We start from the raw sequence: 72,089 nt of genomic DNA, 5'->3' as shown, positions 1-72,089 counted from the left end.
TACAAAAATTAATCCAACTTGTAAGAATTCCTAAAAGAGAACGGACAACTATACCTCACTGGCCTCGATCCCGGCTAGCAATGTGTGCTCAAATTATATACCAACTTAGATGTTTTCTATCCTCTAAAATGCAGCAATTAGAATTTCCACAAAAAGCTTAAAAACATATTCTAAACAAGAAACATAACAAACATAAATTGATGAATGGAGAAACAACACTGAAATAACCAAATAACTATAATTTATGTTTATATGTTTTTTTTATCTTATCAATTATTAAGCCGTTATGGATATACACAATGGACATACCTGAAACAACAACACTGAATCCATCAATTTTTGCAATAATCTCACTCCATGAAATTTCCTCTTTTCCTACAAATCAGTTGAAGTTATAAATACGTTTCATAGGATACTTTTGGTTTCATCTTATACAGAGACAAAACTTAAAAATTTGACACAGTTCCTTCAAAATAAGATATGAGTCCCCAGTATAAAATTTGACATACGAAGACTGTAGAAAAAAATGCGGAATGTCTAAGATAACCAAAAAATCAGAATGAAGAAGAATAAACTCACATAATTAATACACACAGTTGATTTGGATTTCCGCACAAAGGCATCTTCATCTTCAATGCTCCAAATAACCATCGATAACACCCTTAGCTGGAGACTTAGAAGTTGGAATCGTCGGATAGTCGCTCCGGTAATCCTTTTTCAAGTTTGCAAACGCCTAAAAGGAGGCTCCATATAGCAGTCGTTATAAGCTATCACAAGATTCCAGTTGCGATCTAGGGTTTTGAAAGTCGATTGTCATTGAAATCGGTCAGAGGCGATGGATTCGGGGGCGATTGGAGCTTGTCCGTCGACGATGATGATGATATTTGAAGATGATGATGATGAAGTATTTAAAGAAGTGTGGATATAGGCTGCATTTCTCCCTACAGCGTTTGGATCTCCAAAGAAGGAGCGTGCAAAAAGAACCAGGGTTTACTTGGGGAAGAAGTTTGGCCCAATGAAAAAGTTTCAGGGATGTTAATTACTCTCGGTTCTAGTATTAAAGCAGAAATTATTTTTTATTTTATTTTTCATTTATTTATTGTTTAAAAATTTGAAAAGGTATGACATTATGGATTTTAAAATTGACATCATCATTTATAAATTCTTGTCTTAGATTGGGTGAATTTGGCCATATGACATCAGCCTTAATCCCCATTTATTAGATAAAAAGATTAGGTGTGTTAAGACTTTTATTCCATAAAACAATGTATACTTAAGTCCTTATTTGTACTTTATGTATAATAAAACAATAGGTTAGGTATCCGTTTAATACATTGAACAATTTAAAATATATAACTAAAAACTCTATAAATAAACTAATGATAAATGAAAGGGAAATTTGATTTCATTAATCCCGTATTTTGGTTGTTAGCCAATAATAATCTCACCTGAGAATATCCACGTTGGCAATCTCACCTTTTAAACTATTTTTTCCTCACTAATATCCGTTAAAAAACATACCATAGTTAGTTTTTTAATGACGTGGATGTTGACAGGGTTATGACATGGCGCATTTTATAACCCTTTTAAACCTATTTTGAACACAAACCACCCAAAACCATCAACGGTCACACGCCACCGTGAACCACCACCCTTTCACCTTTGAATTATCTGGGAACCATCGCCTTTAGCCACCCTACTCCACCACATTTCATCACCGCCCCTTTCACCTTTGAACCACCACCCTCTCCTATCACCTCCTTCCACTGCCACCATCTCAACCCCTTTCACATTTCACCACCGCTACCCCTTTCACCTTCCGAACCACCACCCCTTTTTGCAAGTATTCAATGAATTAGTGTCACTAATTATCGAATACATAAATGACATATTCCATAAAACATGAGATTGTAATAGCCATAAATAATATTCCTAATTAATTTAACTTTTGGAAAATGTTCAGTGAATTGGGGTTACTAATTGTTGAATGCATAAATAACATATAACAATGATAAGATGCTATATAACATATATATTTTTTTACCGTTATCAACTATGTAGCCATCCCTAGTTAAATGCCTAATCATGTCTCGAAAATACATAACATAATTTCTTTAAGCAAATTTGACCGGGAAACATAGATTTATTTTGTCTAAGGCTTATGGGTATGGTGACGGAGATGAAGCCGGCGACGGGATGAAGACGGAGGGGGCGGCACGGTGTTCAAACCGGCGACGGAGGGGGGACCCATTGTTTTGCTCCGTCCTGGACGTCGGAATACCGACGGAGAGGACGATGACTGGACGGCGACGGGGGTGGCGGCACGGTGTTTGGCCCAGCACCGGTCCAAGACGGTGGAGGCCGTCCCTCCATACCGTGTAGCCTAAGCAAATGGCGGTTCGGTGTTTGTGGTTTTCTATACAACTTTCGAGTTTTACGAAAAGAGAAAACAGAAAAGGGAATTACAACACAATCATGACTCGAATGGCATGACAACGCAATAAGGTTACGTTTTCTTTAGTCTCAAGTGTCTCAACAATCAACATGCTCATGGTGTGATATTATATGTGTTTTGGTTGAACCATTTTGCACGGATAATAAGGCCTAAGTTAATTTTTCAAGGCCCATGGACCATTCTATCGGCTTTATACTTTGACGTGTGTATGTAATTATGTTATGTGTGTCCATTAAGGCCCAAGACAAAGATTGATATTTATGTAGCGTTCATTTCACGGAATGAAATGGAATCTTGATGGAATTAGAATGTTGATTTCATTTCTTATTTTGTTGGTTTCGACAAAAAAATGAATTGGATTGAACAAAAACATAAGGAAGAGAATCTACATTGCAATTCCATCCGGATTCCATTTTATTATGTGAAACAAACACACCTAAATTCCAAAACAAATTCCAATTCCCGCGCAAATTCCAATTACAAATCCATTACAATCCATAAAACAAACACTTTTTAAAACTTTTTTTCAACTTCAACTGTTTTTATAAAATTTGGTTGCGTGAAATAGAAAAAAAAATGGTTACCCAAAGCTTACTAAACCGTAGTTTATCAGTTCGATTCAACTCGAATGATTGCATGATGCCACGATGGTTTGATTTGGATAATCTATAAGTAACCAAAAACAATTTGGATTATGTTTTCAACTAGAGTTATGCGCCGTCCGCGTTGCGGGGCGCGGCACATTTATTTGGGTTAGTTATACATACTACTTATAACACGATATAAAAAAAGATGCATCGAGTTAACCAAATAAAGAAAAACACTATCATAGTTATGACACAAAAATAACTAAAACGATGGCAAGCGGGTAATTTAAAGTTGGGGGCAAAACAATAATTTGTCAGGACCAATTAGCGAGTGTTAGGCAACTATTTGACACGAATAAAAACTAAATTGAGTAAACAAAGTAAAATAAAACACTACTATAGTTTTGCCCAAAAAACTATGGCAACATCGCAATTTCTAACGTGGATAAAATCGTAATTTTAAAATGGAGGTAAAATAATATTTTGAACTGAGGGCAAAAACATTTTTTTTTATTTTGAATTGGGGCAAAATCGTCATATTTTTACTGAGGGCAAAATCGTAATTTTTAACTGGGGGCAAAACGAAAATTTTATTTTGAACTGGTGGCGAAATGTAATTTTAAACTGGGAGCCAAATTGTAATTTGGCAGGATTCTAGCGGTGGGTAAAAGTATAATTTTTTTAACCAAGGAAAAATCGTAAATTTAAGCTGGGGGGTAAAGCCTAAATTTAATTCTAACTGGGGGCAATATCGTAATTTTAAACAGGGGATAAAATCATAATTTGGCAGGGGGCAAGATCGTTATTTTAAACAGGGGATAAAATCGTTATTTGGCCGGACCTATAAAAAACTATTTTATGCCGAAAAAAAAAGGAGGAAACTTGGCCGCCACTTTTGGCCAACCAATGAAGACAACTATTGCCGCCGACAAAACAAACTTATGTTTGTATGTATTGAAAATGAGAGGGAATAATAATAGTAAATAGGAAAATTCCACCGTACGTTGCGGCAGGGATTTAGTCGGTAAAAGCAAACTCAAAAATAAAGTCGTGATATGTCCAAAAAGATGATCATACGTGTTTTACATCGATCGAATCGATTCAATTCAACGGAAAAAGAAAACTCAAAAATAAAGTCGTGATATTCCCAAACATAATTTATACAAATAAAAATTTGACTAAAGAAAAAAAAAACACTTAAACATCAATTATTTATAAACTATACTAAAACAAACTAAAGAATAAAATTAGTTAAATTATTAAGTTTTGGATTGGTAAAACTATATAGTTAAGTAATAAAAGAATTATTAGTTAGAAAAAAAATTAAGAATTGAAAGGAAGAAAAAGGGAACAAATAAGAAAAATTAAAAACAAACTTGGTGTTATGAATTATTGTATGTTTATTGTGTGACTATTCACTTGTGTTATGACTCTCCATATACTTAACTCCCATATTGTAAGCCTATAAATAGAGGCATATGTAATCCCTTTTAGATATCAATAAGATATCCATTTTCCCCAATCTCTATTTCTTATCTCTATAATGTTAATAGGCTAGTTGTTACACAACACGTTATCAGCACGACGCAACGTGTCCTCTATGGCGTTGTAGCCCTTGGTTTCACCTTCGTTCGACAGCCTCCATATAAAACGTCATCGTTAATGAACCACTGATGGTGAGGGCCTCACAAGAAGTTATGGGTCTCTTTACCAAACCAGGTAAATAAACTATTCTTATAAACCTTTATGAATCATATGTTACTATTTCCAATATATTCGACTTTGTCTCTTTTTTATTCCTGTCGAATTCATTTTGAGCATCTGGGATGGTTTACGACAAAGTTAAAAAAAAAATCCTAACTTTCGGAAGATGACTTTGGTGGGTTATGACGATTCATTCATGTATTCCCCATCAATGTATTTTATTAAGTTACTTATTATGAATTTAATTCATTTAAAATGCCATTTAATATTAATTGAACTTAAAGAAATAAACCATTTTCCTTTAACATTTTAAGTTATATATTAATAAAACTGAAAGTTGCATATAAATTCATGAGTTTTAGGATAAGTAATTGAAATGGTTAGTTTGAATATTTTTTTCATAAACCTCTCAGTTGGTACACCATTGGTTGATATAGGATTATAATTATTGTTTTATTATTTTTAAATTAAATAAGAAAATTTTATTTAGTGCACTAATATTATATTTGTTGAAATAAATATATAAATAGAGGTATATAAATTTTGAAATATCTAGAGATATTATGAAATTAACCTTGATTATTGACAATTTGATATTAAGGCGTTAATTACCACATATCGAGCTTTTCTGTATGTTTGAAATTATTGTTGTAGTGGTTAAAGCATAAAAGTGTGATATAGTATTAGAAACAATATAAAATTAGTGATTTATTACACTTAAATCATAAAAAGTATGTGAAATAAATTTATATGTTATATTGCTATGCAGTGAAAAGACTAAAAGTGATGCAGCAAAACATTTTTATTATGTTGATAATAGCGTAATGTAAGTTTGAGAAAAATTATATATAATAGATTATATATGTACGAGTGTATTATAAATAGTATTATGTGAATTAAAATTAATGTTTATTTGAGTAAATCTAACTGTGTAGACTATTTGTGAAATTATCAATAAAATAGTACGTGGTGAGCATTATTATTGAATAATATTTTGTCATTTCTGTGTTTATTGTAAAAGCTTAGGTTGTTAAATTTTCATTATGAAGTTAATAATAAATATAATCTGAAGCAAGTGAAATGCGTATTCTTGAAGAAAGTGAAATGTCATCTAGCATACATAATATTATAGTTATGAGTTTCAAAAAGACATTACAAATTCTAAATCATTATGTGCCTTTATTATTATAGTTATGAGTTTTGATATCATTATGTGCTTTTATTATTATGGTTATGAGTTTTCATTGGTCCATTAATTAATTTTTATTAATAGTATTTATACAATTTATGATGACTACCAAAATACAATTTGTATTAAAAGGTGATGCCTAATAGTTCTATTTGAAGATAATCATTAGTGCAATTCTCTTAATTAATTTACAATAATACACATGTTTATAGGATAATATGTTATAGGGGAAGGTTCATTTGAGAAAAAAATTTAATTGAGAAGAAAAAGAACAAAGGGTATAATTGTAAAACATTAAATAGTTTTTCATTTATTTCATTTATTATCATCTTTGACTAATTAATTAGTCATAAAAACTATCATCCTTCACACTAATGTTTTTTTCACTACACACATCAAAAGTTACCCTACACATTTCGAAATTTACCCTACACATGTTGAAATTTATCCTACACAACCCGTAATTTATCATATTACACATTGTAATTTATCCTACACTTTAAATTATTTTATTTTATTTTTTTGAAAAAAAAATATATATTTTGAAGATAAGTTACAACTTTTAATGTAGTTAGCTATTAAAGAGAAATACTACTAATTAATGATCTTTGTAGGTTTACCATATTACCCTTAAAGTAACATTAAATACTTATATTAAATGAAGTAAAATGAAGCATTTTTATTGGTTGAAATTTCTTCTTTTTTCTTCTTACATAAAGTTTCTCCTCATTTGAACTCTCCACATATGTTATAATAGAATCAAATCACATATTTAAATATCAAATAGCAACTAAAAGGCTTATACAATTGCAATAACAATGATATACAACAAAGTTAACTAGAGATTATAGAGATTCATATGTTATTATATGATCGAGAAAGTTGATAGTGACATTTGTTTATGTTTTAAACTATAGTGACAAATATATGTATATATGATATACTTGTGATTGGTTATATCATGTTACATTTATGGATAACTTACATACATTTTCTTGCAAGTGATGAAAAAATCTTATTTCATAAGGTTGTATGATAACCTATTTATTTGGTGACATGTTATATAGTCATACATTGTATAATCTAATGTATATATTATGTTCCATATGTTATAAATTTGGAAGAGGACATCAAAGTGACCAGGGTTGTGGTATATGATCACAAGCTATAGAAACGAATGAATTGTGGTCACGGTTTATATAAAAAGACACATGGAGTATCTAACTTCTTAAAGCTTATTATGAGTTTATCGAAGCTTGTAAGATTTTAAACCGATAAGTATGAATGTCTCGGTTATATAACTACATCTCTATTTATATCATGTGATGAGAAAAATATATATCATAATCCATTGAGTAAAACAAGTTCCATTGTCAAACCTCAAATATGCTCTTGAAGAAACAAGATTGTTAAAGAATATGTAAGGTTTGAAACGACCACCATGAAAGTTGCGTGATTCTAATCCGTTCATGAAGTGAATGTGATGATATAATGACTAATGTAAAGGTCGTGATCATGTATATAATAACTAAGAAAATTGTAATGATGTCACCATGATAGTTGTTTGGTTATAATCCATTCCTTGAACTGAATGTGATGATATAATAATTGGTGTAAAGTTCGTAATCATGGTAATTGAGAAAATTGTTATGATGCTCATGTAATGAGATCAACCATGTTAATAATGAGATGATTATACAATGATCGTTATAAAGGTCGTAAGATATAAGATTGATAAATCTTATACGACTCAACTACTTCTCAATTGTTGGTAAGCAAATAGAACATTATTTACAATGAAAAATCGATTAAGTTCTTTTCATTTGTCACACTTGAGAGAAAAAATGAAATGATTTTATTATACTCATGTGACCGAGTAAATAGTGAAAAGCTATGAAGCTTGTTTTGGTTCTACTCCATTCCCCAAAGTGAATGTGATTATATATTAATCATTGTAAATGTAATGATGGACCTAATTGAGTCATTTGTAATGATGAGATTGACTATAAGAATTGTAATGATGGCCATTTTAATAATGAGATGGACCACCAAAAATGGCAAACTAAGGAGTGATTGCATAGCATGATGGTTTTAACTTTGAAGTTATAATATATTCTCTTGTATCATACGTTTTGTATTACATACGAGCAAGTAATACACATACGATCATAAACCAGAAGTTTATAGATCATAATTATTTAATTAGTTGGCATGACCGGCTAGACCACACCGAGTCAATGATGATGTGAAACATAATGAAGAACTAGAAGATTCTTCAAGATAATAATTAGCATGTAATGTTTGCTCTCAAGTGAAGTTATATATTTACAAAATAAACGAGGGTGTGTATACCTAAATACTCTGGAAGCGATTAAAGGATATGCATATCCCAACATGATACCATTTAGTATTTTAAATCGATGCATCGTCTAAATGGTTATCAAATCCACAACCTGTAGATTGTGTGATTGTTGCTTAGCTAATGTGATAGCAAGCATATTAATCCAGATTAATATATTTATTTGATAATAGTGAATTTTATTCCCAAGTTATTAACAATCATTAGAATAAGTGTTATTGTTGAGATGATCACTAAATGTATACTATTGGTTACAAATCCAATGATCATGAGAGGAGCAAAAGTTCATTTAGGTACATGTAATTTTATATATCGTACTATCAATTCACATCAAGCCAATAAGTTATAGTTCTCCCCATACAGTTGGTTTTTGATCAGGAACCAAATATGTCTCATCAACAATTTTGGTTGTGCGACATATATTGAAACTCAACCACTACACCGCACAAAGATGGGACTTCTAAAAAAAATTGAGAATATGTTGGGTATAAATAATCGTCTATGATTAAATACTTAAAGCCATTAGTGAGAAATTCGTTTATGGCTCATTGGTTTTCATTTAGTGAATGAATGTTCCCAACATGAGGGGGGGATAACAAGCAGTTGGAAAGTGAAAAGTAAAATGAATTATCATGTCATCTTGATCCTCAGACTATAAACTATGAACTAGAATTTTAAAATATAATTCATTTACCAATATTAAAGAACAAATTACCAGACAAGTTCACTGACCTAAATAGAGTGACTAAGTAAGTCACATAATCAACTGCTTATGCTCCAGTTATCTTTGTGTCACAAGAGGACAACCACATATTTTTGTAATAAGTCTATTGCACGCCTACAGTGTGGTAGACTAGTTGATTCCAACAATAAAATTCCTCGAAAATTGGAGCAAATAATTAAGATGGTCAAGTCGAGATTATAGTAATAAGATCCCCTGAAGGGACAATAGACATGATGGTTCAAGAAGAACCTCAGGTACCTGAAAATAAAGAGATCTCGCCAAGTTGTATCATGTCTAAGATATGTATGGAATCGAAATAAAAATCGACGTCGTTATACTTTTGTATATATTGGAGCGCTTAAAATGATTAAATGATGAGGATCAAGATTTAAGATCTGCCTATGAATGAATATTAAGAAATGATTGGCCAAAATAGAAAGACGCAAATAAGGCAGAGTTTAGTTCTCTAATGAAATGGAAAGTTTCTGGACCAACAGTCCATACAACTGAAGTTGTAAAATATGTTGGATACAAAAGTGTCTTTTACGCGAATCATGTGAAAATCAAATTAAGTGATATAAGTCAAAATTGGTGGCACAAGAATTTTCACAAATACTTATGACTGATTATGAGAAGACGTATTCTTGAGTGGTTGATGCATTGACTTTCCAATATCTTATTAGTCTGGTAATATATAAAAGAGAATTGACATGCGTCTTATGAATGTTATGTATCACTTGATACTAAGTCATATAAAATAAGTTCTTGAGAATATTATGATTATTTTATAAATTCAGATCTGAATACATATACATGTTGTATATGTTATTGAATTGAATATAATCGGAACTCCCCATGAGTATCCTAAAGCATTTGAGTGCTTAAGAGGTTAATTGAAACACCTTATAGATGTAATTATAGTGCACAAATACTCCAATAAACATACGTAGAAAATGTGTACCTAGTTATTATGGCATCTCAATGTACATTGTGTACAAACATGGTATAATATGAATTTTGGAGATAAAAGCAAGTGTTCTTGATATTTTTGCATATGATATAGATATCTATGTGTTAAAAGGGCAAGTTTATATAGCAAAACTTCTAAGAGTGAAAGCACATGCATATTTGGATAAGATGGAAAGAATTCCCTCATGGATTGATAATGCTAGAAGTATTAATGATGTCAAAACCTCAAGAACGTACTATATCAAGTTCATAGAATATGTATGGACTAAAATAGTTAGATCGAGTGTTATACAACTCGAGATATTTGCATAAAAAGGGATATAAGTTTGATTAAATTCGCCATATTTTATCGACGTTCTACTTTTAAAAGTTCACTATAATCGCAGTTTACAGTGATGATGTTTAGGCATCATCGAGAGAAATTGTCGAGCTTTTAGAGGGAGAATTTTTGAATGACCTTGGCACGGTCTAATTATTTTTGAACTGTAGTTCGCATATATATGTAATTATATTTTACCAATCCCCCAAGTACATCTAGAAGATGATGTTTGGATATTTTAGTATGGACATAGTTGAACCTTAAAGCATATTAAAGGTTGTTAAGTTATTTGTTATAAGAAATGCCTATCATCATCTCCTACCAAAGTTGAGATTCTCATTATAGAAGTACCATCGTTAAATGCATAAGTGCATTAATATGTTTTGCTAGCTATGTATGGTTATAATATCTTTCACTTGACCATATTGTCATGATATAACCTTTGTCAAGCGAAGAGACATTGAAATGAGTTTAAAGAAATATTTTAGGTATAAACAATATTTGATTACATTTTACTGACCCATCAAAACAAGTTTGGTTAGTCTTGTAGTTGCAGGAATGTAACAAAACACAGTCGTGGACATATGATATTTTTTGGAAGGAGGCACCTAAAGTATCGTTTGAAGATTATACAACATTGCTCAACATAAAAGGATTGCACATTAAGGGGTCAAGCGACAAATCATTCGCTACAAAAGCTTTATTCGACTTTCAAGGAAGATTGACACACATCACTTAAAGGATACATGTTAAAATGAGGGGGAGACTTACTCAAGTTGCACTCTTTTTCCCTTGACTAAGTTTTGTCCCATTGGGTTTTCTTAGTAAGGTTTTTAATGAGGCAACACACCTGATCCAAAAGTATCAGGGGGAGAAAATATGCGTTGCACTCTTTTTTCCTTAGCTATGGTTTTATCCCACTGGGTTTTCCTAGCGAGGTTTTTAACGAGGCAGTATCACCAAGCGTATTATAAGAATAATATATTATTTTGTCACGTGGATAGTCAAGGGGGAGTGTTATGAATTATTGTATATTTATTGTGTGACTATCCACTTGTGTTATGACTCTCCATATACTTAACTCCCATCTCTCCATATACTTAACTCCGATATTGTAAGCCTATAAATAGAGGCATATGTAATCCCTTTTAGATATCAATAAGATATCCATTTTTCCCAATCTCTATTTCTTATCTCTATAATGTTAATACGCTAGTTGTTACACAACACTTGGAGAATAAACATTAAAAAAATGATGTGAGAAGGTGCCGAACTTTTAAAGGTTCGGTTGGAAGAAATTTGGAAAAAAATACAAACACCAGTGGACAAATCTTTAATTTTGTAAATGTAAACAGTTTTATAAGGCTAAACGGGGCATATGCGGGGAGTGAGTTTACCTAAGGGGAATACCGCCGCCACCAATTTTAGGGTGGACGGTATGGTTGGGGTGAGTTTGGGTGTTTGAGTTTTCTCTACCCAATAATATAAAGTCATGTCAACTCCCCCCTTCACTCCCCATTTTCTACTCAAACACTAGGTATGGTTCAAACACCCACTCAATTAAAAAATAAAAATTTTTGATTGATTCTTCTCTCCTCTCTCCTCTCTCTCTCTCTCCTCTCTCTCTCCTCCCTTTGTTCTTCTTCACCTTCGGTGAGTATACACCGAAAAAACATTCTCTCTCCTACTCCCCACTCCCCATTCAAACACTAGGGGTGGTTCACCGATCGGTGAAACCATTCCCCGAGCTCGGTCCCCGCAACCATACCGACTCCCCTTAGATGAGTGTTTGATTGGAATTTCGGTGAGTAATCACCGATGAAGAATGAGGAGAGAGGGGGAGTTTGCATGTGGAGGCCCATTCATTCTCACCAAGCACGTATTTCTTTCTTTTTTAAGAAAAAAATTATTTACCACTCACCTAGATGGGAGCACCCCTTGTGATTAAGTGTTTGAGGAGAATTTAAGAGGGGAGTTGACATTGAGGAATTTGATTGGCTCCGATGAGAGTCTATCACTCACCCAGAGGGGAGCATCCCTCTCACCCTAAGGGTGTAAGGGGTGCTCACCTAAGAGGTGAGTCCCCTCTCTTACGCCCAACCAATCCTCGTGTGCCACGTCAACTCCCCTCTTAAACTCCCCTAACACCCTAAATTGATGGCGGCACTCCCCTCTTAGGTGACTTGGTTTTTATTAAAAAAATAAAAAAAAAAGTTTTGATTGGTCCACTCATCCTCTCTCCTCCCCCTCTCTTCGGTGAAGCCTCACCGGTTTCACTCACCTCACCGCTATGTTGGCGGTGCTTGTCCCGCTCGGCAAAAGGGGTCCCCGCTTGGTTTTCGGTGGGTACCCCGCCCACCCTAAGTATATGCCTTAAATATAAGGTAAAAAAAAGAATTTAATTGATGTCATGGGACATCCATTGATTATTGATCGACCAAAATCATCATTAATCAATGAATGCAAAATACTATTCAAGATCTTTTAGCAATTATATATTGTTAATGTTAATGTTAATGTTAATGTTAATATCAAAAGAAAAAAATAAACAAGAATTAGTAAAAACAAATGATAAATGAAAAAAAATATATAGTTTTAAAAAATAAAATATGTTAAAACTTGAAAGTGAATATACTAATAAAGTATTATACTATTAAATAATGTCGTATTGAAAAGTTATATATTATTATATAAATAAAGTTATTATTCATGATTTTTCATCAACGTACAATATATACTAGCGTATTTCCCTCGCGCTACGCGGCGGGAACTCAGTTAGTGTCGGTTTGTTATGGTTCGTTCCATATTTTACATCAATCGAAAATCATAAAAATGAATATCGGTTTCTATACTACCGATACCGGTACCAATATTGTTTAGTTAAAATTGTCATGGTACCGATATAGTGTAGATATATGTATAGTTTACTATGAAAAAGAATATGTTTTTAATACAACTCCCTTTTTTAACAAAAATATGTTTACGATACAAAACAATACGTTATTTTGAATCCAACTCCGTTTCCAACAAATTTTTTTATCAAAATGTGGAGAACAAAATTAAACACAACTACATATTCAGTTTTTTAACAACTTAATAAACGCAAGTCATTAACAAAAAATTCAAATTAAATTATAAAGCCACTAATATTAAATATAAAAAAAGAAAATCAAGGAGACACCAGCGATGGATATCGACGGATACAAACTCAGAGACGGAAATCAAGGAGACACCAGCGATGGATATCGATTCGGAACACATTACAGTTCTGGCGGTTGCAGAGGCCAACAACGAAGCAGCACAGGATGTCGATTTCCAAACAAGGAACTCAGGGCAGTTGAAGAATGGTGATGAAGACACTAGGGCTGAAACTGTTGCGACGATTGGTGTAGGAGAGAAGGTCGGGTTTCAGTTGTCGGGGTTCCGCGATCAGGTTAGTAAGATTATTATTGGAGAAGGTGGCCAAATTGTTCATCAATGAATATTATGTCCATAAACTTACGGGGGTCAGGGACCAGAGGAAAGCGGATTGGGTCAGGGGACTTAAAACTTCCCATGGAGTGCAATTTTTAGCAATACAGGAGACAAAGGTGAGGGGGATGGAAAATTTTTTGGTTAATAGATTTTGGGGTCGGTCGATTTATACTTTTGAGACAGTGGACGCGATCGGCACGTCTGGAGGTTTACTTAGCATGTGGGATCCGACGGTTTTTGAGGTAACACAGGTGGTGAAACATAACCGCTTCTTACTTACCTCAGGCACTTTGAAACACACGGAGGAATATGTGAATGTGATCAACGTTTATGCGTATAATGACCCGATTGACCGTCCGGGGTTATGGGCGGAATTGTTGGCCACGAGGAGGAGTATAGGTGGACTTTGGGTCATTGTGGGGGATTTTAACGATGTGCGAATACCTGAAGAAAGATTCAACTCGGAATTCGTGGCTTTAAATGCATTTTATTTCAACCGGTTCATACAATTGGCGGAGCTTTGTGAATACCAAATGGGAGGGCGGAAATACACTTACCACGCAGACAATGGTGTTAGTATGAGTAAGTTAGACAGGCTACTAGTTTGTCATGACTTTATGAATAAATGGCCGCAAGCTTCGCTAGTCGCCTTGTCCAATTTTGTTTCGGACCATAGCCCAATACTTTTATCGGTTAGCTCGGTAGACTTTGGTCCAATTCCATGCAGAATTTTCAACTCCTGGATGGAATTACCTAGGTTTATGGAATATGTGGAGCAGTTGTGTTTGGAATTTCGCTTCGAAGGACCGGCAGACTTGGGCTTAGCAACTAAACTAAAATGGGTTAAATATAAAATAAAGGGCTGGGTCAAGGAACTAAAGGTTGAAAAGGAGGCTGAGTACGGTGCAAAAGTCTCTCAGTTTGAAGCTTTAGAACTGTTGGCTGAAGACAGGTCCTTATCACCACAGGAGTTGGAACTAAGGGCAGATTGTAAACGATACTTAATGGACGCCGACAGGTTGAAGACCATGGATCTAAAACAGAAATCTAGGGTGAAATGGGCGGTGGATGGAGATGAAAACACGGCATATTTCCACAGGGTAGTCAACGCTAACACTAGTAACAATCGGATAAACGGGTTGATGCTTGATGGGGAATGGGTCGTAACACCAACACTTTTAAAGGATACCATATGTTCTTTTTTTGCTGAAAAGTTTTTGGAACCTTTGGACAATAGACCGAGTCTCATATGCCCGAACTTGGCTAGTGCGTCAATGCAAGAAAACGAGAGGCTAGTAGCTCCTTTCTCGGTTTCTGAAATAAAAGAGGCCGTGTGGGATTGTGGTAGCGACAAGGCGCCGGGACCGGACGGGATAAATTTTAGATTTTTAAAGAGATGTTGGGGTCTCCTTGAAAATGATTTTGTTAAGCTACTGGAAGAATTCTATAACAATGCGACAATTTCACAGGGTTGTACTTCTTCGTTTTTGGCCTTAATCCCAAAATGTGGTGACCCGGGTGGATTGAAGGATTATAGACCGATTAGTTTAGTTGGGTGCATTAGTAAGGTGATCTCCAAAGTACTTGCGAATCGACTAAAGCCGGTGATCCAAAACTTAATTGCGGAGGAACATACCGGTTTTTTGACGAATAGAAGTATTATGGACGGTCCCCTAGTGCTTAATGAGTTAATAGCATGGATGAAGAAAAATCGAAAGAGTGGGTTTATACTTAAAGTGGACATCGAGAAGGCGTATGACTCGGTAAGTTGGGCTTTTTTAGAATCAATACTTTCACAGTTGGGGTTCTCAGGGGTGTGGATAAAATGGGTTATGGCAACAGTAACATCTGCTCGTGCATCAGTATTGGTGAATGGTTCTCCTACACATGAATTCCCGTGTTTCAGAGGATTGAGGCAGGGCGACCCACTGTCTCCATTCCTCTTTTTGATTGTTATGGAGGCGTTGACTGGGGTATTAAAAAAGGCCGGAGAAATTGGGTTGTTTAACGGGCTACGATGTGGCAATAACGGCCCTACTTTATCGCATTTCTTATATGCAGATGACGCGGTCTTCGTGGGAGAATGGTGTACAGACAATGCTAGAAACCTGAACAGGATATTACGTTGTTTCTATTTAGCTTCGGGTTTACGCGTCAATGCAGCCAAGAGCAGTTTATATGGCATCGGGGTGTGTAGTGAAAATACAAGTTCCATGGCGGATGTCTTCAAGTGTAGGGTTGGGTCACTACCGTTTAAACACCTGGGGCTTCAGGTCGGGGCAAACATGAACATGGTGAAACATTGGGACCCGGTAATGGAGGTTTTTAAAAATAGGCTATCGGCATGGAAATCAAATATACTTTCGTTTGGAGGGAAGATAACATTAATAAAGTCAGTCCTTAATGCTTTGCCTACTTACTACTTCTCAATTTACAAGGCGCCGCGTCAGGTGATTAAGCAACTTGAAAGGATGAGGAGGGAATTTTTGTGGGGAATAAATTCAGACCATTCAAAGATGAGTTGGGTCGCATGGCAACACGCTATGACACCGCGAGAAAAGGGAGGGCTGGGGTTAGGTTCGTTGAGGGAGGCAAACCTAGCCATGCTAGCAAAATGGTGGTGGCGATTCAAGGTCGATACCAACGGTTTATGGAGGAAGGTTATATGGAGTATACATAATAGCTCAAGATCATGGCAGTTTATCCCAAAAAAGGTAACCATTGCGGGTTCATGGAAACAAGTGGGGAATTTGTCGCAAGACATGGGAGAATATGGGATGAATTTGGCACTATTATTCAGAGGCATTCTGGGTCAGGGGGATCAAATAACATTCTGGCAAGATAAATGGTTGTTCGAGAATCCATTGCAATACGAGTTCCCGAATTTATTCGAGTTGGAGCAGCAGAAGACAGCTAAAGTGGCAGATAGGATATTCGACTCAGGCGGTCTTTTGACAATTAGGTTCAGATGGACGCGGCCTCCAGATTCAGAAGCAGAGCTCACTCAGTTAGCGGAGCTGGAACATGCTTTGATGTCAGTTAATGTCGGGGAGGGCAAAGATAAGTGGAGCTGGGATTTAGACTCGTCCGGTAACTTTTCGGTAAGCAGTTTAAGAGTTAGATTGCAAACTGAAAGATTCCCAGATTTGAATTTGGCATTTGAATGGAATGCGTGGGTCCCAATTAAGGTTAACTTCTTTTCGTGGAGGTTAGCGCTTAACCGCGTACCGACAATGGTAGATTTGGCTAGGAGAAACGTGCATTTCGAATCTCTAACTTGCAAACTGTGTGGAGAATCAAACGAGTCGGTCGAACATTTATTTGTTGCTTGTGGTTTTGCTAAGCTTGTTTGGGACTTCATCGCCCAATGGAGTAGGTGCAATCACGTTTTTGTGTTTGGTATAAAGGACTTGTTTGAGATACATCGGCATGTGAGAGGATCCCCGAGGTGGAAGAAGATGTTGTACTCTATCATTCAAATAGCGGTATGGTGCATTTGGAGATGTAGAAACGACCGAGTCTTCAATCGAAATGTGACAACTCGAGTTTCTGACTTTCACTTTCGCATTTAATGCGCATTGACTTTGACTGTCTAGCTGTTTGAATTATGGATTTGTAATTGTACTCGTTGTGTTTTAATGAGACATATCGTCATTGTGCCTATATGTGATTACTTGCTATAATAGAAAATAATATTGGAATTATTATTAGAATTATTATTAAACACTTAGTCTAGATCGAAACATAGTTCGAAGGATTCGAAGGACTCGAAGGACCACGAAACATATCCTTCGAGCACGAAACATATCCTTCGACATCATTCGGCCCGAAGAATCACGAAACATATCCTTCGATATGTTTCGGCCCAGTCTTTCCAATGGGCTTGGCCCATTACTGTGATACGTATATATGGGAATGCATGAAATCAGTAGTGATTTTTTTCTAAAAACCCTAGAGCATCTTTACTTGTGACGGCAACCACAAACTTACGGAGACTTCTTGCTGATCAATTCCCTGTTTTCAATATCGGTTAGTGTTTAATGTATATGCTTTCATGATTTATCGATCGCCTTACAATATGTTGTTGATCGGACTTGTATGCTAATCGATTATGTATGTTAATGGGATATGAATGTTATAATTGCCTAATCGTTTTGCAATATGTGTTTTTAAGATCGGTTAGTATGGATGTTTTGAAAGATACTAGGGTTGTATGTTAATCGGTTGTGCATGATTGGTAGGATTTGGATGTTCATCGGATTTGTATGCAAATTGGATCTGTTGTGATTAGGGTTAATGATAAGGCTTGTGGATTGGTTGTGATGTATACACTACGGATTGTTATTGTTCACTGTTCTTGAAAACGGAATCGTATAGGATAAAGTGTTATGCTTGTTAATCAAATTAGGGTTCTTGAGTGAAACCTTGTGAGTTTGCTTGTTTGATCTTGTTGACAATAACTGATTAGTGAAATTGTGTTAATGGATAAAACGTAACTGCCATGACCGAAAGACATCAATGGCTCGAACCATGGTAGTTTGACCGAACCATAATCTGATCGAACCATAGTTGACCGAAGGGTACTGGTTGACCGACAGATAGTTGGACCGAAGGATAGTTTGGACCGAAAGATGTCATGGTCCGAAACATGACATTCGGTCCGAAGGATCATTGTGACACTTGTTTTCGAAAGATGATAGTATGAGTCGAAGGATACTAGGGTTTTGAATAATGTTTGAACAGTGGAACATATGTTGATTTAATTGACATGCCATGCTTAGTGATGAACGTGCAATACTACGTGCCGTGCTGATATGCAAACTGACTGCTATGTGAACAATTAATTGCATGCGTATCATTTTGAACATGAACTGATTTGTTATACGTGCATACACTAGGACGTGATTAATTACTTGTGAGTGCATAACTTAGCATACCGAGCAAACCAAGGTGAGTTCACACTCTTACCAAGGCATGGGGTTCCCGGGGTGTTGGGAATGGGATTGAAAGGTTGATTAGATACTCTATTGACACTATGACTAGACTACCACATCACTATCCTCGGTTGTGAAGGATGCCTATAGCTACGAGTAGTCTAGTGGTTAGGAAAACGTGGAACACCACCACAGGAAAACGTGGAACACCACCACAGGAAAACGTGGAACACCACCACAGGAAAACGTGGAACACCACCACAGGAAAACGTGGAACACCACCACAGGAAAACGTGGAACACCACCACAGGAAAACGTGGAACACCACCACAGTAAAATATACAAACGGCCCAGTAGAGCCACCTATTACAAATGAACTTACTATTACGCATTTCCTTTATGTGAACTCGCTCAACTAGTTTGTTGATCATTCTGTTACATGCCTTGCAGATCGCTAGGTACTTGGAGCTTGCACTGGAGAAGCGGGTCGTTGTGGACAAGGATCGTGGCTCTTCCGCTTTACTATTGTGATACTTAAAACTATTGATACTGGTTTATTACTATGCTTCCGCAACACTTTTGAAACGACTTAATGTTTGAGCACCTTTTGTATTGAATGGGTGGTTTTCATTTACTTTATTTAATATTAAATGCATGTTCAATATGATTGGTGGCTTGATCCTGGTCAGTCACGCTCCCAAGCGGTGATACTCCGCAGGTGGATTTTTGGGGGTGTGACAGATTGGTATCAGAGCCATTGGTTATAGAGAACTTGGTTTTAATAAGGGGAAAACGTTTTTATTAAAACCAGACTATAACCAGAACAGTGCTCTCAACGATCCACAACGACGCTTCGCTCCACGTGCAAGACTCAACTTCTTAGGTAATAAGGTTTATGTTTATTGCCTACATGCTAGAATTTGCTTAGAACTTTGCTCGTAGTATGCTTACATTACCTTGCTCACAACTTGTCATAGCATGAGAATACTTATGTGCTTACACTCTTCTGTCATCGCACTATTCGCGAACCTTTCTCACTTATGTTGCCTTTGATGTGAAGATCAATGGCCGCACGAATTACCATGACTCAAGCCCAGCTAGAGGCTCTCGTTGCTGCGGCAGTTGCAGCCGCCCAAGCAGGTCAACCCGCTCAGCAACAACCTGGGTGCACATTCAAGAATTTCATGGACTGTCGTCCTAGCTCGTTCAGCGGCACGGAGGGGGCAGTTGGACTCCTCCACTGGTTTGAAAAGCTCGAGTCGGTTTTTGAAATGTGTGAATGCCCTGAGGCTCGCAGGGTGAAGTTCGCCACTGGCACACTTGAAGGGATTGCGCTCACTTGGTGGAACGCACAAGTGCAGATCTTAGGGTTGGCAGCTGCTAACGCCACACCCTGGAATGAATTCAAAGAACTGATCAAGAGGGAATACTGCACTAGAGAAGACATTCACAAGTTGGAGGATGAGTTGTACAACTTGAAGATGGTGGGTTCAGAGATTGAAGCTTACACCAAGAGATCGAATGAGTTGGCTGTGTTGTGCCCAACTATGGTAGATCCTCCATACAAGCGAATTGAGTTGTATCTCAAGGGGCTCGCGTCAGAGATTCAGAGCCACGTAACGTCGGCTAACCTCAACAACATCCAAGAAATTCAGCGTCTCGCTCATCGCATCACAGATCAGGCAGTAGACCAGGGCAAACTGCCAAAGCGTATCAGTGCTACCGCTACCGCTACTGCTACTACTACACTTGCCACTCCCAGCGAAAGTAAGAGAAAATGGGAGGGGGGATTCTAGCAAGGGATCAGCATCGGTACAGTCACAGTCTCAGCAGCGAAAGACGGACAGCTACCAGAGTCCAAGTCAGCACTCCTTTAGCAGCCATAAACAAGGAGGGTATCGAGGAAACCTTCCAAAGTGTAACACCTGCAACAAACATCACAGTGGCCAGTGTAATAAGGTTCGTTGTCAAAGATGCCTCAAGATGGGTCATGAGGCCAACGACTGTAGGAGTCCACGGCCTGCAAATCAGAACCAGCAACTCCCACCGCCAGCTCCACAGAACCAGCAGCAGCAACCACAGCGTGGAAACCGGGGATGTTTCCAGTGTGGGGCAGAAGGACACTACAAACGCGATTGTCCTCAGTTGAACCAGAATCAGAACCACAACAATAACCAGGGCAACGGGAACAACGACAACAACGGGGGAAACAACAATAACAATGGCAACGAGGCAAGAGGTCGAGTTTTCATGTTAGGAGGAGGAGACGCAATGAACGCTAATTGAACTTATGACTTCTTTTTGGGTTTTTCATTATTATGTTTCCGCTATTCGAACAAAGTTTGGTTTGAACATCAAATGTTTTGGGTTTTATGAATTATTTCAACTACTATATTTTATGATTGATGTGATAAATGGTTTGATATTATTGAACACACCCGCCGTATTTATGGACATTACGAACAGAGTGTGCAAACCCTACCTAGACAAAATGTTCTTGACTCCATCAACGACATTCTGATCTACTCCAAGAGTCAGGAGGAGCACGAGCAGCATCTTCGTCTTATTTTGGAACTCCTTCGGAAGGAACAGTTGTACGCCAAGCTTTCTAAATGCGACTTCTGGCTTCGTAAAGTCCACTTCTTAGGCCACGTAGTGAACAAGGATGGGATACATGTCGATCCATCCAAGGTAGATTCGATCAGAAACTGGCCTGCACCGCGTACACCGACAGAAATACGTCAATTCTTGGGTCTGGCAGGTTACTACAGACGGTTTATTAGAGGCTTTTCAAAGATCACGCAACCACTTACGCTACTGACACAGAATGGTGTTACCTATCGCTGGGGAGAGCCCCAGGAGACTGCTTTTCAGCACCTAAAGGAATGACTTTGCAGTGCACCTATCCTCTCATTGCCAGAGGGCACAGACGACTTCGTGGTTTATTGTGATGCATCCATTCGGGGACTGGGATGTGTGTTAATGCAGCGCGACAAGGTTATCGCTTACGCCTCTCGTCAACTCAAGGTTCACGAGCGCAACTACACGACGCACGATTTAGAGCTGGGAGCTGTTGTTTTCGCGCTTAAGATATGGCGACACTACCTGTACGGTACCAGGTGCACGATTTACACCGATCACAGGAGTCTCGAGCATATCCTTAAGCAGAAGGGTCTGAATATGCGTCAACGACGATGGGTTGAGTTACTTAACGATTACGAATGCGCTATCAAGTATCATCCAGGCAAAGCCAATGTTGTGGCGGATGCCCTTAGTCGAAAGGACACTTTACCACGGCGCGTTCGAGCGCTACAGCTTACGATTCAGTCTAGCCTTCCTGCTCAGATACGAGCTGCTCAGACAGAAGCCCTGAAGCCCGAAAACGTCAAGGCTGAAGCCTTACGCGGCTCACGACAACAAATGGAACAAAAGGCGGACGGCGCCTACTATGTCACGGGCCGGATTTGGGTCCCTCTCTATGGCGGTCTACGCGAACTCGTAATGGACGAAGCACACAAGTCTCGCTACTCGGTACATCCAGGGTCGGATAAAATGTACCACGACAACAGCACTACATATTGGTGGCCTAGTATGAAGGCCCACATTGCTACGTACGTTGGAAAATGCTTGACCTGTGCGAGAGTCAAGGTCGAATATCAGAAACCAGCTGGCCTACTTCAACAGCCTATGATACCACAGTGGAAATGGGAAGAAATTTCCATGGACTTTGTTACAGGCCTACCGAGATCTCAGCGTGGGAACGACACAATATGGGTGATCGTGGATCGACTCACCAAGTCTGCACACTTCCTGGCTATTAAGGAAACGGATACGTTCTCCACTCTCGCAGATATCTACCTCAAGGAAGTTGTTTCGAGGCACGGGGTGCCCATTTCTATTATTTCGGATCGGGATGCACGATTCACGTCAGAACTACGGCATGCGATGCACAAAGCGTTTGGCTCACGTTTAGACATGAGCACAGCATATCACCCTCAGACGGATGGGCAGTCTGAGCGAACTATTCAAGACATGCTTCGAGCGTGTGTTATTGATTTCGGCAACGGCTGGGAAAAGCACCTCCCTTTAGTGGAGTTTTCGTACAATAACAGTTATCACACCAGCATTCAAACCGCTCCATTCGAGGCATTCTACGGACGTAAATGCCGGTCACCTCTCTGTTGGGCAGAGGTGGGGGATAGTCGAATTACGGGTCCAGAGATTGTAGTGGACGCTATAGAAAAGATTGCACAGATACGACAACGCATGACGGCAGCACGCGACCGTCAGAAAGCCTACGCGGGCAAGCGTAGCAAGCCTTGGAATTTCAGGTCGGGGACCGGGTTTTATTGAAAGTCTCACCCTGGAAGGGTGTGGTTCGATTTAGTAAACGAGGCAAACTCAATCCACGGTATGTTGGACCATTTGAAATCACTGAAGGAATAGGCCCAGTAGCCTACAGACTGAACCTACCAACTGAACTCGGTGCAGTTCACTATGTATTTCACGTGTCGAATCTGAAGAAGTGTCTGTCAGATAAGACCCTCATAGTTCCTTTAAGGAACTGACTATCGACGAGCGGTTGCAGTTCGTCGAGGAACCAGTTGAAATCACGGACCGGGATGCTAAGGTCCTCAAACACGAGAGAATCCCTCTTGTTCGAGTTCGTTGGAACTCCCGACGTGGCCCAGAGTACACCTGGGAACGCGAAGATCAAATGACAGAAAAGTATCCCCAGTTATTCGAAAACCATGCAACCACTACTGAGGCTGAAGCTACGACTACTGAATTTCGGGACGAAATTCCAAATCAACGGGGGGATGATGTGACACCCCAGGGAAAAAAAAACCAGTGAATAATACAGCTTACCTAGCTTCCTCAGTGAGTGCGTACCAAATTTCGGGACGAAATTTCTTTCAAGTTGGGGATAATGTGACAACTCGAGTTTCTGACTTTCACTTTCGCATTTAATGCGCATTGACTTTGACTGTCTAGCTGTTTGAATTATGGATTTGTAATTGTACTCGTTGTGTTTTAATGAGACATATCGTCATTGTGCCTATATGTGATTACTTGCTATAATAGAAAATAATATTGGAATTATTATTAGAATTATTATTAAACACTTAGTCTAGATCGAAACATAGTTCGAAGGATTCGAAGGACTCGAAGGACCACGAAACATATCCTTCGAGCACGAAACATATCCTTCGACATCATTCGGCCCGAAGAATCACGAAACATATCCTTCGATATGTTTCGGCCCAGTCTTTCCAATGGGCTTGGCCCATTACTGTGATACGTATATATGGGAATGCATGAAATCAGTAGTGATTTTTTCTAAAAACCCTAGAGCATCTTTACTTGTGACGGCAACCACAAACTTACGGAGACTTCTTGCTGATCAATTCCCTGTTTTCAATATCGGTTAGTGTTTAATGTATATGCTTTCATGATTTATCGATCGCCTTACAATATGTTGTTGATCGGACTTGTATGCTAATCGATTATGTATGTTAATGGGATATGAATGTTATAATTGCCTAATCGTTTTGCAATATGTGTTTTTAAGATCGGTTAGTATGGATGTTTTGAAAGATACTAGGGTTGTATGTTAATCGGTTGTGCATGATTGGTAGGATTTGGATGTTCATCGGATTTGTATGCAAATTGGATCTGTTGTGATTAGGGTTAATGATAAGGCTTGTGGATTGGTTGTGATGTATACACTACGGATTGTTATTGTTCACTGTTCTTGAAAACGGAATCGTATAGGATAAAGTGTTATGCTTGTTAATCAAATTAGGGTTCTTGAGTGAAACCTTGTGAGTTTGCTTGTTTGATCTTGTTGACAATAACTGATTAGTGAAATTGTGTTAATGGATAAAACGTAACTGCCATGACCGAAAGACATCAATGGCTCGAACCATGGTAGTTTGACCGAACCATAATCTGATCGAACCATAGTTGACCGAAGGGTACTGGTTGACCGACAGATAGTTGGACCGAAGGATAGTTTGGACCGAAAGATGTCATGGTCCGAAACATGACATTCGGTCCGAAGGATCATTGTGACACTTGTTTTCGAAAGATGATAGTATGAGTCGAAGGATACTAGGGTTTTGAATAATGTTTGAACAGTGGAACATATGTTGATTTAATTGACATGCCATGCTTAGTGATGAACGTGCAATACTACGTGCCGTGCTGATATGCAAACTGACTGCTATGTGAACAATTAATTGCATGCGTATCATTTTGAACATGAACTGATTTGTTATACGTGCATACACTAGGACGTGATTAATTACTTGTGAGTGCATAACTTAGCATACCGAGCAAACCAAGGTGAGTTCACACTCTTACCAAGGCATGGGGTTCCCGGGGTGTTGGGAATGGGATTGAAAGGTTGATTAGATACTCTATTGACACTATGACTAGACTACCACATCACTATCCTCGGTTGTGAAGGATGCCTATAGCTACGAGTAGTCTAGTGGTTAGGAAAACGTGGAACACCACCACAGGAAAACGTGGAACACCACCACAGGAAAACGTGGAACACCACCACAGGAAAACGTGGAACACCACCACAGGAAAACGTGGAACACCACCACAGGAAAACGTGGAACACCACCACAGGAAAACGTGGAACACCACCACAGTAAAATATACAAACGGCCCAGTAGAGCCACCTATTACAAATGAACTTACTATTACGCATTTCCTTTATGTGAACTCGCTCAACTAGTTTGTTGATCATTCTGTTACATGCCTTGCAGATCGCTAGGTACTTGGAGCTTGCACTGGAGAAGCGGGTCGTTGTGGACAAGGATCGTGGCTCTTCCGCTTTACTATTGTGATACTTAAAACTATTGATACTGGTTTATTACTATGCTTCCGCAACACTTTTGAAACGACTTAATGTTTGAGCACCTTTTGTATTGAATGGGTGGTTTTCATTTACTTTATTTAATATTAAATGCATGTTCAATATGATTGGTGGCTTGATCCTGGTCAGTCACGCTCCCAAGCGGTGATACTCCGCAGGTGGATTTTTGGGGGTGTGACACGAAAGGTAACAACCGCGGATGGAATAAAGGATGAAATTCGACAGTTGGGATTTTTGTGGGTACGCAATCGGGCCAAGGGACAATCCATGTCATGGCAACAATGGTGTAATTTTGAGGTTGCTTAGTATGTGTTTTTGGTGTATATGTTCTGTTAATTTCCACTGTCATGTACCTGGTAGAGCTAACTGTGTGGTTAGCTCAGGTTTTAATAATAATGTTTGTTAGCCTTTCAAAAAAAAAAGAAAATATTCAAAGTCTCTGTTCATTTATATTTAGCATTAACATATGTTTATAATTAGTTATTAAAGTTTTCGCTAACATTCTAAGGGGACTCGGGGCGGGCACGTTATAGCCAAGTTCCACGCGTGATGGACATTTAGCACACCGCCGCCGCCCCTATGTTAACGAGTGATAAAAACAACGCGTGCTGCACACAACGCGTTAAACATTTGAAAATTGGAACGTTGAGTGGACCGTTTTTTTTTTTTTGACCGTTTGTTTAATTCATTAAAGTTTTTATATAAATACCCCATATATCTAAACAAACTCAAAAACCTCTCAACAATTCTCACACAAAAAATTCAAAAAACTTTCAAGTATTTTCACACTCATTTTTTTAGAAATATGGAAGGTTCAAGCAAGAGAGGTGGTGGATCGAAAAAAAGAGGTGGCGGTTCGGGTACGAAGAAAATAAGGCCCAAGGTTCGAGCGAATCTTGGTGAGCCCGCTCGATTTAGGTTGCAAGACGAACCCGACCAAGTCCCACCCTTTCAAACCCAACAATACCCGCCCTTTCAAACCCAACAATATCCACCCTTTCAATCGCAAACGTACCATAACCAACCGTTCGTTCCACCGTTTCAACATCACCAATTCCAATCGCAAACGTATCAAACCCAACCCCACACACTCGACCCTCTACTAGAAGACAACACCCTCATTCATCATTTTGCCAAAGCGTGGAATGGACCACGTGAACCACAACCAAGTCTTGACGAGGACGAGGAAGAGGATGAGGAAGAAGAAGCGGAGGAAGAGGAAGAGGAAGAGGAAGAAGAACAAAATGTTGAAGTTCAAGAAATTGTTCCAATCGGCCGACAACCTTGGACGAGCGAGGAGGAGGTCTCGTTGACGAAGGCGTATTTGCACATCTCGGAGAGTAGGAAACACGGGAACGAGCAACGAAGGGATGCGTTTTGGAGACGGGTTATTAATCATTTTATGAAACTTCCCGGTGCAAATGTCCGAAACATGGACAAAATGACGTCGAAGTGGACGGATTTGAACCAGAAAATTAGCCAGTTCAACGCTTGTTTCATTCAAAAGGTATGTTTTTGTATTAAAAACAGTTTATTAAAAAAAACAGTTTTTTATAAAAAAAAACAGTTTATAAAAAACAGTTTTTTTATTAAAAAACAGTTTATAAAAAACAGTTTAAAAAAACAGTTTTTTATTAAAAAACAGTGTTTTTATAAAAAACAATTTATAAAAAACAGTTTTTTATTATAAAAAACAGTTTATTAAAAGCAGTTTTTTTATAAAAAAAACAGTGTTTTTATAAAAAAACAGTTTATTAAAAGCAGTTTTTTATAAAAAAAACAGTGTTTTTATAAAAAACAGTTTATAAAAAACAGTTTATAAAAAAAACAGTTTTTTTTATAAAAAACAGTTTTATTATAAAAACAGTTTATAAAAACAAAAGAGTTTTTTAATATTTTTTTTTTTTTTTAGAGCCGAAACCCACAAAGTGGAGCGAGCGAGGCGACGATCATGCAACAAGCCACCGAAATGTATTGCACAACGTACCATAAGAGAACTTTTCCACACGTGGCGGCATGGGAAGTTGCGAGACATCACCCGAAGTGGGTCCCCGTTGAGTTGGTTGACACGCGTGGTCCTACGGCTCCAAAAAATCGAGGCGGTTCGAAAAGATCAAAGACATCCGATTCGGGGAACTACACGACTTCCGCGTCGGATAACTTGCCCCAAATGAACTTAAACGACGAGCCTCTAGACGAACCCCTTGACGAGCCCGTTGAGGAAGATACACCCACAAGGCCACGACGCAGACGAGGTGGTGATTCGTCAAGCAAAGGGAAGGAGGCGGTGGCGGAGTCGATCTTTAGAATCGAAGAGGAGAAAATGACCCAATACAAGATGGCCGAACAAAGAAAAGAAACAATGATGACCCTAAAAGTTGAACGGGAGCAGGCGTACAAGGAACACTTGAAAACGATCGAAAGACAAAATGATTTAAAAATCTTGTGTGAAAAACACGCCCATCTCGACGAACCGTTCAAGTCAATTGTCATCGAACAAAAACGCGCGATTTGCGCAAAGTGGGGTTGGGAGATGCCATCGGTTTAGTTGTTTTTTTTTAAATCGGTTTAGTTGTTTTTTTATTTGGTTATGTAATTTTTTTTAAAGTTTAATGAAATTTATAATTTAGTGTTTTATTTTTATTTTCTAATTTTAAATTGAAAATTAAAAAAAATGGGAGTGATAAAATCCATCACTAGTGATTCCACCCCTAGTCCATTTCTATCACTAGTGATAGAAATATGGTTGATGACATGTCATGATTTGATTGGAGAGTGGGAGTGATAGAATCCATCACTAGTGATTCCACCCCTAGTCCCCTAACAATCAATTATCTTCTTCTTATAAAATACTTTAATAATTATAAGATTAATAAAAGAACTAAAATATATGCTATTGTTTGATAATACTAAATTCATATGTATAATCTATATAATACAAAATCATTTGATAAAATATTACTAGATAACTAAAAAACCTGGTAATTAAAATAAGAATAAAAGATGTTATTTTTATTTACATTTTATTATTTATATCTTTAATTACATATTAAAAAGAAATTTTTTTTAACAAATTCACATTTTTTTCGTACTCTCATATTTTGTTATAATTTATAGTAAAATATTATAGTAAAAGAGTTAAAATCGGCTATCATAGTAAAACATTAACAATAATATCACAATTAGGGGTGAGCAGAAAATCAAAATAACTGAATCGTAACCGAAATAACCGAACGGAAACAAAAACCGATGGTTCGGTTTTCGGATAACCATTTTCAGTAACCGAAAAAACCCGAACCGAACCGATAAGTTACAATAGTAGGCCCAGTCCATATATTTTTTTTGTTTAAGTTGTTTAAGTGTTTAACCCATGCTAGTTGAAATTATTCATTTTATTCTTGAATGTTAATTATTTGTAATAAAAACATTAACATGTTTTTTTCATAATTGAAATGATTTATTTATTGCATACAAGAAATAACAAAATTTCATATAAAATTTAAATAATCTTTAAAGTATTATAAAAGAAAATATCTCAAAAATTGAGGGAAACATAAAAATAGATTAGTATGTTAGGTTTATATAAACAATATTTATTTAAAAAGGTTATAAATAATAACTTAATTTAAACATATAAAAAGATTCTTAACTTTTTAATTATACTTTTTATTTTTTAAATCTTACATAATTTTGTTCTAAAAACCGAAAAATTGAACCGAACCGGCGTAAAAATCGAAACCGAACGATTTTGTAAAACCGAAAACCAACATTTCGGTTTCGGTTTTAGTTTGCCCAAAAACCAAACCGAAATAATGCAAAGAATCTTGGAAAAGTTAAACAGAAAATGCTATTGATCAAAGCATCAAATTATTTTACTACAAGTTAATGTATTTTGCATAGTTCATTGTGATCTAAGATCATTGACTAGTAAAAGTCAAACTTTCTTGTATGGAACGTGAAGTTAAAAAATACCACACATATATACACATTTAACTCCCAAGAAATCTTTCCTTTCAAAAAAAAAAAAAAACTCCCAAGAAATCTTGAAGATAACATTGATGGCAGAAGGGATTCAGACATTGGAAAAGACACCAACGTGGGCTGTGGCTGCTGTCTGTTTAGTCCTCGTTACCATATCGATTCTCATTGAACATATTATTTCCTTAATTGGAAAGGTAACACATGTTTGCAAGTTGCTATTAATTGGATTCTTTCGAACCAGTGATTTCGGTCACCATTCTCATAACCAATTTAACTCATAATTTACTTTTTTTTTGAAAGGAAATTTTATAAAAAACAGCCGGCCTCACTCAAAAAAGTAGGACCGCGCCACCCAAAATTACATCATATACAAAGGGAAATTACACCATTCGCCCCAATCTAAATCTTTAAACTTGGACCTATTCTTAAACCAAAAAAAACTATAAGACTTAACCAAACCGACAATCTCCAGCCAATCCCCTTTACCGTTATTGAAGATCTTCTCGTTCCTAGCCTTCCAAAAGAACCAACAAGCCGAAATGATAATACCTCGGATGACATCCTTAGCGGTAGCTCCTCCACCCGAACTCAAATAAAATTCCATGAGATCTTTAAAACTGAAAGCAAATATAGGAGGGGTTTTGATCCAAGAACTGATACCGCTCCAAACTTTCATGGCAACAATGCAACCGGTAAATAAATGATCCACAGATTCCTGAGATTCCTGACAAAAAACACACTCATCCGAACCGGAGATGATATTTCTTCGAACCAAGGCCTGTTTGGTAGAAATGCGATCAAGCCCCGTTCTCCAAGCAAAGATTTTGCACTTGAATGGCAGCCACTTACACCCTTTAACTAGACACACCGAGTCCGGATCCGGCTGAACCAAACACAATTCCTTGAAGGACTTTAACGAGTACTCACCCGAAGCATCGGCATCCCACCTCCATTTGTCTTTAACCGACGCCAAACCCACCCCCGAGAGCGCAGACTCACTCTCCAATAATTCATTTTAACTCCGAAACCGAAGACGGGCTTCTTGACCAACTCCACAGCAACGAACCGCCACCTCCCTCAACCTGAATACGCTGATTCACCAAACAGTCTTTGTGTTTCTCAATAGCAAAAAGGCTCGGCCATTTGTGCATAAGAGGGGTGTCTCCATGCCACCGATCAATCCAGAATCTAATGGAGCCCCCATTTCCAACCACCCCAGAAATATAATCAGGAAACCTTTTACCTTTCAGCAGTAATTTAGCTTCCACTCTAACTATATGAAGCCACATCCCCGAGAGACCTTTCTTAGAAGGGATGTCAGACCACCTTCTATTAGAGCCGTGAATAGCCAAAACAACCCTCCTCCAAAGTTGTGGTCCTCAATCATAAACCTCCACACCCACTTAGCAAGAAGGGCATCGTTAACAGTTTTTAACCTACTGATACCGAGACCTCCACACTTTTTTTGGTTTTGAAACCACCTCCCAAGCTATCCAGTGAGTTTTTTTAACGCCTTCCGACCCTCCCCAAAGGAAACGTCTCATCAACGATTCCAAATTCTTCAAGACTTTAACAGGGGCTTTAAAGATAGAAAGGAAATATAAAGGGAGACTCTCCAAAACCAATTTCACTAACACAACCCTCCCCCCCCCCCCATAGAAAAGGTATGGGCTTTCCAAGACGCTAGACGTTTATTAAACAAAGACACAATAGGGTCCCAATTGGAAACCCTATTCATATTAGCACCAAAAGGGATACCCAAATAAGAAAAAGGGGCATTACCTTTAATACATCCCAACAACTCCGCCATGCTAAAAATTTCACTGTCTTCCACCCCAACCCCCATAAGGCTTGACTTATGTATGTTAATTTTGAAGCCCGAGCAGGCATAAAAGATTCTTAAAATCCTAGCCACCACCAAAATATTCTCTTCCTCCCATTCTCCTATAATTAAAGCATCATTAGCGTAAAACAGATGAGACATGGTCGGCCCCCCATTTGGCAGCTTAACCCCTTTAAAAACCCCAGACTCACAAGCCTTGGATATTAACCTGGAAAGAGATTCCATCATAATAAGGAAGAGAAAAGGAGATAACGGATCACCTTGCCTCAACCCTTTTTGGCACTGAAACTCGAACGTTGGAGACCCATTGACCAAGACAGACGATCTAGCTGAAGAGAGAATCCCTTTAACCCATTTACACCAATCCTGAGAAAAACCCAATTGAGACATAACCCCCACAAGGAAACCCCAGTTGACATTGTCATAAGCTTTCTCGAAGTCAATCTTGAAGATGAAAGCTTTTTTCCCCGATTTTTTCAACCAAGACCAGATCTCGCTTAACATTAACGGGCTATCCAAAATGAACCTCCTTTGAACAAAAGCAGATTGTGTATCTGATATAACTTTACCAATATAATTCTTTAAACGGGACGCTAACACCTTCCAAATAACTTTGCTAATGACCCCAATAAGGTTAATGGGCCTATAATCCCTCAGACTTAACGGATCTTTCTTTTTGGGGATTAGGGTTATATAAGACGTACTGCAACACTTGTTAATAGAGCCCGTTTCGTGAAAGTGAAACATAATATCTTTCAAATCTTCTTCAAAGAACCTCCAAAAGAACCTCACAAATTTAAAATTAAAACCATCCGGGCCAGGGGCTTTATTGGCACCACACTCAAACACAGCCTCTTTAATCTCCTTCGACAAAAAATGGCCCGACAAAGCTAAAGCCTCCTCTTCGGAAAGCATATTCCCCCCGAAGCAATTTTCGGCTGGCCTCGAGATAACCCTCTCCGAGAAATGGTTCCTGAAAAAGCAAAGAACTTCTTTCTTGATGAGCTTGGGCTTGTCAATCCACTGACCGTCAATATTCAGACCCGGAATGCCGTTAGAGCACTTTCTATTATTGATCAATCTATGAAAGAATGCTGAATTTTCATCCCCGTCAATGGGCCACCGACACCGGGACCTTTGCTTCAAATCCATATTCTCTTGACGAGCTGCTTCGCAAATATTCTTATAACATTCAGCTTTAATCCAAATCTCCTCTTCTGACAGTTCCCTTGACTCCCCAATCGAATCAATCATCTCCATTTCCTCTTTGTATCTATTAAAATCCTCCTTTTCTTTAGAGACAAGGACTTTCCTCCATTCCTTTATTTTATCTCTAATATGCTTAAATTTATTTGAAAGATTGACATCCGACCGGCACCCTACCTTCTCGAAGGACCCCACCGCATTCTCGATGACACTCACCAAACCTTCTTTTTCAACCCATGAGTTGAAAAACCTAAACGGAACAACCCCAAAATTCTTACTATACACGACTAACAGTAAAGTACAGTGATCAGAGAACAATCTAGGAAGAGCCCTTAGACAAGCATTAGGCCACTCGTTGAAAAATTCTTTGGAAACCAAAACCCGATCAATCTTACTTAGTTTATTGGAATTAGGGGCAAGGAAAGTAAACCTGCGATCCCTCATGTAGTACTAAACCAACTCAGCCGAATCAATAAAACCGTTAAAATCAAAAGCACAAGAGCTGTTAAAAACAGAATTTTTCCTCTCATCCGGGGAATGAACAACATTAAAATCCCCCAGAAGGACCCACAAATTGGAGCCCGGTCCCATAACCTGTAAGATGGAGTCCCAAACCAAATTTTTATCTATGACCCGATGAGGAGCGTACACATTGATGACATTCAGGGCCTTATTACTACCCACCAAATGGCCTCGATTGACAAGAAAATGTCTATGTTTCGAAACACCCAGGGACCTAAACACAGAAGGGTCCCATAAGCAAGTTAAACCCCCAGATCTACCCGAAGCCCCCACAAATTCCATCAAAAACTCATTACTACCCCAAAAATGAGAAGCACGATCCTGACTAACCTCTTCGAACTGAGTCTCCTGAATGGCGATGAAATTTACCCTGTTTTCCTTTCTCAGATTCTTGATCCACCCAGCTTTGCTCTCGGACCCCATACCTCTAATATTAATAGAAAGGAAGTTCATAAATTCTTGGATCGAACACCTTCTTCCGAAATAATTTCCGATATCAGATCCTGATGCCTCCCAAGATCCATTCCCACTTCGTGAGCCAAATTAATAGTACTTTCTGCTTCCTTTCTAATCAACTCCTCTAAAGAAAAGGAATCGCTCCCGAGATCCGACACAAGAACATTACCACCAGCTTGACTGTCCGCCTGATCCGATCTCGATCCACCATCAGTGAGGTCGACAGCCACCTCTTGGGCCTCAACATTCAAATCCAAAGGATTTCCAAGATCTCTCAGACTGGGATTTAAAGCCGCCTCAGCTGAATAATCCACCTGAACAGTATTTCCAAGAGGGAACGCCCACACCTCCTCCGCTCTCCTTCTTTTCTTAGTTTTGGGCTCCCCAGAATTAATACCTGAATTATCTTGGGCATTACCCCCATTTTTCTTTTTGTAACCCCTAGTCCTTTTAGAAGGTCCACCAGACTTAGAAATAGAAGGCCCAATTCCATCCTTAAAAGCTAAATTATCATTAATACCAAAAACCTTGGCCCCACAACTCTTTGAACTATCAGAAGCTATAGAGGGACCCACACCATTTCCCAAAACAGCCCCACCTTCATCATTACACTGCACCGAAGTCCCCAGGTTCTCAAATTCCCCAGAGGGGCCCACCACTTTCACAGAATTAACATCGTTAAAATGATTATCCCCATGCTCATATTCCCCATGCATGGGAAAAACTCCCATCACATTGATCGGAGATTCGACATCCTCGTCCAGCCCTTTCGTCTTCTGAGCCTCTCCATCTTCCATAGCCTCGGAACTATCCATTCCCACGACCGGAGAAGACATCATCGGAGAGTCGGTCGTCGGGGAATCACATGCCTCTCCATCCAAGCAATCGGGGACCCAAACATCTTGGTCCTCTTCCACCCAGACCCTAAAGATCCTCTCTTTCCACTTCAAAGACACCATCTCTCTGATACGCTGAGCTTCACCGGCTAACACCCCAATCATAAAAACAGACAAATCACTATCCTGGAACAAGGATTTAGGGACATGTAAGACTTTACCGAACAGTTCACCAATCTGCGAAAGAACTTAAGGCTCCAAAAGATGAAGAGGGATGCCATGAACACTAAGCCAAGCTACTCTTTATATAGGTAAGGACTGTCCACCCCAAGCTTCTAATTTGGAAAACCAAGGCCCCCAAACCCGGGGAGACTCTAAGAACTTGTTTGTAACATCCGCATCGGAGAATGAGATAATCACAGAAAGGCCTCCCAAATACTGAATTCGGACAACATCCACCTTAGCAATTCTGAAAAGTTTATCAAGATCTACTAGGGTTTCCAAGTCAGTCGTTCTCCCAAAAACCGCAGAGCCCATCACCTCTTTGAAAGCAGACACCCGATCAGGAACAACCACCATCTTTTCCTTCGAGACCACCCCCCCCCCCCGATACATCCCACACCAATAAAACTGACAGGATCTCTTTGCTCTTTGCCCTTGCCCAAGACGTCACAATAAGATCTCTGGTCTCTAAAATTAAAAACTTTAGAAGTATTCTGATTAGAAGGAACTACTTTGGGATGACTGTCTATCTTCTGACCAGAAAAACCTGAGTTCTCCACCGCGAATCTCGCCACATTAACGAGGAGCTTAGACTGACCCATCTTAATCCCCATTAACCTACCTTCTAACTCCTTAGGATCCTTCACCCCCGTAAAAGAAACAAAGCAGAATTTATTACCTTTCTTATCCCGCTTCCTAGCGACGTAAACTCCTGTCACCTCTCCAAAAACGCTGAAAAAAACTCTGATATCCAAAGAACTGCATCGTTCAGGCAAGTTGGTGACGAAGAATTTCGTCAACCCTAAAGAAGTATCCCCCATGCCAGGAAGATGAGAGCAAGAACGATCCCCGGTGGTGAATGGGAGTTCTGAAGGACACAGTAGGAAGAAAGGTCAGAACCAAAACAGGTGACCTCGCTCACTATAATGACTTCAGCCCTCCGTCGAGCCAACCGGCAAACCATAAGGAAAACACAACAAGCACGCCCCAGTGGCAAATGGGAGATTCTGAAGTACAAGATAAGGAGAAAGGTCAAGCCAACGACCGGCGACCTCGCTCGCTATATCGATCTTCTCCTCTCCGTCGAGCCCCCGGCAGACGGCGAAAGAGAGAGAATTGATTCACTTTCTACTTCAGTCTTCATAACTTTTATTGTAGGCTTCATATTTTGTTAAAATCACAGATACATACATGTATATACATATACGTTAATTTTTACATTATCTATCACGTTATCCAGTTTTGAAATCGGTCTGAACAGTGGACATGTATGGCGGCTAATTCGTTACTAATTACGGGAAAAAATATTATGATTTTTGGTACTTCTAGTGGCGGACCTAGAAATTCTTTTCAATAGGGTCAGTTTTTTTCAATGGTGGAATATCGCTTAACTCGACATCCAAATTTACGGTTCTAGTCAGGCCGGGTTAACTAACTAGCGATAATCTGTCTTTTCAACCGGTAAAACTAAGAGCTAAAATGAGGTAATCAAGACGACGAAAAGGTTATGTACCATTGATTCATTCCATAACCATTTTGATATAATAAGTGAGTACTTTATAACCGAATTGATACTCATGTTGTTTTTTCTTTTCATTTTGTTTTTCAAATGTAATATGGATAGATTCGATATCTTCGAAGTAAGTTCAAAAATCTTCTGGGTCGGCCAGAAAATCGTTATATACGTTACATATAAAATAGATAAAACCATGAGTACTTCTTAAAAAGGAAAGAAATAATAAACCCTAATTTGCATGATTTCTTCTTAAAAAGGAAAAAGGAAAGAAATAATAAACCCAAATTTGCATGATTTGCAGTGGTTAAAAAAGAATGATAAAAAGACATTATTTGAAGCACTTGAGAAGATCAAATCAGAGCTTATGCTACTTGGGTTCATCTCACTGCTGCTAACAGTTGGGAAAGCAACCATAACAGATATCTGCATATCGAAATCTCTTGCAGAGAATTGGCTTCCATGCAGTAAAAAAGACATTCAAGAAATAGATGCTCGTCAAGGTGGTAATCAAGATGAAGCAGAAATTCATACTATTGCCCAGAATCTTCTTAAGGAACAATGAAAATCACAATGAACGAATAAACATAAACTAACCTTGATTTCTGAATGAATACAAATTGTGAATGTGTACAAGTGTTTTTACAATAGAAATCCTAACCCTATTTATACTAATCGAAGAGGTGCGAATCCAATAGACGTGTTTCTTCACGAACAGGTATGTCTTTTGATCTTGTGGCTCTCAATCGAAGATGAAAGGTTGCGTCCCTGTGTTTCTTGTTTCCTGATGTCGATCAGAGAAGGGGTGCGACCCCCTGTATGTCTCGATCCAAAACATGTAGGTTATTATCTTTCATCCTTCCATCTTTGGCCCTTGTACTTTATAACTTATCTAATTCTAATAAAAAAACTAACTATTAACTATATACTAATTAACCCTTGCACTTTAGGATGTGAAGGAGATTATGATTTCATTCACCCCCCTAATCTCGAACATCCTTGAGTTGCACCTTGATCTTTCTCCATGTCTTGCTTGCCATCATGTGATGCTCCATTTTTATCATGAGCTTGTTGTAGTAGATCATTGCAGTCTTCTTTGATTGCCATTAGGAGAGTTGGTTCCTCGTCTTCCTGCACCAGATTTGATTCTTCTCCTCTTTGATTTGATTCAGGACAATATAAGGCATAATGACCAAACTTTTGGCAATTATACCATTTTATCTTGCTTAAATCCTTCCCAAACTTCTTTTGGTTACTTCTATTCTTGTAAGCATTCTGTGAGGAATTCTCTTCTCTTCTTTGTTGTCCATAGTTATCATGTGAAGGATCTTCCTCATCTTCTTCTTGTCTGAACTTTCCATCACGCCACTTTTCTTGCGATGAGTTGAACCTTCCTTGTCCATTCTTCCCAAAACGCCCTCCACGACCATAGTTCTTGTCGCGTCGCGCGCACATAAGTTTTTCTTGATTATATACCGGGTTTTCATCCACCAAACCGGTCCTTTCTTCGTAGGCTTTCAATCTTCCAATTGTCTCGTCTAACGTCGTTGTTTCTAAATCAGCGAATTGTTCAATGGTTGCAACAATTTGAACGAACCTTCTTGGTACAGAACTTAGAAGTTTCCGTACTAAAGTCGGTTGATCAAAAGTTGATCCAAGACTACTTGCCCTCGTGACAATACTATTTAGTCTTGCAGTGAACGAATCGATAGTGTCTTCCAACTTCATTTTTAACATCTCAAACTCTGTTTTGAGCGTTTGAAGACGTGCCTTTTGCACTCGATCTGCACCGACGTGCCTAGTCTTTAATGCATCCCAAATTTCTTTTGCACTCTTGCAACTTGCAACTTGTATTATCATTGTAACACCTCGTGTTACCGAATGTCAAAGTCAAAGTCAAGATTGACTTCCTTGACTGTCATACCCCCAAAAATCCACACGTGGAGTATCACCGCTTGGAGGCGTGACTGACCAGGATCAAGCCACCAATCATATTGAACATAGTAAGTAATAAATAAAATTTCATCCAACAATACGAAAGGTGTTCAAACAAACATAGTTAAATGTTTAGCGGAAGCATAAATGTAAAAACCCAAACATAAGTGTTAAGTTCTAAAATGTTATAATGTTTTAATATGGCAACCACTGTCCATGTCCCACAACGACCGCGCCTCCCTGTGCAAGCTCCATGAGTACCTAACGTCCTGCAAGGCATGTAACAGAGAGTCAACAACAAAGTTGAGCGAGTTCACAGTTGATTGTTCAGTTAAGGAGTTCGTTTCAGAAATTGTAAGTTCGTTTCATAACCATGCATTACCCAGTACCCTTGTTTCCCAAACCTTTACAATAGTAAGTGGGGGCTTCCCATGTTGTATGTACTAGACTAGTTGTACCTATAGGTGTCCTTCCCAATCCGAGGACAGTGGTAAGTATGAGTTTACGTAGGTTTTACGTAAGTGTCCTTCCTTAACCGAGGACAGTAGTACGTAGCGAGTACGTAGGTTTAGCGCTGGTGCCCTTCCCAAACCGAGAACAATAGTACGTAGGTTTTACGTAGGTTCTAACACTGGTGTCCTTCCCAATCCGAGGACAATGGTACGTAGGTTTTACGTAGGTTTTAGCACTGGCGTCCTTCCCAATCCGAGGACGGTGGTAAGTAGTCTAGTAGTGATGAAAGTACGGGTAGTCATTCAATCCCATTCCCAAACCCACCGGGAATCCCATGCCTTGGAAGTGTGAACTCACCTTGGTTTGCTCGGTTTGATTAACTACTTGGTTCCAATTAATCAGTTCGGGCCTATGGTATGCACGTGTACATAATCAGTTTATATTCACGAAGTTCACGTATAAGTACAATCACAGTGGGTATTGACTCAGTGATCACCAAATAACACAAAGCACGTATTCAAGCTCATGCAAATCATGCCTATCATTGAACAACAGTTAACTAACCCAGTTAACCCTTAACAGAATTAAACTTAGTTACTGTACAGTTTACCCATCCGACGAAACACCCCTGTTTCGTCGTGACTTCCCTTCGACGAAACCCATCCCTTTCGTCGTGATCATCTTCGGTGAAACACCCTCCGTTTCGTCATATTACTCTCGGTGAAACACCCCCTGTTTCGCCGTGATTTGCGTTTCGTCCACAAGGTCAGTTACGTCGTGTAACTGACGATTACCCAGAAACCCTAACCATTATCCACAGCTGTTACACACTATCATCGATCATCATCATACAGCAAATCATACAGTCATACAGTAATCATCGATACCATTTATTATACCAATCATAACATAATCATGTGTTAGCCTTAGACAATCTAGCATATATGTTGGCTATTACATGAGAGCACATTCACAGGTTCATCAGTATCAACATCCTATTCTGATCATCAGCAACTAGCAATCCGATCTTGACACACGAAACTGTAACCGATAAACTAGATCCTATTATGGACAATTCATCATCTAAGCATGAACATAAACATTACTTAACATCAATCCTTAACGATTTCGATTAACAGTTAATGATTTCAAGCAAACAATCATGCAAGGGTTTAAACACTAACCGCGATGAACAGAAAGAATGATTTGATTGATTATAGATGGCTCCGAGGGCACACAGTCGACGTCAATAGGGAGAGAGAGTTCTAGGGTTTCTAAGCTGCTAACAGTGTGACGAATGAAGCAGAATACCCAATAAGTATCCGCGTAACGTGCTGGGCCCTTAATGGGCTTCGGCGAAATAATGGGCCGGCGAAACAGAGGTGTGTGTGACGAAACACATCTGTTTCGTCATCTGTTTCGTCGTCATGGTTTATGGCGAAACACTTGTGTTTCGTCAGACCTTTTCAAGGTTTAAGTAGTTTAAGTTTTTCAAACAGGATACATGATAACACCTTAATCACATTACACAGATAACACATCAAACAACCATCTCAACATATAATCCAGTGTACAGTTACAAGGCAAACAATCAAACAATTAAACCATTAACGTGCAATTAATGCGAAGATGGAATCTTGGAAACTCGAGTTGTCACATTGACTATAGTTAGTCTATTTTATGTTTGCGATTTACGTTAGTTGTATTATGTGGAGTATATGCTAAAATCGAATTAATCGAAGTTTACTTATCAATGCGAACCACTATACGACTGTGAATGATAAGAAGTAACAATGCGATAAAGTCAACTAATCATGCTAACCTGATCATCATCGAACTCGAAACTCGAATTACGCGAACCCTGGTGTTATTATACGTGTGTGTGTGCCTTGTGTGTTACCTGTGCATGTTTACTTTATGTATTGTGTGGTAATCAATCGAAACTCGAATCAAAACTCGAAACTCAATCGAAATCAAATTAAGATAATTAGTAGCGAAAAGACAGCGCGAGATATAGATGATTATATGTTAGATATGGTGGTCGGGATTAAAAGTAATTTGAATAGGAAACTCTATCGTATTCTCATCAATCGCAATCGAAATCGAAATATCAAAATCGTCGCACCAAACGCTCGAAACAGGCAGCTGAACGATCAGGCTCTCAGCCGATCGGACTGCTGTCCGATCGGGATGCCTGGCGGATCGGCCAGCCCTTTCCTCTTTTGGAAGCCTATAAATACCCCTGTCATTGTCATACTTTCTACTTTTGGAAAGCTCTGACCGACCAGCTCATGCTCTCGTCCTTTTTCTCCGATTTCTCTAGATTCCGGTAAGATTTCATCCTAAATCTTGTACTTTCTTAATCTATGCACACTCCTACACCCTTCTATCTTTCAAATCTTGGTTTCTAACCGTGAAATCATCAAGATTCAAATGTTCTAGGATGATGTCATCATGGTGTTCTTGAAGAACTTCATGTTTTGGCCTCAATCCACCAAGAATCACTTGGATCTAACCGATTTCCACATAAACAAGCAAGGATCTTCCATAGATCTAAACGTTTACATGGTCAAAAGGGATTGAAAGAATGTTTTCCAACTTTCTTTCAACTCTTTTACACTCAGAGCCTTCAAACCGATAGAAACGGAGCTTGTGCCGACTTGCTAATCATCTCGGTGGTTGCACGACTCAAGATTCGGGTTCTATCTATGAGGTCCACCGATTTCGGGTTAAACGTTAAACTCCGTTCAAAACAGTTCACCGGCTGGATTTGAGTGATTCCTGTCCGAGCAGGAGAAATCAGTAAGAACGAGGGTTCTATGGTTCAACTCGTTGTAAAAGCACCTCGATATAACGACAAACAATCAAAACAGCCAAGTGTTAGACGAACAGGCCGACCAGGTCAGGAAGCTGACCGATCGGGCTGACTGTCCGAACGGACAACCCAGCCGATCGGACAAGCCAGCCGATCGACCAGGCCAACCGATCGGCTAGCACATGGCCCCACACCTTAACAATTTCATGAAGTCTAGTATTGAACGAAGTGTTGTTCGATCGGACTACGGCCCGATTTGAATTACTTTTCGGATCATGAGATACTATGCTTCAACACTTAATCGATTTTCAACATGATTCAACGCGTTGGAGTGCCACCCGATCGGTCAAGCCGTTCGACCAGGTGACACCCTGACAAGAACTTGTTGATGAAGTACCTAACCGATTGGTTAAGCTGGCCGATCGAACGAACCGTTCGATCGATCGATCGACCTGAAAGGTAAGGATACTTCAATGTTTTCAAATACTACAATGAAAACTTCAAAAGTCAAACCATCATACACAAACACATCCTTCTCAACGGAAGAAACAATCCACTCGAACAGCCATCCGATCGGCCTACCGACCGACCGGACAGACTGTCCGAACGGACTGGTTAACCGAACGATCAAGCCGTCCGATCGGACCTACCGTCCGATCGACCAGGCTGTCCGACCCTCCAACACTCGTTTCCATTCTTCGCATTGCTTATCGTTATGCTATCGAACTGTTCAGGCTAACCCAACTCTCAAGTGCTCCCTTCAATCCATCAATCACTGTGAGTATACTCGACCCCTTTTTTTGCTTTCAGCACTTTTGGGTGTTACATACGTTACTTATTCTAAATCATAATCGAACACACTACTCAATTATTTCAAACGCTAACTATTACCGCATGTATTACGTGACTAAATGAATGCTTGTTGTTATGTTTACACGTGGAATGCTGTCTACCTGCCTTAACGACGATAGTACTATAGTTTGGACTCAGCACCCGTTCACACGGGGGTTGTTAAGGACAATTACTTGCATGGATTACGGTGGTAATCATGTATTGCGAACTGCCTCGGGCAGTCAACCCGCAGTCATTGGTATCGATAGATCCATGTCGATAATTAACATGCTTCGTTTCCCTCGGTGTACGTGCTGGTTATCCGTAAACTATTCGAACTCTATTATGCTATTATTAAACTTGTATGCTCACCTTTACATTTTATGTATTGACTTTATTTTAACGTATGTGACAGGCAATTAGGATGCTTATCTGCTAGGAAGGCGAGCTTAGAATAAGCGTCTAGAGCATAGTTGTCTGTAGATCTTGCAGATCGAGTCTCTAGAAGCATTTGAACAATATTTATATTTGAAATCTGAGTTGTCGGAATAGAATATTTGACTTGATGTTATCTGTAATAATTTGTTTACTATTTAAGGTACGGTATGGGACGTATTACATAAATTGAATAGTAATGATAGTTGTTATGGAAACTTCTGGACAATCTGTTTCGCTCAGTGCCATGCCCCGATGATTCCGCCATCGGTTGGGGTGTGACAATCATATCTTCCGGTAGTGCTTGATATAAATAAGCGGTCGCCATCATATCCTTCTTTTCATCTGCTTGCGTATTTTCTTTTGGTTCTATCATTTCCCATAATCCGTTTGCCCTCAAAATGGTTTTTATACAGATTGCCCATACCGTATAGTTTGTAGACTTTAAGATAGGACACTGAAACTGGGAGAACGAACTACCATCTTTAATCACTACCGCGTTTGACGGAGAGGCTCCTCCTGAATCCGCAGTAATTTCTTTTCCAACAATTTTCACTTTCTTAACTTTGGTTTTCTCCTGAAACCGAAGTCTATGATTCCAAAAATTCACACTAACTTTCTAATGTGGAATCAAACCAATTTCTAAACCTTATATAAATTCCAGAAAAATAGAACGTAGAACCTGGAATTTGCGAACCGACCGACTTCTCTTATCGTGATTCTCCGCACGGTTTTCTGACTTCTCTTAACAACCCTCTTGGCTGCGTTTTTTTTCTTCCTGCTTGATTCGCGATTCTCTAAACACAAACCAAAAATCAGCCCCAAACTTGCTTGATTTGCGACTAAACTTCTCAACCGAACACCCTCTTGATGCTTTGATATCACAAAACTTTTCAGATTTTGTGTCTTTTGCAAATTTCAAACAACCCAAACTTCTCAGATTTGCGATTATTTCTTCAAACCGGAATACAAACTTCTCAGATTTGCTTCCGTCTTCTTAACTCGAACCGCAGCCTCTTGCCGTGATTTGAACTAAAAAAAAAAAACTCAGAATCCAAACACCCTCAGTGATGATCGGATCAAAAATCGAACACCCTCCTGATGACCGATTAACGAACGAACAACAATCGTACCCGCTTGGTGCGATTGGTGTTAAAACTTAACAAGAACAACCCAATCAATGCCTCCTGCGTGATCAGAATTGTTAGGGAAAACAACCACCCGCTTGATGATCGTCTTCCCGAAACGAATTTGAGCCCTAGGCTCTGATACCACTGTTGCCCAGAATCTTCTTAAGGAACAATGAAAATCACAATGAACGAATAAACATAAACTAACCTTGATTTCTAAATGAATACAAATTGTGAATGTGTACAAGTGTTTTTACAATAGAAATCCTAACCCTATTATACTAATCGAAGAGGTGCGAATCCAATAGACGTGTTTCTTCACGAACAGGTATGTCTTTTGATCTTGTGGCTCTCAATCGAAGATGAAAAGTTGCGTCCCTGTGTTTCTTGTTTCCTGATGTCGATCAGAGAAGGGGTGCGACCCCCTTGATGTATCGATCCAAAACATGTAGGTTATTATCTTTCATCCTTCCATCTTTGGCCCTTGTACTTTATAACTTATCTAATTCTAATAAAAAAAACTAACTATTAACTATATACTAATTAACCCTTGCACTTTAGGATGTGAAGGAGATTATGATTTCAAGCTTCTGTCATTCTTAGCTTCTAACATGACAACGTCAACTAGACGCATTCTTTCTGCCGCTACTGATGATCATAAATGCAAAGCACAGGTGAATGAATACATATGATCAAGAGAATCTCGACACCCTTTTAAGTTTTAATTAAGATATCTTGATTTTCTTGAAAAAATGTGGTGTTTTAGGGAAAGGTTCCGTTGGTTATCGAGTAGCGCACTCCACGAGCTCCATATGTTCGTCTTTTCATTGGCTGTGTTTCATGTGGTTTGTTCTATAATCACACTGGCCTTTGGTAGAGCTAAGGTATGTTTGTTTTTTGGGCCTTTTTTGTGTATAAATGGCTAGTGTTTATTTTGCTTAAGTTCTTGTAATTTTGTGTAGATGAAAGAATGGAAGGCATGGAAGATAGAAACATAGACAATGGAGTACCAATATACACATGGTATGTTCTAGAGGTGGTTAAGATGGGCGGGTTGTATAACAAGTGAAAACATGTTCGGGTTGAAACAGGCCATTTTTTTAATAAGTTGGGTTGTGTTAATTATGTTGGAAATCAGGCCCTTGATCGAATAAACAAACACGCAATATGAACAAACTTGTTTGACTCTTTTATTAATTTATCAATGAGAGCACACTAATTACAATGACCTTAACCATCTATTTATACTAAACTTATTCTAGTCCTAACCCGACTCAAACTCTATTAATACAAATAAATAAACCAACTAGATAAACCTATCTAATAAACCTTGATGCCCAAGAAAACATCCCTAGACTAGAATTAGGAAACCTAAATAGACTAAAACACTTAGCACCCTCCAACTTTTGAGTTATGACAAGATTAGTCCCAACAATCACCCCCTAATCTTGTCAATAACTTTCTTCACATTAGAGCCGGTTCATCATCCTCATATCGGGTCAAGTTCACCTCTTTATCTTTCAACTTCGGACACTCGTTGTTATAATGACCATATTCTTCGCACTTATAACATTTCACGTGACTTTTATCCCGGAACCGCTCATTACCATCTCGACCTCTCCCGGACCCACGATCTTCACCTCGATCACGTCCAAAGTCTTCTCGGTTCAACCCAAACAAAAAACTCACTACACTTGTAACATCTCACATGGCATCACGCTGGAAACGCTCACTAACATCACGACTTTTCACGGATCAAGGACCTAACCCGGTAACATCCAAAGCCACCCGACTTTGAACTCCAACGCCACATGTTACATCGTGTTTTCTCCATTCTTTACCTTTTTCCAGTCACCTTCGTTCAAGAGCCTCTCCACCGACAAAGAAAACAAGCTACCCGCTTCTTCTGTTTTCTCACCTTGCTAAACGAGACGAATACAAAGCCACCTGCTTTGACGAATCCCTTCTGCCCGCTTTTCACGCACTACGCCGGTCTCCTCTTATCACGAACCAAGCCGATCAAAGCACTTCAAATCCTGCTGTTGTCACCGGGTATATGCCAGTTGCTCAAACCCGCAACTAATAACCGAACAACCTTGAATCTTCTTTTGATCAATATTAACAGCCTTGGAAAACAAGTGTTTATCACCGGTCACCCCCGTCGTCTTAACCGGTACGTCTACCACAACAACGGCCGACCGAAAACACCATAACGCTTCCATCTAACGTTGCAACACAGTCCTGAACAGCCACCTCCGTCGATTAGACTCTTATTACGAACAGGATGATCAAGAGTTGAAGTATCAGGGGCGGAACTACAATACAACCAGCCTGGTCCCGGGACAGGGCTCAACTTTGAACGGTAGTGTAAATTTATTTATTTTTTTCGATTTTTATACAAAGGATACTCATAAACAACTACGAGGACACCCATAAGACCATCTGTAGTGAAGATGAGATGAAATGGAGGTTTTCCGTTCGACGGAAACGAAAATTCCGATAGATGAAAACTTGCAGCGGTAGCTGTTTGGAGAAGACGGAGTCACTTTGTCCTTTTCCCATTATCCAATATTTTAATAACTAATCCAATATTCTCACACATTTGTAACTTGTACTTTTAGGTTTAAAATATGTACATTACTTATGTTTTGACAAATTTAAAGTGGCCAGGAAACAAAGCTGTAAGTCTAGATATTTCAATAATTTTTTTTGTCCTCTTCTCCTTTTAGGTTTATTTGTACCAAAGTAAGTGACAAAATTGGAAAACTGTAAACACACTTCAAAAATTATGAAAATAACGTTTTTTACTTTGTTTATTTATTGGATTTACTTTATTAATAAGTTTTCTGTTCTTTTTTAAAGACATTTTTATCAAAAACTAAATATTATTTATAAAACTTCCAAATAACATTTAAAGTTCTATAAAAGTATTTGATAACGTTCTCATGTGTGTAGCATTAGTAAATAAATAATTATCAATATATGCTTTAGAATGTAAAAAATACAATTATTTGTACATTATAATTAAAATGTTTTCATTCTCTCACTTTATTCGAGAGTGACACTATATTATAAACTATGGATTAAGAAATATTAATTTACCCTATTGCGTATGGGGCTTGTGTGCTCAAATAAAAAAAAGAGAAACCAAACTTCCAAAATCCAAACTGTTGTGCGATCACTGGGCGATCAAAAGAAGACTACGTTTCAGTTTTTTCATCATCATCCGATCATAAACCATTTCATCCTTGAGGTATGTAATTTTCAATTGTAAAATCGATTAATAGAATGTAATTTTTATTAATCATATAGGGGATTAAGAAATGATTATATATATTTTAAGTTATTTTGGGGCCCGATTTTCACTACTCCCCAAGGCCCAAAGAATTTTTAGAATTTTCGGAGACAGCTCTGCATAGTGGGGAAGAAGAAGATGAGTTTGGTTTTTGATAAATTGCACATTCACGGTAAGACCGCCCGTAGTGGGGCGTTTTTTTTTTAAATTTTTGCCCGAAAACGCCCTATAACGCCCAACCCCCCATTACAGGGGGCGTTTTGGGGCGTGTTTTTCGAAAAAAAAGTCCCCCGGCGTTTTAAAAATAACGCTTAAAAGAGATGGGGGCCACACTTTTTGACCGTTCCCCAACGGTAACATTCTTTATTTATTTTTTTTTAATTTAAAATATTCCCACTATAAATATATACCCCACATTCACACCTATTTTTATAAAAAAAAACTCACTTTCTCTCCTACTTTCTCTCCCACTTTCTTCTAACTTTTATAAAAAAAACCCCACTTTCTTCTAATTTTTATACAATCATGCATCCATACCGCCCTCCTTTTGGTGTCCCCGCTAGACCCGCAAACCCGAACACAACCCAACCGCAAACCCCGTACAACCTTCAAGACATGGACCCGAGCTTTTTAACTTACGCGGCTTACTTGAGTGGCGCCCCTCCGTTTGTTCCTCCCACTTTCGGCTATGGTCAAGCCGGCGGGTCTCAACCGTCACAACCCGAAGCCGAACCCGATGTGGAAGTCGTACCGGAGACGCAACCCGAACCGGTGCAAGAAACATCGAAACGCGGCAAAAGGTCGCATAAGAAGAAGGATAAGGACGCACCGCGGCGTACAAAAAATATCATTAAATGGACGAAGGAAGAGGAATACGCGTTGACTCGGGCGTTTGTCGACATTTCGGAGGACGAAGAGACCGGTAACTATTTTATATAAATATTATTTTACTTATTTTGTTACTTTATTTTTTAACAAACAACTTATTATTATTTTTTTTTTTGGTAGCAAACTTTCAAACGGGCCCGGTTTTTTGGAATAGGGTTCGTGCACTCTTCTTTAGCACGTGGGGTCAAGGCGAACATCGGGACAAAGACTCCATTTCTAGCAAATGGACCGACATCAACAACAAGTGTCATGCATTCCAAGAAGTCTTCCAACGTAACTACGATAATCGGCCGAGCGGTGAAGGTGAAGTGGGGGTTTTAACGAAGAGTTTGGAGGAGTTCGAGAGGACAAAATGCCCTTTCACGTACTACAAGTGTTGGGAGCTACTACGAAAAAGTCCAAAGTGGGCGGTAGTTAATCCAATGACGTCTAGTAGTAGACGTCGGGCTAAAAGGTCAAAAACATCATCCTCCGTTAACCCGTCAACTCCGACATCGGATGCCTGCAATGTTGATTTAAATGAGGCGGTGGACGTTGACGAGGGCATTCAAGAAGAGTTGGTCCGACCCACCGGTAGAAGAAAGGGAACCGGGAAAAAAACGGTCAAGTCGTCTTCCGATCTCGAGTTAAAGGATGATTTCGAGGAGATGAACCGTCGTCTACAAGACATTCGCGACCTCGACCACCAACGTTATGAGATTATGAAGGAACGAGTGGCCGAAACCAAAAAATTTAACGAGATGCAAGAGGCGAGGCAAATGGAAAAGGACATCGAGTTTTTGTCCAAACCTATCGACCACCTACAAGGCGATGCGTTGATCCTTGCGCAAATGCGTCGCCAAAAAATTAGAGAAAAATATGGACTCTAGATCATGTTATTTTTTTCTGTTTTTTTTTTATTTTCTGTTTTTCAGCTTTTTTTCTGTTTTTTTTTTTATTTTCCTTTTTTTTCAGTTTTTTTTTATTTTTTTTTCAAGTAATGTAATTTTATTTTTAAATTAATGAAGTTTTTTTTTATGTTTTAATTTAAAAAAAATAATTGTGAAATGATTGTAAAATGATTGAATGGGGGTTATTGGCATAATGCCCCACTACACCACTTTTGCTATAATGCCCCTTTGCTGACTAGGACGCCACGTGTCGTATAATGCCCCATGGTGGGGGCATTATAACCTTCTACCACTACACATGGTCTAAAAATAATTTAGGACATCCCTGAGCTAATGTTCTAGTTCCGTCACTGTGAAGTATTGTTGGTGACCATTCGAACGACTGTTTGCCACCACGAAACTACCAATGACAAACTATCCATTATTTACCATAATGTTCATAAAAGGTTAATTGTTGAACCACCCAAATTTACGATTATGCCATTGGAATTATTGTCAATGCACTTGAATGCAACAACACCCAACCAGAAGCATGCAACCTTGCTGTTTTTCCACTCTTTCTCTACATGATCGGTGTTGCCAATAATTCCACCGATAAGCCTTTTTAAAACCATGCATATAACCCACAATTAAATAAGTTAACCAAAAAAAAACTTCGTCTTCAATCACCGCATTTTACCTCAGTAACGTCGCCGCACCTCCGCTAGGGGTGCTCCCCTTCTTGAAAACGACTCTCAAAACGGCCAACTAACTCTGATACCAATTGTTGGAAATCAGGCCCTTGATCGAATAAACAAACACGCAATATGAACAAACTTGTTTGACTCTTTTATTAATTTATCAATGAGAGCACACTAATTACAATGACCCTAACCATCTATTTATACTAAACTTATTCTAGTCCTAACCTGACTCAAACTCTATTAATACAAATAAATAAACCAACTAGATAAACCTATCTAATAAACCTTGATGCCCAAGAAAACATCCTTAGACTATAATTAGGAAACCTAAATAAACTAAAACACTTAGCACCCTCCAACTTTTGAGTTATGACAAGATTAGTCCCAACAAATTATATAAGTGACTCTCACATATCAAATATGAAGTTTTTCAAAAATATTACAAGAATAATCTAGAACTTTGAAGACGGTTTAGGTATTGTATGCATTAAAAATATATTTGGGTGACTTTTAACATCTTTGACTATTCAGGTTTTTAACATTTGAGGTAAAACACAAACCAAATCAACTCAATTTGCTACATCTAGTATAGTCTTTAATTTGGCCTCTTTTTTATTAGTTTGATGTGATTTTTTTTTCATTCTTGAAGATCCAGAACGGTTTAGGCTCCCGAGAGACACAACTTTCGGTCAAAGGCACTTGAGCGTATGGTGCCAATCAACCATTCTTGTTTGGATGGTTTGTATATCCAAAACAAGTGTTTGTTGAGTACATTCTTTAGCCATGGCTAATCTTTCCATGTCTTTATGCAGGTGGATTCATGAGACAATTTCTAATGTCAGTTCCAAAAGTTGATTACATGACTCTTCGCCATGGATTTGTCATGGTAATTAAAATTTGTTGCATTCTTTAACGTTTAGGGATTTTTAATAGTTGAACAATGAACATGAACCATGAACCTTTTACCTCCTTGTAAGCCACCTACCCAATGCAAGCTGCGTTATTGGTGGGATCCTATGAGTTTTCAGGTAACGGGGTCTCATGGTTACCAAAAAAAAAAAAAAAAAAACATGAACCATGAATGATTGAGTTCATCTTTCGCTCAGGCACATTTGTCACCAAATAGCCATTAAAATTTCAATTTCCATAAGTACATAAATCGATCACTTGAAGACGACTTCAAACTTGTCGTGGGAATCAGGTAAGATTATCGAGTTTTATTCAGAAAATCAACTATCTTGTTTTTTAAACTGGTTATTGAGTTTTGAACTAATCTTTCCCACAGCCCACCAATCTGGTTCCTTGCAGTCTTGTTTCTACTCTTTAGCACCAACAGTAAACAAATCCTTAACCTTTTTAAATGGCTGCATCTATCCGGACACCCTCTGCGCCTATTTTCACACTTTTTGTGCCTTAGACGCCTCGTATAGGGCTATACGAGGCGTCTTGGCACTGAATTCAAGGGGGGTCTTCAGAGGTGTCAGGCACAAAGTTTAAGAAACCCTAGACGCATCGTACAGCCCTATACGAGGCGTCTAGGGCTTGGGTTTTTTTTTTTTTTTGTTGAAAGAAGGGGTGTTTTGGTGGGTTTTGGTATGGTTTTTTTGATAGTTTTTGAAGATGTGTTTTTTTAGCGAAAATTTTTTTGGTTTTAAAAAAAGTTTTGTTTTTTACACTATACAAAAATCAACTATTTTAAAAATCGGCTCTTTAAATATATTATATCGATTAAATATTATAATGTTTTTAACATTTTACATTTTTAAATATTATTCTTCCGATTAAAATTTTATCTCGTTCAAATATTGTTTCGGTATTATATTCAGGGGATATACTGTTTCCGTATTATATTCAAAACATATATTGTTTCCGTGTTATATCAATTTAAGACAACAATCATTAAATAACCGAATAACTGAAAAACAAACATAAATATGACATATATAAGATAAGTTTGTACATCCATAACAAAAATATATAAGACAAGTTTGTACATCCATAACAAAAATAAAAACAACAACAGGTCTATGCATCCAAATCTGAATCCGAATCTGGATCTGGCTGTTGCAGCTGCTGCTGTTGATGTGGTGCTCGAGCTGGTGGAAGCGGTATCGGGGGTAATCCCTCTCTCTCGCTCTCTCTCTCTCTTCTATCCTGCTCGGCCCGTACCAACCAACCTACCAAATCGTTGAGCATGTCAAGCTCGGCTCGTACATCCGGATGTAGCGCAGCTCCTGGGGCATGACCTGGAATAACGTGACGTGGAAACTGAGACGCCCTAGGAGGTGGCGGTGGCTGTGGCATCGCTGCACCATCTAAATCCACCGGAGTGTCCGGCACGGGCACTGCATCAGCGGGATCTGCCAGAGGATAGACTAACTCGAACTGCTCTGGTAGGGGCTCCTCTCTCCATATGCCCCCGTTGAGGTTTTTAAACCCCGGGCCAACGGGGAACCTCCTGATCAGTGTCATCCCCCACAGCGATGGAAAACCCATCCGCGTCGGCATGACTGGCGGCGTCCGTAGAACATTCTACTCTATCTTGATGTTTTTCAGTATGAATACGGGCCGAACTCATGCTTCCATAAGAACAAAGCCGACTTTGGGATCAAGATTTCAATGGGGTGGTCAGTAGTGATATGATATACGAGTTTCTTGATGATTTCATTTTTTTTTAAAATAAAGTCTTTGATTTTTTAAATTTGCAGGGTGTTTGTACTAATATTATGCAGCTATGTGACTTTACCTCTCTATGCACTAGTGACACAAATGGGTTCAACCATGAAGCCCGCCGTGTTCAACGAACAAGTGGTTAAGGCACTACTCAAATGGCACCAGAACGCTAAAAAAACAAGTTAAACTCAACCGAAATTCCAACTTTACAACACCGGGGTCAACTACGCCTAGCACACCGTCTCACATGACATCTAGTAGAACAAGCAACCATTCGGCTCAATCGGTGTCCCAGTTCCATGACACAGTCTTTGAACCAAAGAGTCCGGTAGGCACACTTCCTAGGGCCACAGGTGTAGCCACGAATGATGATCCGGTGATTGACCAACATAATATTGATGTTGACTCAATGGAGTTCTCATTTGAACAAAACATAGATTCATAAATTTGAAAGTTGAAGTAGTGATCAAAAGGTAAAGAAATTTAGTTCTATATAAAGAGTTAACTGCCATTTTCGTCCCTGTGATTTGGTCATTTTGGCCATTTCAGTCCATTTTTCAAAAATGCGCCATTTTCGTCCCCCACGTTCTGGAAAGGTGCCATTTCAGTCCAAAAATCATAACCCAGTTAAGTCAGTTAGTAAATAAGGACTGATTGTGTAAATTTGTAACATAAAGGACCATTTAAGTAAATATTAAACACCACCACCACTAGCCCTGCCACCACCACCACTCCGCTGCCACCACCACCGCCACCACAGCCCTGCCACCACCACCACTCCGCTGCCACCACCACCACCACCGCCACCACAGCCCTGCCACCACCACCACAGCCCTGCCACCACCGCCACCACAGCCGGTTCATCATCATATCAGGCGAGAGAGGGAGAAAGTCGGAGAGAGAGAGAGAGATAACGAGGCGGGAGAGAGAACCGGCGACGGTGGGGCTGCCTTCCCCAGATGATGACGATGATGACGTTGATGGTGGTGGTTCCGGCGGCGGCGGTGGTGACCATGCTACTGTTCATCGTCTTCCCCAAAACGGTCAACAGAAGTCAAACGGCCTAATTCTCGATCAATACCGGATAATATTCAAATTAAACTTGCAGAAACATTGTACAAGTATAAACATACCGATTGGGTGATTAAAACCGATCCGGTATCGCGTGCAACGGCGTGGCGACAGTCTCCGGCGACGGGTATTCCGGCGAGACTTGCAGACGATGAACAGAGGGTATTTTCGAAGGGGTAAAGGATTTTGAAGGGTGTGAGAGTTTCGTATGGGTTCAGGGACTCTAAATAACACAACAATTTGACATTTAATCGACAAACTTCTGTGGATTAATTCCACTTTGAATTTTTTATAAAAACTCCGATTTCACGTGGTGTCGGGCATGCTTATTGAACAATTACAAAGCGTGGGGAGTTGTTTACGATCTGTGAGAGTGGTGGTGGCAGCGGAGTGGTGGTGGTGGCAGGGCTGTGGTGGCAGGGCTGTGGTGGTGGTGGCAGGGCTGTGGTGGCGGTGGCGGTGGTGGTGGTGGCAGCGGAGTGGTGGTGGTGGCAGGGCTGTGGTGGCGGTGGTGGTGGTGGTGGCAGCGGAGTGGTGGTGGTGGCAGGGCTGTGGTGGCGGTGGTGGTGGTGGTGGCAGCGGAGTGGTGGTGGTGGCAGGGCTAGTGGTGGTGGTGTTTAATATTTACTTAAATGGTCCTTTATGTTACAAATTTACACAATCAGTCCTTATTTACTAACTGACTTAACTGGGTTATAATTTTTGGACTGAAATGGCACCTTTCCAGAACGTGGGGGACGAAAATGACGCATTTTTGAAAAATGGACTGAAATGGCCAAAGTGACCAAACCACAGGAACGAAAATGGCAGTTAACTCCTATATAAATTTAATTCTTTACATTCTCATTTTGTTATTGGTAGCCTTCTATTTTTATACAATTTAGTTTTGTATATTTGTATGTTGTTTAGTTTGGAGTCAAGGTCTGTCTGGAAGCGGTTTGTCTATCCTTAGAGATGGAGATAAAATTTACATACATTCCACACTTTACTAATAACTTTGTTGTTTGTGTGGTTTTTGTGAATAAGTGGATAGTTAGTTTGATGGGTATGCTTTAAATTCTTTAGTGGGAGTTTAATGATGGGAATTGCACATAGAATAGGTCCTCAAGTGTGAATAAATTTCTTTTAAAAGATCCTATTAGTTTCACCCTTGTTTCACTTTGTTCTTTCTTTTTCTTTGTGACAATACATTGAACCAAAGCAATTCATGATTAATCATGTAAAGAGTCTAAATCAATATATAGACTTTGCGGCCAACAAATGAGACTGCATTTCCATGGAATTGATACTACCTAGTTGGATCCCACCTAATATTTCATGAGTGAGAAAATATGGTAGATGATAAATATTGATGAAAGTTAGAATCATCTTCACTATGTTTTTAGAAGTAGTATGTTAAACCATTTAGTTGGTTTAAGTTACATGAAATCAACTCTAAGATAATACAAGGTACTCTAGTTTTATAAAATAAAAAAAATAAAAAAAACCCCAATCGGGACACAAATAATTTGTGAGTTCTTGTATGTGAATGTTTTGATTCGATTTCTTAAAAAGACAAATTTATTAACGTGTATACAATGAAATATTTCTATCTTTACATAAAAAGTAGGCTATCATTATATTCATAGATTTTAACAGACAATTGATACGTACCGTTCATGTATCGCGTCATGACACAGTTTAAGTGAAATGTTATCACATTTTATTTTTGATCATTGGAGTTTGATGGTTTTTGATCGGGTAACAAGGATGGTTAACTTTTGTTGTGTGAACTCGTTAAATATATTAGTTGGCTTAGTGAAAAGGCCAAACATGCCTATCATCTAAGCTCATGATCACCTAAGTTAATAATCACATGATTAACTTTCATAAAAAATGATATCTTACTAAGTGATTACACTCATCAACTCTATAAATGGATTTGGTGAAAAGGCCTAAGTTGGTCCACCATGGGTAAAATATACAAAAGTTGACTTTGTACCTATGGTCAAGTTTTACAAACTTCATCATAACAAGTAACAACTTTGTCATTGATTAGGTGAAAGTTTAAATTAGCTTTTCAATTGTTTCATCCACTTGCAACCCAAATGCTTGTAACCCCGTGGTCGATAATGTATATTATAACACAATAGTTCGTCGGCTAAGCATTGGGTCAATAAGGTAATTGACATGTATTATGTAAAACACGGATCAATCTTGTATTTGTTTAAATGTCTTAAACCAACAATGATTCTTGTAAACATGACTTATGGAACTCGAGACTTAAGAGACATAATCCTCAACTAGAACTTATAATCAAGTTCTAAAGATCGATTTTGATGTTGGTTTTGCTCCTTAGACGCGTGTCCTAACAACCTCCCGAGTTTTCCACATTTTCAACGTGTCAATTTGAACTTTTATTGAATGCATTGTTGGTATCCTTATCCTTCCTTTCCTTTGAAGTAGGAAGTTGTTTTGTTACCTTCCTCTACCATGATGAGGGTCAAGGAATATCTTTAAATTTACCACTTTCTTGTGTTCTTTGAGATTAATCTACAAGCAAGTGGCTTCCAAGTTGCACAATACATTATTCATCTTTCTTGTGCTTTCACATGTGTTTAAGGGTGTAAGGGGTGCTCACCTAAGAGGTGAGTCCCCTCTCTTACGCCAAACCAATCCTCGTGTGTCACGTCAACTCCCCTCTTAAACTCCCCTAACACCCTAAATTGATGGCGGCACTCCCCTCTTAGGTGACTTGGTTTTTATTAAAAAAAAAAAAAAGTTTTGATTGGTCCACTCATCCTCTCTCCTCCCTCTCTCCTCCCCCTCTCTTCGGTGAATCCTCACCCATTTCACTCCCTCTCTCTACCTCACCTAAGTGTTGGCAGCACCCCCCTAATCGGCATTCTACCTCACCGAAGGGGTCACCGAATTACACCCCGATCACCCTAAAGTCTTTCAAGTACTTTGATAAGAAAGAATCCCACAACTTAGCGGATTCAACATTTGGTATACAACAAACAAAGCATCAAACATATCGTTCAATATGTGAACAATCGGCTAATACAAAGTAGCTTAGTAAAAGAATCCTTAGCTAACAACCAATATAAGGTCAAATTCTACAAACTTCATCATTAACCATTTGAGTATGGTCATTCGGTCTAGGGCTAATAAATGAGTTTGGAATCCGTACCTCCTAACTCATACGAGAGTTTAACCTAAACTTCCTTTGGTCTCTTATAAGACCATGATAGTGGTACACATGAATAAAGCCCCTACCTATGGGCGTTTTACGACACGTGTCATCCCAGTCAGCAAAGGGGCATTATGGGCGTTTTTCACAAATGGGCGTAGTGAGATAATGCCCAATAATGCATCATCAATGATTACCTAATTAGTATTTTCTTGTTTTTTTAATTTAAATATAAAGGTATTTGAGTTGGAAGCACATGATTGGCTGATCAAACCCCCCCTTCAGCGTTATTCAAAAAACGCCAAAAGCCAAAAAGCCGAAAACACGCCCAATAACGCCGGGGTGTAGTGGCGAACGGGCGTGATTGGGCGTTTTCTTCGAAAATTTTTTATAAAACACGTCCCATTACGGGCGGTCTAAGAGCATCCACAATGTGAGTGTTTCACAATCTGCCACCTGAACGTCACATCAAATTTTCATACTTCCACAAACCTCCACAAGCCCTATTAAAAATATTGTGTGTGTAAATCCCAAATAATGGATTAGATTAAAATCATCAACACTTTTCCAAAATAGTATGAAATTATTATGTTTTTTAACAATGTATAACCATAACCATTATGAATGAACTTTAAATGTCACCACAATTTAAATAACATATCACATCAATTTGCAAGTACCAATAAAAGAAGCCAAGGACTCAATCATAACAATTAACAAACCTTGTAATTCAATATAACTTTCATAAACATGTTACTTAAACAAATATGTACACATATTACTGTCATGGATGCACAATGTTTATAAGATTATCCAAATCCTCCAATTTTAAACAAGTATTTACAAACACAACATGAAGTCTTGCAACTATTTCTGTTTCATGGGTTCTGCTTTGCAAATAGGACATGAGTTCTTCAGTGACAACCATTTTCTGATGCACCCGACATGAAAATCGTGCCTGCAAACTCGTAGCATGCCTACATCGTCCATGTTTGCATACTCTTCCTGCAAATAAAACCGTAAATTAGTCAAAATATACAAGTAAACTTCTATATAATGCAAATCTCACCAGGCAGATGGCACAGGTTCCTTCATCTTGCATTTGGTCCGAAGAACAATAAATCGATTCTTGCATACATTTCGAGATTAGATGATCTGATAGGCCAGTGCCTACACTTCCAATTCTTTCCCCAAGTGCAAGTAGCTCCTATTAATTTCATTTAAAAAACAATAATAATAATAATATTAATAATAAAAAGAGTAAAATGCCATTTTCATCCATGAGGTATGGCCAGTTTTGCGAATTTCGTCCAAAGGTTTGAAATCTTGCCATTTTCATTTTCATCTGGCTTGTTAACTCCATCCATTTTTCTCCGTTAAGTCAGGGGCATTTCCGTCTTTTTTGTTAACTTAAATGGCAATTCGGTTTTTTTCAGAGGCATTCGATCTTTTTACATAAAGTAAAAAAGACCGAATTGTCCTCTAAGTTAGCAAAAAAAGACGAAAATACTCTTGACTTTACGGAGAAAAATGGATAGAGTTAACGAGCCGGATGAAAATGGCAAGATTTTAAACCTTTTGGGTTGCGGAAAAACAAACCTTTGGACGAAAGTTTCAAAACTGGCCAAACCTCGGGGACAAAAATGACATTTTACTCTAATAATCATAATGATAGTAGTAGTAGCAGCAATGATAATATTAAAAACGTAAATGTATCGGCCAACCTCGTAGCTCATGTCATCAATGTCAAGTCTCATATCCCGATGTAGATCAAATGGATTTCTAGATCCGTTGGAAGTTGACCGGTCCACAATCATAAGACCCTGCATATTCAAGATAAAAGTCAACACGGGTCAAATCTACAGATACAGCAACCACTACGTCATATCACTTTAACCGGTTAGCAGGTCAAATCACGCGACAAAAATTATCGGCAATGGACATACCTGAGATGGCGGTCGATCATGATAATTCACCCGCGATAAAGATCGGTATCTCCGGTCACTAGCGGGCCAGCCTACGGTGGATGAAGGCCTAGGCGGGTGGGAAGGATGACCATTGGTCGCTAGTCGCAGCCTATCGTCTGTCACGTTGGTTGAAGACAACCTGAAAGTTGGCGCAGACCTTTGACTTTGACTATATCCATTTTGAATTGCTCTCACAGACTGCGCAGAGGAACTCGGAAAATTTCGGAGAGCATGATTGTTATTTTGTGGCGCGTTTACTATCAACGAACTACGGGTACTGCTTCCTTGGAGAAACGGGTTTAATTCATAACTAATAGAACTGATATCTGCAATTTGAAGAATAAAATTTTTCATTCAGTAAAATGCCATTTTCCTCACTGAGGTTTGGTCAGTTTTACGACTTTCGTTCAAAGGTTTGTTTTTCCGCATTTGGATCCAAAAGGGTTGAAATCTTGTCATTTTCATCCGGCTCATTAACTCCATCCATTTTTTTTTCCGTTAAATCAAGGGTTTTTTCGTCTTTTTTGTTAACTTTAAGGGCAATTCGGTATTTTTAATACTTGTACATTATGCGAAGTACTTGTACATAAAGTGAAAAAGACCGAATTGCCCCTTGAGTTAACAAAAAAGATGAAAATACCCCTGACTTAACGGAGAAAAATGGATGGAGTTAACGAGCTGGATGAAAATGACAAGATTTCAAACCTTTTAGATCCAGATGCGGAAAAACAAACCTTTGGACGAAAGTCGCAAAACTGGTCAAACCTCAGGGACGAAATGACATTTTACTCTATTTCCTTTAAATTACGTTAAGAAAGTTGATGCTATGTACATGAAACCTTACCTTGAGCAACAGAAGACAGATGATTTGAATTCAAATTTATCGAGGGTGAAACCGAAACATCCATCGGTTGACTACTTGTGTAAAAGTCACACGATATATTATTTGCCAAATGATTTCTCACAGAGTTTGCTTCCAAGTCAAACGTTGACCGGCTTCTCACATTCCTTAGCGAGTTCTCCGCGCCGATCGAAAGGCCAATGGGGTTTGTCGTATGATAATCCCAAGGTGCGTGAAGAAAATTTGCGGGTTGACTTTCTTGCCACGGTTCATTGACCATTACAACATCAGAAGAACTTTGACCATCTGGAACACCAGGGCTTTTACGTTTAGAATGAACTCTTGCATTACCGATCCTAATATCGAATAAATCTTCTTCGTTAAAAGGATTTCCACTGTAATTAGATGAAGATGCTACGTAAGCAGATGGTGTATGTGTATGCATAGAAAGATCTGATGGACCAGCAACGTCTTGTTGATAATTCGGGATTTGTAGATTGTGAGGCAATGAAGAATATGCATTCGATGTTGGTGTATGATTACAATGTGTGTATTGTGCTCCATCGATCAACATATTATCTGTCGACATATAACAAAAAGGTTAGTTTTTTGTTCGTTAATCACTAACGATATGAAAGAAAATGAGTTATAATATTTACCTGTATGCGCGTAGATATTTTCTGCAAAGTTCCAGCTCGGATCGTTCTCGGTCTCTAGCATGTAGGATGGATTGAAATAACGCTGATGCGCCATTTTGATCAGAATCTTGACGGGTCGCCAAGATCACAATGATTGATTAAAAGATTATTTTTCCTTTAGAAAAAGTAATAAACAATAAATAAAGGTAAGGAACTACATCAAAATTAAGGCATAGAATGCCCACAAGTAAAACACAGCTTTGCAACATCTAAAGACACAAGAACAATACAAGAGATAATGCATATAAGAAGGACAACATAACTTTTAAAAGTTTAAAAAAAATTACAACTTTTAAAATATACGGTACAGTCCTAAACATATTGTTGACTTTTCAACCAAGTTCGTCACGAATTTCAAACAATCATAACCTTTTATACATTAATACTTTTTAGAGTAAAGTACACATAGATGGTCCTTGTGTTTTACTAAAATTTCGGATTTGGTCCCTACTTACTTTTTCAAAAGTAGGGAGATGGTCCATGTGACCATGTGGTTTGCCCTTTGTAATGCATTCCGTCCCCAGAATATTCCTAAAGTACATGGTCCCTGTGGTTTGCACTTTGTAACGCATTTAGTCCTCAACTTAGACATGCTAAAACCTTTGAATTTGTTGATTGAGGACTAAACGCGTTACAAAGTGCAAACCATAGGGACCATCTATGTACTTTTAGAAAGCTATGGACCAAATTCAAAATTTTGGTAAACCACACCCACGATTTGTGTACTTTAATCTGCTTTTTAAAATAAAGTACAACATAACATATTAACGAGCATTTTATTCTCTTTAGATACTCTGTTGAAACATTTTTTTTTAATTTAAAAAAAATAACATGTTACATGACTACTGTATCTAAATGAACATCTACCTTACTGCAATATATATCATAAATTAAAGTAAAATAAACTAAACTTGTGCAACAAATCTTTCAAACGGTTATACATACATCTGAATTTCATACATACACGATCAAATAAAACAACCGATCAACAAAAATAAGCAAAACAAGAAGAGATTAATGAAAACAGTAGAAATGAATTAAGAATCGAAAGAATTCATGTAAAATTGTGTAAGAAATCAATGATCGGTTGATGAGGAAACTGAAAGGGAAGAATGATTCATACCTGTGTGTGTTTGACGGTGTGGATGAAAGTGAAATGCGAATTTGCGATTGAAGGAGAGAGAGAGAGAGGAGAGAGTGAGGGGATTCGGTGGAAGGAAGAAGGCTTTAAAAAGTGTGTGCGTATGAGTTGGGTTACAAGGAAGTAATGTAATGTAATGGATTCACATCTTAACTATAGGTATATTCTTATATTATATCCTGATTTTTGTTTATATAAATTTTCTTACAAATTTAATGACTTTTTATATAAAGTTATGAATGAATAAACGCACCTTATATTATATCCTGATTTTTGTTTATATAAATTTTGTTACAAATTTAATGACTTTTTATATAAAGTTATGAATGAATAAACGCGCCATGTTTTTTACAAATGTAAATATGTAATGAACGAATGGGATTCGTTGTGTTTTGCGGAAGACGTGTTCGTTTGGTTCGTTACAACACGAGTACAGTAGTTGGCATTTGGTAGAGCAACCGAAAGAGATAAAAACGAATAATGATACTAATGTAATGTAATATGTAATATACATGGTCGTAGCATAGTGGGGGCGGGAGGGGGCGGCCAGCCTCCGAACTTTTCGCTCAGTAGTTGAGAGTATATAGTTTTCGTATAGAAATTTTTAGGTATATACGTTTTCGACCCCCAATTTTATATAAATTTTTGGGTATATATATTTTCGACCCCCAGTCTGAAATCTCAAGTTTCGTCACTGATAATATAATATAGCATGACATGATATAACTTAACGTAACGCATAACATAATATGATATAACTTAACATAATGCAACATAATATAATATAATGTAATGTAATGTTAACTAAACTAAACTAAACTAAACAAAAAGTATAATATGATATAATATAACATGACATAATATAATATAATATTACATAATATTATATAAGAGAATATTAACTAAACTAAAGAAAGAATTATAATAAAAATTTGTAGGCTCAAATATAATAAAGATAAAAAAAAATGTGAAAATTATATTCTATATAATATGCATGACTTTTATATTTATTATACTCTTAAATTTTGTATATAAAAAACTTAAAATATTGTCTTTATTACATTGTTTTCCCTCGCAATAGAGGTTTGGTAATTATATGTATATTAAAGTTTTAGGTATATAATTGTTTAATGAATAAATTGCCAAAATCATTATTGAGATTTGAGTGTGTTTGCCAGTTTCATCCAAAACAACTGTTTGTACCATATTGCCCCTTACTTTTGTGATTTTTTGTCATTTTCATCCAAACATCTAATTTTTTTGCCAAAATTGTTCCTGGGATTTGGGATTTTTTGCCATTTTGATCAAAATATTTGACAGAAAATATAAAGCAAATAATACATTTCGATGAAAATGGTAAAAAATCCCAAAAGTGAAGAGTAATACTGTATAAAAAAAAAGTTGTTTTTGATGAAACTGACAAACATACTCAAACCTTAAGGACAATTTTAGCAATATACTCCTGTTTAGTATTTTTATGTGGCATACTCAATAATTATTTTTTTACAACTATAATGGGGTTTTATATGTTTATATAAAGCCATGGATCAATGCAGTGAATGCACCACTTTTTCACAAAGTAGAATAAATTTTAATATATTCATTTGGAATTTCTATATCCGCTTTGAAATTGTAAAATATCATATATTTTTTAAACAAAAGCTTTCAATGTATGATATAAAATGTTCTTAAAAGCATAATTGGTGATGGGGTAAACCCCTCCAACTCCCTAATCTACAAAAGGGCTAGGCGAGCCTCAAGTAGGGAGGGGGGGGGGGGGGTATAAACATATTGAATGGAAGTGCTGTAGCTGAGCACGCTAAGTTGAACCATAAGCGAGCTCAAATGGTAATAAGATCATGCAGATATAAGCGGTGGGCAAAAGACTCACCTATCGATAATCTTGTTAGGCCATCTTACAATACCGTAAATATAATCTGTGTGAATACTATGAAAATTTTCATGTATATAATTTATCTCCGCATGCATATAACATCCAGTTGTAGAACAAAACTCTAAACCAAGAAATAATTCCGATATGAAAATACATATAGATTAAAAGAAATTAGCCGTTCAAATAATACATATAGATCACATATAATTTTATCTTAGTTATTTATAAAATTTAGGACTTCTGTAATAGATAAAAAGTGTCAAATTTGAAGGGTACCGGTCAAAAGCATATTACAAGAAGTCCTAATTAAAAAAAATAAAAAAAAAAAAAAAAAAAAAAAAAAAACCACAATGTGAAAAAGCAAGAGCTTTTAGTTTTATGTCCACTAGTAACACCTCATGAAACACTTAATTTTAGTTTTTAAAATTTGAGATTGTTAGAAGATAAAACGATACCTAAGAATGTTGCATCCAAACTTCAAGTTGAGTCTTATTTGTTATTGGTCGTTGATTCTTTTGACTCTTTTTTCCGTGTGAACGACTAGATACACAACACAATAAAGCAATGAAGATATACAAGTGGGATCACGACATGTTCATCAAATAATATTTTTACAAGTTTCTTTCTACCTTTTCAAAAGAAAAGTTTGAAGTGTCATATATGGTTTAAAGCAACCTAGTAACATAACAATCAAAGACAACGTAAATGCCAACTTCTTGTTTTTGCCGTGTAGGCAATGACACATAACAAAGAATAAAGATAACATAACGTCATTTCACTATATATCAATATACATATAGCAACATAACAACAAGAAGATAGAATTTAAACTAGTTTAAGTAAAAAAGTAGTTAAGGTAATGATCGAGACATAAAGTACATTTGCGGTTTTGTAGGATTAAATCAGGCTCGACTATCACCAAGAGTTTAAACTCATGGGAACCAAAAACCTCATCGTTTAACACCAACACTATTGATCCAAAATTACTTAGTAGCGGCTTGATCCTAAAATTGACTAGAACAATGTTCCACATGTGAATTTGCATTTCTTTCGGTTCCATAACTAAAGCATTAGATGAGAATCGTTTTGTACCAATTTTGGGTTGTTTTTTACTCAAAGCTAAGTTTTTTATGTAAAAAGTAATAAAAAGGCGTTATTTGTAAATAGATGAACGTAAATTTAAAAATCAATCAATGTAAATGGTTCAAGAGACTATGAAAATGTGGTTTTTACATGAAAAGATTCTTTACACTGTCATAATTTGTTACATGTAAACTCATTGAACCTCACAAATACCCTAAACTTGCATTAGACATGCAGACTTCTATGGAAAAGGCAAAAAAAAACCATACAAACATGGAACATATGCTAGAGGGAACTAGACTATTACCACTATGCCACCGCTTGAAGGTTTATGAAATTGAGTTCTATAACAATACAATACAATATTATGTCATGTTAGAATTATGTGAATTAGAAACCAGAATCACACTAATTAATAGCAATTCACAACCGGTTTACAAAGGCATGATATTGGAACCATATCATGGATTGAAATTGAGGGTTAGAATTATGTGATCTGAAAACCAAAATCATACCATATCCCACTAATTTGACACCAGCTCACGACCAGTTTATAAAGGCATGATCTTAGAACCTTGGCATGTATCAAAATTGCGGGTTAGAATTACGTGAACTAAAAACCAAAATCATACCGTATCACGCTAATTTAATATTGATTCACACCTGGTTTAGAAATGCATGATCTTAGAACCATGCTACTGACCAAAATTGCATGTGAGAATTATGTGAACAAAAAACCAAAATAACATCGTATCACACTATATCAATTCACAACCGGTATAGAAGTGCATGATCTTAAACTATATCATAGATCAAAATTGCAGGTTAGCAATATATGATCTGAAATCATACCATATCTCACTAATTCAACACCCGTCCACAATTAGTTTACACAAGCATGATCTTAGAACCGCATCGTATCTCAAAATAGAACATTAGGCTTGTTTCATACCAAGTTTTCCACACATGTATGACGAAAAAATAATAAAAAACTGAACCCAAGACGAATTAAAATTACAAAATCAATTAACATTAACAATTAAACAAAACCAAAAAAAACTAGTTACAACTTATATGATAGGTTGGTCTGGTTACTTAAAAAGAAAAGAACATGCAATCACTCTCCCCCAAATTCAAAGCCTAATTTGCCCTTTCCTCAAAACCAAACTCGTGAAACTCGAATCAAAGTGAAAATCAAGCACATAAACGATAAGTGTAATCAAAATATTGACTCGAGTTGATGCAATTTGCAAAAAGTACGACAAATACGACGTCGAATGTCGTCGAAAAGCAGAGAAATATCAACGTTTCTAGTGAAGATGCATTTGTGAGGCTCTATGCTACAGTAGAATCTGACATTCAGACTGCTCTTCAGGTGATTTATGTTTAATTGTTCAGATCTGTATCAAATTTGTAACACCTCGCTTTTTGAAACTTTCCTTATTTAGAAAGTTGTTTCGTACTTCTATTTCTTAAAACTCGTATTCTCTTGTAATCGTATTTCTTTACCAATCATTGTAATCTGAGGCGTTAATTGTAATAAAACTTGATCTTTTTACGTGAATTATACTTTGATTATACATACTCGTTTTACATTCAAATTACATGCATGTTTGATACATATTCATCATTCACGCAAACATGTACTTGTTTTACATACAATCAGTCATAAATACGTGATTAGTACTCATTATACGTGCAATATACATAACAATGCATTCAAAATACTTGATTTATGCTTTATTACTCAATTCGTACTTAATTTACATGTCCTTTATACAAGTTATACCTTAAAACATCGAACTTACCAAACTTCAGGGACTAAAAGTGACAAAAGATGAAAGTTTCCTGGTAAGGGGTGCGGCACTACGCGTAGCCCCCCCCCCCCCACCTTCGCAGGGCGTCTAGTCCCTGAATCCACAGAAAGTTGTTTTAACTTCACGGATTGGTCACTTGTGCATCTCCAACTCTCACCTACTTTCATTTAAAACACTCTTAACACCTAACCCTAATCACCCACTATATATACAACCTTTCGAACACTTTTTTTTTCACTTTCCAAACTCATCTAAACACTCAAATCACTCTCAAATTCTCTGAAAATGCAAGTTTTCACTTTCCAAACTCATATTAACACACAATTACGGTTCGTACTTCGTATCGGTAATCTTTTTAGGTTTTTAGTAGTTTCACATTCGGAGAGAGAGATAAGATGAATACTTGAATAGTCACCAGAAAACTGGAGGAGAGAGACGATGTGGATGGCGAGGTGAAGTTGCGCCGGTGACCGGCGGTGGATGGTGGTGCTGGAAGGTGGGTTGCATCTGTTGCAGAGTCGGTACTGACTTTTCTGTTGCTTGTTTCTTTTGGAAATAAACTACTATTGTTTTAATATAAAACCTAGGGGTGTGCACGGTTCAGTTCGGTTCGGTTTTTGGTTTTTAAAAATCGTTCGGTTTCGGTTTTTTGGTTTCGGTTATTTCGGTTTTAGCAACGGTTCGGTTCGGTTTTTCAGTTTTTTCGGTTTTTGAAACAAATTATGTAAAATTCAAAACTTAAAAGTATAATTCAAAGTTTAAGAATCTTGTTAATTTATTTAGTCTTTTGAATTAATATTATTCACATAAACCTAACTTTTCTAATCTATTTTAGGGGGTGTTTGGCAGCCTCTTAATGACCATTCAGATACTACATCTTAATGGTTTAAAACATCTGAATGAATAAGAGGTAACCTCAAGTCTGAATGGTTAAGAGGTAACCTCTGAATGGTAAATCATCACATGTCACATTCTTCTACCTTCTCATTGGTAAAATTCTTAATGTTTCCATTAAGAGCTAGCCACTTAATGACCATTCAGAGGCTACCAAACAGCCCCTTAATGTTTCTCCAAAGTTTTTGTTAAGACGTTTTCTTTTATAATACTTTGAAAACCATTTAATTTTTATATTAAACTTTGTTAGTTCTTGTAAACAATGGATAATTTTAATGATAAATAAACATGGTAATGTTCTTATTATAAATATTTAACAAACAAGAATAAAATTAATAATTCTAAGTTGCATGCGTAAACACTTAAACAACTTAAATATAAAAATATATAGATTTGGTATACTGTTAAAGCTTATCGATTCGGTTCGGTTATTTTCGGTTATTGAAAATGATTATCCAAAAACCGAACCAAAATTTTCGGTTATTAAAAATCCGAAAACCGAACCGTCGGTTTTTGTTACGGTTCGGTTTTTTCGGCCTGGATTTTTCGGTTATGGTTCGGTTATTTCGATTTTCTGCTCACCCCTAATAAAACCCGTAAGTTTCTTGGAATTTTTTTTGTTAAACATCTAATACTAATAAAAGAATACTTTTAATGCCAAATGGCATTTTCTCCTCTAACATCCTTCTAATTAATGCCACATGTCATTTTCATCTTTAATTCTTTTATAATATATAATAATAATAATAATAATAATAATAATAATTAATATCTAATTCTAATTTATGATAATTCATTAATAATATATAATAATTAATATCTATTTCTAATTTATGATTAAAATATACATAAGTGATCTATAATATTTAAAACTATGTTTTGGTACTTCTTAAAATAAAATAGTTTAAATTACAAAAGAAAAAAAATTGTTATCCATATCTGACTTTATCTATAAAATCAATATATGAGTTTTTCTAACCAGATGACTATCTCGCAACAAGACTAAAATATTATTCAACTCAGTTTTAAAATGATAGACGGAGAGAACTTAACGTTTTGAAGTTTTATAGATGAGATAATATTAAGATTTGTAGCTACATTGATTTATGTTGTGTTTTCAGTTTAATAGAGCTATGAAATATATTAATTTCATTATATACCTATTTGTGACATAGTCAATTAACCTTTAACAATGAAAGATTTATTCATCATATATAAACCTTTAACTTATATCATAACTTTGCAAATACTATTTATTAATTAAATTCACATAACAATCATAGTAAGAATAACAAATCTAACTTATGTCATACCAATAAAATTGGCTTTTTTACCAATAAAGAGAAAAATAACAACTTAAATAATGGATTTTGTAAACATAATTAAGGTCTTAGAGATTTATTTTAAATAAAAGTTATATTTAAAAGATAAACAATGATAAAATTTATTGTTATTTATACATTGTTATATGTAACGTAATACATAATTTCATCCATATTAATAATATATTGTGTGAAGCATTCATTATATGGTAATGGAAATTCGTATATATAAAGTTTCGTTACTAATTAATATAGGTCGTTAGTAATATAAATTTTTTTAAAGATTATATAACTATATCATTTATATTGTACAAACTCGTGTAATACGCGGGTCTATAAACTAGTATATTAATATAAAAGTCTTATATATCTATCTATCTTTTCATACATATTCAAATCAGCCATTTATACGTACATATATTTATATCTATCTATCTTTTCATGCTAAGCTTCAATATATTATATACTAGGTTAGAACCCCGTGTATTACACGGGTTGAATAAATGTAATTTTATATACTAAATAATAAAAACTTATATCTTTATGAACATTGTATATTGTACGGGTTAAATATATGTAATTTTATATATCAAATAATAAAAAAGTTATATCTTTAAAAACCATGTGTATTACACAGATTAAATACCCGACTCGATAGTAGTTTTGCATCAAGCTTTGGACATAAGGCACATAACACTTAGCAATCGAGACAAAGACCATGTATTTTTAAAAATTTTTAAAAAAAAAATTATATCTCTAATAACCTCATGTATTGTACTGAATAAATGTAATTTTATATACCAAATAATAAAAACCCGTGTATTGTACGGGTTGAATAAATCTAATTATATATACTAAATAATAAAAAAATTATATCTTTAAAAACACTGTGTATTACACGGGTTAAATAAATGTAATTTTGTAACCTTGTATATTACACGGGTTGGATAAATGTAATTTTATAAACTACATAATAAAAAAAAATATATCTTTATAAACCCCGTGTATTATACGGATTGAATAAATCTAGTTATATATACTAAATCATCATCATCATCATTATCATACTCAGTAATTTCATCAACTTTTCCATTGGAACGATTTGAATGTTAATATAGCCGTTATTATTTCCCTTGGGGGTCATTTTTTACCTTCATTTTTTTATTTTTTATTTTACACTTTTGCCCCAATATGGCAATATGTTAGTATAAATATGTATTGGGAATTTGGGATGTTTTTGTTACGTTAAAGAAAGCTCTCAAATGGTTTCATCAAATGCTTTTTTTTTTCGTTGTGGTCCATCTTCAAATTGTACGATGGTTCATATGATGGCTAAAAAAAATCCGAAAATTCGGTGCAACTTTGATTTATGTGAAATGGCTTCACCACCTGATTTACATTAAATATTTTTAAACTATTAACTATTTCTTAAATAAGATTGATTATAGAAGATTTACTAAACTTATTTTATTAATAAATAAATAGCTTCGAATATTTAATGTTAATAATCCTTATTATAAAATATGATATAAGGGTAACTAAATAAAAAAGTGTCAATTTGGTAAATAATAATATTAAGGGGGTGTTTGGCCTAGCTTTTTTATCTAAGCTTATAGCTTTTTAGCTTATTTTTACAAAATAAGCACTAGTGGGTGTCTGGTTGAGCTTTTTAAGCTTATGCTTATTAGCTTATATAATCTAATTTCAAGAAGCTTATGGGTTGATGGTTTTTTTAGCTTATTTGAATAAGCTTATTTGAACAAGATGGTTTTTTACTCATTTGCCCTCAAATGGTGGATTAACTCATTTGAATATGATACACACAATGGTATTATACCCCTTCCCATAATACAGAATGGATTAACTCAACTTGTAGAATATAAGCTAATCCAAACACTTAAAAATAGCTTATCAAATGAAAGAAAATAAGCATAAGCTACTTTAAAATATAAGCATGAGCCAAAAAAATAAAAGCTAGGCCAAACACCCCCTAAGTATGAAAATGTAGGAAATTACAAATGTAGACATCTTCAATGAATAACACGTGTCCAAAATCAGATTTCTTTTATTATATAGTATAGATTTTGTATAAAACAATTCATTTTGAGCGTGACTTATTTTATAGAAACCCATTCTTTTACACGAACCAATTTGAATCAATTTTATCATTTTAACATGACCTATTCTGACCCAAACCCAAATGACCCGGATCCGTTCTGACCCGAATCAAATTAACCCTTTTCTTAAAATGACCCGTTTTGACCCGAATCCATTATGACCCAAACCCGTTTTGACCCGTAACCTGACCCAACCAAACCCACCCATTTTGCCATGTATACTTAAAATTAAGGGGTTTTTACATATTTCCCCCTGCTAAGATCCATTATTACATATTTACTCAACCCATAAAATTAATTACATATTTCCCCTTCCTAAACCATACATATTACATATTTCCCCTTTTCATTATAACTATTCACATTGAATTACTATTTAACCCTTAGTGAACTTATTAAATAGCTATTTACATATTTCCCCTTTCTAATTTCCTCAATTTCTCTTAGGGTCTGTTTGGTATGTGGTAATGGAATGAATGTGGGAATGGAATGGACGAGGTAATGGAATGGACAATGGAATGAAATGGATCATTCCATTCCATTGTGATGTTTGGTTACTTATACGTGAATAGAATGATGTTTGGTTACGTATAATAAAATGAATCATTACTTTGTACAATTTGATAGACAAAAAAAAAACAAAGTAACGGAATACAATTGTATTAAAAAGAAAAAAAATAATTGCCTCAATAATAATAATAATAATAATAATAATAATAATAATAATAATAATAATAATAATAATATATTCATGGTAAAAACTTAATAATAAAAAATTGATATATATTAATATTAGTATTAATATAATAATAATAATAATAAATATATATTTCTTTCCATTCCTTGAAGGAATGGGAAAAAAACACCTCTTTACCAAGGAATAGAAATTGTTATATATGGAAAGAGTTACATTCCTTTGGAATGCTCTATTCCATTACCACATGATAACCAAACATGTTTCTTTCTATTCCATCAGAATGATCCATTCCATTCCATCATCTATTCCTTCATACCAAACGCTACCTTATTGTTGCTCTTCCAAAATAATACCATACTATCTCATAATCTTTTGCTCCAAAACATAAAGTTTTAATAAATATAATTAGTTATTGGTCTTTCGAGTTATACAGAGGATTATAGTAAAATACGAATATTGTCATTTTAATAAATCTACGTCTACTGTATTTTCAATGTCCTATTAAAAGGCTACGAAAAAGGATTGCAAAAAATGAGGTGATGTTCAGACAGGCAAGTCCGGATAGTTAAGACAGCTGATGTATGCAAAAAATGAGGTGATGTTCATGTCGCGTTTTGGTGTATTTGGAAGTTAAGAAATGAGGTGATGTTCAGACAGGCAAGTCCGGATTGTATGAAACTCCTAGATGAGATCAAGTCGATGGCGTATCTATGGGTAAAGAATCGGTCAAAAATGGTGTCATTAACTTGGGAAGAATGGAGTCGGTTTAGTTTTTGTTGATTAGTTACCGTGAATAATTGTAAGGATGTGGTTTTAAATAGATTGTATGTATGTATGGCGGGTAGCATCTTGCTACAATGAATAAAATGAATTTATGTAGGCCGTTCAAAAAAAATCTACATCTACTGTATTTTCAGTGTCCTATTAAAAGGCTACGAAAAAGGATTGCAAAATTATATTATTGCAACTTAAAATTAAAAGGAACATTCAACTCGATGCAAACATTTATTAATTCAAACCCCCAATATCCCTCTGCATCGAAATACCTCATCAATTTATTAATTCAAACCCCCCAATATCCCTTTGCATCAAAATATCTCATCATTAACATCATCTGATATGGATAAATGATCAAGGGGCTAAAGGGCAGTGGATAGAGGTG

The 72,089-nt window shown here is 37.2% G+C and overlaps 1 protein-coding gene, 1 long non-coding RNA gene and 1 pseudogene across 6 annotated transcripts in view; 1 reads left to right on the top strand and 2 right to left on the bottom strand.

Annotated features, from left to right (window-relative positions):
- LOC110924653 overlaps positions 1-1,058 on the bottom strand; it is a 1,989-nt gene extending 931 nt beyond the window's left edge. Inside the window, exons 1-2 of one of the 4 annotated variants that reach the window (XR_002584371.2) lie at positions 580-1,058; positions 1-375 (exon numbers count right to left, since the gene is read on the bottom strand). The exon at positions 1-375 is cut by the window's left edge and continues 328 nt beyond it. This is a non-coding gene — a long non-coding RNA (uncharacterized LOC110924653). The remainder of the gene's footprint in view (positions 376-579) is intronic. The other 3 variants (XR_002584372.2, XR_002584368.2, XR_002584366.2) reach the window with 3 other exon arrangements.
- Positions 1,059-29,664: 28,606 nt separating this feature from the next.
- On the top strand, positions 29,665-51,428 carry LOC110898514 (annotated as a pseudogene).
- A 5,741-nt stretch (positions 51,429-57,169) lies between these two features.
- On the bottom strand, positions 57,170-61,235 carry LOC110924670 (probable E3 ubiquitin-protein ligase RHG1A). 2 transcript variants are annotated; one of them, XM_022168664.2, is made up of 7 exons: positions 61,086-61,235; positions 59,924-60,077; positions 59,268-59,843; positions 58,403-58,749; positions 58,181-58,279; positions 57,526-57,663; positions 57,170-57,461 (listed from the first exon to the last, which is right to left on the bottom strand). In XM_022168664.2, exons 2-7 carry the CDS (start codon positions 60,015-60,017, stop codon positions 57,324-57,326), a joined length of 1,392 nt encoding a protein of 463 aa, XP_022024356.1. In that variant the 5' UTR covers positions 60,018-60,077; positions 61,086-61,235; the 3' UTR covers positions 57,170-57,323. The 2 variants fall into 2 exon arrangements, with proteins under 2 accessions (XP_022024356.1, XP_022024360.1); XM_022168668.2 differs by having other exon boundaries at positions 59,924-60,029; positions 61,086-61,228.
- Between the last annotated feature and the right edge of the window lie 10,854 nt (positions 61,236-72,089).

The sequence above is a fragment of the Helianthus annuus genome, chromosome 2 (assembly GCF_002127325.2).
Source record: "Helianthus annuus cultivar XRQ/B chromosome 2, HanXRQr2.0-SUNRISE, whole genome shotgun sequence".
NCBI classification, from domain to species: domain Eukaryota; kingdom Viridiplantae; phylum Streptophyta; class Magnoliopsida; order Asterales; family Asteraceae; genus Helianthus; species Helianthus annuus.
The sequence above is the reverse complement of the archived record's forward strand: the minus strand, read 5'-3'. Positions and strand labels throughout refer to the sequence as shown.

Coding starts and splice junctions, on each gene's coding strand:
- LOC110924670 (XM_022168664.2), bottom strand. CDS start 60,017: ATGGCGCATCAGCGTTATTTCAATCCATCCTACATGCTAGAGACCGAG. Junction 59,844..59,923: donor AAATATCTACGCGCATACAG/GTAAATATTATA, acceptor ATATGTCGACAG/ATAATATGTTGATCGATGGA. Junction 57,462..57,525: donor GAACCTGTGCCATCTGCCTG/GTGAGATTTGCA, acceptor TTTTATTTGCAG/GAAGAGTATGCAAACATGGA.